Below are 72,089 nucleotides of genomic sequence, written 5' to 3' on the forward strand. Positions count from 1 at the left end.
ATTTGATACTGTACACAATAAAACGCCAATTCGCCTTTGGCTAAGCCACACCCTAGAATGTAGATTGACCAATCACAGCGCAGCCAAGAACGAGCTCCCACAGAGGTCCGACACTTTTCCACAGCGCTCCATTGACTTTAACACAGGCGTCTCGTATTTTTGGTCTCGGCCGGCTATTACCGTCGTAGTTTTATCAAAAATATGGTTAAACGTTGTGCCTGGGGCATTTGTAACACAGATACGTGTTTCCCAGAGAGGTTGGAGGGGGGTGTCCGTTTTTTTCCCTTCCCAAAACCAAAGTCAAATCCTGACAAGTGTCGTCTAGCTCACGCTGCTAATAAATACAACGTTATACTCGCGTAGTCCGTTTGCTTTGTAATAACGATTATAGAAGTGAATAGAGACCTACCCAGCTTTGCATGAACAGTGTTGCTCCTTGATATTGTTAGTCCCAGCCTCCGTCTCCATTAGTAGGATATGCGGTGGTTCATTTGTTGACTGTGACCGGTATGCTTTTGCCTCTATTTGGATGCCTTGTTGTTCCTTGCGTTTCACCTGTATGTCGTGAATATAGCCTTCGAACGTATATTGCAGACCCTTTTGCCTACATCTATCGGACACTTTATTTGCTGCTTTATAAAAGTTTGATCAAATTTCAGCAGGAAGAGCCGTCACAGCATACGCCATGTCGATACCAGAGCCCAGATGAAGTTTGTTTGTCGGACGTAGCAACAGTAACCAAGGGGGGCGGGGCTTAGCCAAAGCCGAATTACAGTATATTTACAATGACAGCTTCCAAGGTATACCAAGGCAGGTGTAGTCCTGAAATACAGATTAAAAAATATTAAACAAATATTTAATCTCAGCTTTTAACCGACAACTTAAATAAGTATTACATAAAATGTCTTTATTTTTTTGTGTTTACTGTTATTTTTGGTCATTTATTGCCACTGAAAGCAAAATTAATTTGGCCCATTTTAAATGTCCCTCCGATAAATTGACGAAATTTTTACATCAGTGCATGCGCTCTATACCCAAAACCCATTGCTAAGTTTGACAGTAATTTGTGGTCGTCAATTAGCTGATTGTGGTACATCTTAGTTGTAGAGTGTTCCTACACCATATAATGATGTTCTTTCTTCTGTGAAATACAAAATACGTTCAGCTGCTTTGTCCAAACAATGAAAATCAATGGGGTCCAAAGGTTTCTATCTCCAAAAGGTAGACCTACATAAAAGTAGAGGAAAAAGTAATGATACAACTCCAGTGGTTTAATCTTAGTCTTCTGAGGTGATACAATCACTTTGTATGCTGAAAACAGGTAAATGTAAGTGGTTATTGACTCTTAAATTGAATATTCACTCTTAAATCTCTGTACTAATCTAGCTAATACTTTAAAGGGGTCATATAATGATACATGCACTTTTACAATTTGATTGTACTGAAATGTGTGTTGGCAGTGCCTGTACACAAACATCATATAAGGATAAAAATCCATCCAGTGGTTTTGTTTTAATCTCCTTATATGTATTCCCCTGCCTCAAATCGAGCCGTTCGTTTTTGTGACGTCAATAAAACGGACGCCCCTCCCACGATTGTTGATTGACGGGAGCGTTTCAACACAGACCCGCCCTCGCACATGAGGTAGCTGTCAATCATAGTCTGCGCGGCGCGGACCGGATCGGCGCGGTCATTGTTGATATGCTGGAGCTGTCTATGAGCAGAATGGCGTCTAAGCGATTGTGGTGTTCTGTTCTTGGGTGTAATAACGAACACAGTCATTTTAATGTTCCTGAATCCGAACCGCTGAAGACGCAGTGGCTGAGTTTTGTTTTCGAAGGGAATATTCCACACGAGCAACGTCAATGCTTTCATGTTTGCACGAATCATTTCACTCACCAGACTGCTTTATAAACGAGGGTCAGTATAAAGCTGGATTTGCTAAGAAGCTTTGCTAAAAAGGATCGGTACCAGATATTCGTGTTCCTGCTGAACCTCCAGAAGAACGGAAGTGAGTGAAACGTTTTATTAAACTTTATATTAATATATTAATCTTTGCAAATCGCTAGCTGCACGCTTCACAATGAATGCGTCTAAGGTTTACACTCAGGGTACATTACGGCATGTTTTCTATGTATGACGTTCTCAATATAATTCATAATCCCACGTTTATACTGAACAACGCGTTATGGTTATTGTGTTATTGTGTTACAAACGGTGTATGCACAGAACAGAGGGGCGGAGTGAGCGCAGCTCATGATCATTTAAAGGCATATGCACTGAAACGGCGTGCTGAAAACAGAGCTGTTTTTGACCAGGTAAAATAAGTGTTTTCTTACAATACTAATGAGAATTTTTAATTAAAGTATATTACAAACTTTTAATTTAGACCCTAAAGAATCATATTAGCTTGTAAAAAAATGGGATTATATGACCCCTTTAAACTTGGCATTGTGTACAATAGATATTGTTGGCTCTTATGACAAATTGCTTGTGAACTTCCTTCCTTTGTGTTCTATAGAAGAAAGAAATTCATACAGGTTTGGAACAACTTGGGGGTGAGTAAATGATGATAGAATTTTCATTTTTGGGTGAACTGTCCCTTTAAATACTGTATCTTCTTTTATGTCCCACAGGAGGAAAATTCTATCATGTTTAAAACAGAATGAGGGTGGGTAAATGTACTGTATGTATATGGATAGATAGAAGATCAGTTTTATGTTGTTTATAATACTTGATTTATGAATTACAGAGAGTTCCAAAGAGAGTGAGAGATGGACACATATAAACACAGAGTGTGAGTTAGTTCAGTGTGACGTCGCAACACCCGTTAACAGCAGGGGAGCCTTGAGCAGCCCCCTCCATCCAGCCAGAACACTTTGTCCCAGGACATTTGGGGGTGGTTTGCAACCCCCTTGGCCCTCAGTTCCAGTATCAGTTTGCCTGCCAAACACTCAACTTTCCAGTGACAGAACCAAGGCATGACACGTGCCCAAAGGATAGCTAACATACGAGCTGTGCTCAGGGCTAATGTAGTAGTCTGATACAGTACACATACAATCTCTGTATGCTTTTCTAGTGGAAGAATGGAATTTAATATCAAATAAGGGGAGAATAACTGTATTCGCATGTCATTGCACAGTAGTTAAAAAGCTTGCGCTAATTGACTTTTAGTGCTTCAATACATTTGTGCTGTTGAGATTTGTAGTGGACTTTTTTCAGCAGAAAAAATCTAAAATTTGGATGAAAACCCCCAAGTTTTGATAAGTAGCTAATGTAAGGACCACAGATGGTTTATAACTGCATTGCACTACCAACAGTATATAATGATTCTGAACATTATATTTTATTAGTCTGTTCAGTTATAGCTTCAACTGTCCACTTTACAATAGTTTTATTTGAGCAAAAGCTTAACTAAAACCAAAACAAAAAAATCTGAAACAGATGCTACCACAGATTAAACAAAAGTATTAATTCCATTAATGGTACAGCTACCACCATCCAGGGGAATACAAACAACATCAAATCAAATTTTACTATGGTGTTTAATCTATTAAAAGGGGTCCTATTATGCTTTTTTACATGTTCAACTTTATTTAGTGTGTAATGTTGCTGTTTGAGAATGAAAAAGGTCTGCAAAGTTACAAAGCCCCTCCAGCGGAAGTTAATCTCTATATCAGAAACACAATATTCCTCATTTGAATAATTTCACACCCAAATAATAAGCAAAATAAAGGGGTGGGGTCTGGTTGATTTAATTACTTTGTTGAAACTGGTGGTTATGGTAAGGGGAAGGACATTTCCAAAACACGCTCAAAGCGATTGACCAATCACAACACACTGCTCCAGCCGACCAATCAGAGAACATTGTGCTTTTCAGAAGGAGGGGCTTCATAGAGACAGGAACTAAACAGGCCGTCACTGACAGACTGGGAAGAAAGGTGCTGGAACAAAAAGTAAAATATGAGAAAAATGATCTTTAAAATAAATATATATATTTTTAACTTTCAATCATGAAAACTTACAAGTAGAGCCCAAAAACAAAATCAAGACTTTTAAAAAAGGACTTAAAGGGGACCTATTATGTCCTTTTTTAAAAGTCTCGATTTTGTTTTTGGGCTCTACTTGTAAGTTTTCATGGGACTGTGAATCTTTGAAATAGTTCAAGAGTTTTCAAGAGTTTTGTTTCAGACAATCAATAACAATTAAATGGCTTAATTGTTATTGATTGCCTGAAACAAAACTCTTGAACTCTTTCAAAGATTCACAGCTCCCAACCGGACAAACTATAGACAATGCAGTGTCAGGTTCATTCTGAGGAGAGCTAATTATAGCAGCCAAGTACCTGGTAACAAAAGCTCCTAATGGACTAATAAAAACCTGTGTGCTCGGCTGGCTTTATGCAGTTTGCATACAGAGTCAATTCAGACTGAACCTGTGGATTTTTTTGCCAGCTGTAACTGTTCATTACAAGTATTATTAAAACAAAATATGCCTGGAAATAGCATACAAAACATAAGGCAAATATGCTACAATGCATTACCGTCAGGAAACATACACTGAGCAGGATGGTAAGTGGATCCAGATAAAAACATTTGACACAGCAGGTGCAGGAAGAGCAGGTGGGTAATAAATAAATGAAATAGTTTGTGGGTGATAATGAAATTCTTTTTTCTTACAGATGGCTGATGGAGAGCTGACAGAGCTGGCAGATGAAGCACACACCTCAGTCGACTGGCATTGGAGCATTGAGTAGGTAAGTATAGCAGGCGAATACGCACTTGGAAGCAGAGTTAGAAACAAGAGTGAATAAACAAGGATTACATCTTGGAATCTTCACATGGCACTTGGATTCGCATGGAGATCGCTTAGTTGGGTCTGTGTCCTTATTCAAGGCCAGATAAAGACTGAACTGAGGTGTGTGCTTTAGGGGGCTTTCACACTGGCAGTTTAGTTCGGAACGGGGCATGGTTCGCATGAAAAATCGCTAATGTGAACGCTGTCATGGGACCCGGGTGCGCACTGGGGTACCGAACCCGAGACTACCTGGAGGAGGTGGTCTGAGTTCGGTTGCTCCCGAACCGTGCCGCGGTTCGCGTGAATGCGCAAGAGTGACCTGCGCATGCGTTTTAGCTTAATGGCCCTCATTTATCAAAAGTGCGTACACCAAATTTCCAGCGTACACCCAAAACCACGGTGACTTTGAGATTTATCAATATGGACGTTGGCGTACGGCACGCTCAAATCCTACGCCAGCTCAGGAGGTGGTGTACGCACGTTTTGAGTTAGTGCGGAAATGCGCAGAAAAATTCCTAACACCACAAAACGCACTGACAAACTAAAAGATATGATATTTTATGACGAACAACAACAACATAGTAATTAAAAACTTCAGTGTTTATTTTTGTGCAACATGGACTTCAATGTTTAATTTGTGTGACTTTACCAAAGCGTTTGATTTGTAGCCATATGTATTCCTTCAGTTGCGAGCCTGTGCGCTTTACCCTGACGTTTCATGGTTAGGGCCGGCAGGTGCGCACGGACTGGGTTCGGTAATGAAAGGCTTTCAATGACCAAAAAATAATTCAGACTGACAAAATAATAAATTAATTCTTCTTCTTTTAAATAATAATACAAATAATAATAACGACGTTCTTCTTCTAAATAACAATAAGCGTCATTAATAATAAAAATCATAAGAAGAATATTACAAATTGTCATGCAATTATTAATGTAAATGAATAGTACTCCACATCACATCATCATCATCACTATTGTACACCCCAATACATGTGACGTGATTCGAAATTGAATGCTAATTGTTTCAAAAGACGTGCTGTAAAATAATGCATTGTGATAGGTCATTTCGGCTCCACGTCGGAGAAGTTTCTCTTCTGTGCCGTCTTCCGTGTGTACATGGCGTAAAATGAGGGCGTGGGGGAAGCGGAGACTTGAATATATAGGGGCGTGTTATTCCAATGACAATCGTTTTCAGCCGCGGAATTTATCAAGGACAGGCATTGCGTACACCTGGATTTCAAAGGTACGCACAGCTTCATAAATCAGGCGGTGAGAGGAGTGTAAGCATAATCTTACGCCAACATATACGCCCGTTTCTACGCAAGAATGATAAATGAGGGCCATTGTGATGTATTCAGTTAAATAAAAGACTTGTAAGGGATGATAGTGTTGATGATTTACCTTGGATACGAGAGAGAGTGAGCCTGCAATGTATTCGTGCATTGCGCGTGAAATCAGGGCACCAAATTTGGAAGTCTCCTCAAAAGAGTCCATTTGCAAGCAGCAGAAGGCCACCTTATGTGACACACGCAGAGTAAACCTGTATTGTTCACTCAACTGCGCATAATAGCAGCGAATTAATAAAAAACACAATATTGATCCACGTTCTGTTTTCTATCATGCGCCATGCACGTTTGCGATGACGTAATATGCACGCAAACGCACCAAGGTTCGATAGAATCAAGTTGAGTGTGAAACCAGACCAACGCTGCGGGGGGCGCCGGGAACAAACGAGCCCAGTGTAAAAGCCCTCTATAAGTGGTGACTGATGAGGTGAGCAACGATTGACAGGTGCTGGTGATTAGTACTCCAGTGACAGGGATCGTTGCATTGTGGTAAGAGAGCCTGGTGATCCAGTGACTGTGTTGGAAGTTGGCCAGGATTTGAAGGATTTGACTGCAGCAACCTTCCCCTCCTCCATCATGACACCTTATTGGCTGATCTGATATCGAAGAAAGTGGACGGATATTTGGTGGAAACTGCATTTCTCAGCCTTTAGGAAGAGGTGGTATTCGCTGAGCCTCTGGAGGACATCCAAAACGTGCTGGTGATGTTTGACCATGAGATCCAGTATATCAGTCATATATGTAAACAATCACAAAGTGGTTCAGGACGTCCCGGAGCACGTCATTCAATGAAATCCTGGATTACGGAGTTGACCAGGCCATACTGCATAGCCTGATATTCATAGTGCCCTGTTGGTGTAAGGAAGGTGGTTTTCCACTCGTCCCCCACAGATGAGGTCGTATGCACTTCGGAAGTCCGCCTTGGTCCCGCGAATCTTCTACATATCTGCTGGGATGAGGGAAAGTGAGTATCTGAATTTAACTGTGATCTTGTTGAGTGACCGGTAATCAATGCAGGGCTACAAGCCTCCATCCTTCTTGGTCACAAAGAAAAAAAAATGGAAGCAGCAGGAGAAGTAGAAGGGCAGATGTAACCCTGCTTTAGAGCCTCTTTGATGTACTCCTCCATGGCCTTTTCTTCTGGTATGTAGTGTGGATAGACTCATCTACAGTGCACTGGCTTACCTGGTTCTAGGTCGATGGCACAGTCCCTTGATTAGTGTGGTGGTAATTTGGAGGCTCATTTTGGTCAAAAGACGTCTACAAAGCAGGCTGGGAAATCCACAGATTGCTGAGCGATAGGGCTCTCAATAGAGGTGGACTTGACCTGAATCACTGGAAGTTGTCTTGGAAAAGGTTGAGGGAGTTAAGGATACGTTCAGGGAAACAGTGTTGGCCTTTTTGGAGAACGTCAGCTGTTCTCCAAGATAGCACCGGTTGATGTTGAATGAGCCATGGGCGTCCTAGGATCACACAGGTGGTGGAATCCTCAAGAACCTGAGTTGCAAAAGACTTTTCGTGCAGGAAGCCCACCCGTAGGATCACAGGTTGATAGCGAACGCAACCTCGGCCCAGGACTTTTCCAGTCACTGACTGTGTTTTGTACAGGGTTTTAGTTGTAGCTTTCTGGAGTTGTAGCTGCCTGCTTCCAGAGATTGAGTTATTGGCAGACCCAGAGTCGAGGAGGACAGTAACTGTAACTCACCACGGGACGATGTGGACGGATGGGACGAGCAGCAATCAAATCCCCACTTGCCCCACAGTATAGACAAATATTCTGGGTCACTCTACAGAGTCTTTCAGTAGGAGATAAACAAGTACTTTCCACTTGCATGGGTTCTATCTCTGGTTCTGAGGAGCTGGGTCTTTCTGATTGGCGATAGGAAGGAATGCAAGGAATGATACTGATCTAGACAGTTGTGCATTCACAGACTACGTTTACATGTGCACCAATAATGCAATTATTTCTAATAATCAGAGTAAGATCTTAATTGCAGTAAGATGTTTGCATGACATGAGCAGAACTCTTATCTCCAGTTTATATGCAATTTTCATTATTTGCTAATAATTATGGTGATACCACACTCAGATAGGCATACAGTATGCATGTTAACCTACTACAGTGTCAGATGTGAGTAAAAGATCGGATTTTTTGTGCCAGTATAAACGCAGCCGTAGACATCTGTGTATATCCAAACTATAAACTTTAAATCCCAGTTTTTCTGTATCATTTGAATATTTGTAACATTGAAATAAGGATACTGTTGAAAAGACCGTTTTCATTTATAGATAGTCTAACTGCTTTCTCTGAGACAACGGCAACGGCAACACAGATTTTAATGTTCCGGTATGATTTTGTCAAAGGTTTAATAGACACAGGTGAATCATGGTCATTTACGAATGAGATCACATGGGTGTTTGAATCGAGATCGCGATTTTTTAACGGTTAACCCTCTGGGGACCAAAAACGCACCCGTGCTCATTCATGAAGTTGTGTGAACAAAATCCATATACAGTAGAAGCGAACACATGCGCACTTTGGTCAGAGCGGTAATAATGCGATTAAGGTGTTTACATGCCTGCTTATTGGGATTAAAATCAGCGTACGCCACAAAGTTTAATGGTAATACAGTTATTTCGATTATGAGCTTAATCGCATTAGTTTGATCAAAGTCTTGCGTTTACATGAGGTAAAGTTTAATCGCAATATAGCCAAAATCCCATTAAAATCACATTATGAAGGTGCATGTAAATGCACCGACTGTGACTCGGATAGAATGTTGGATGAATCTTTCAAGTCCCACGTTGTCGTCATAAATAGAGAGCTGCAACCGCAACAATGGATTTAATCATTGGGGATACGTGATAAGTAGTGCTCTTTCATTCCATCCACTTCAGGCCGCAAGAGTTCTAAATTTCAGAGCATAATCAGATTATCACTTTTACCTTGGCGAAGATGATACAATTGGTCACAGACGATGGAGCGGCTCACTGAATGGCCAAACACCTCCTGAATGTGAATAAAAAAAATTTGCTGAGAGATTGCGTAACTGGTCCAGACGGGTCCAGTCCTGTCAACAGGGAAATAATGAAAGAAATTTTAGACTGTTCAGCAGGAAATCGTTGCGGCTGCATCTCTAACGCCAGCAAACATTACAGGGGAAAGCGTTGCAGTCCTCCACCGAGCCAGAGTAGGGCCCTGGGGTGACCATGGGACTGGCAATGAAGGCTGGTGAAGGAGCGGTGTCAGAGGAAGTGATGGTGGTGATGGGAGCCGATGTATGTCCGGCCAGTTTGTGGAGAAGAGTTTTAGCCGGTACTTTAAATAAATCAGGAATATCTGGATTCATATTAGCGTTAATCTGGCCTTCTGTCAGGAAACATACACTGAATGGGGTGTTAAGTGAATCCAAATAAAAACTTTTTTGACACACAGTGGGGGCAGGAATAGCAGGTGAGTAATAAATAAATGAAATAGTTTGTGGGTGATGATGTGATGACAATAAAAGTCCTTTTTCTTACAGATGGCTGATGGAGAGCTTACAGAGCTGGCAGATGAAGCACACACCTCAGTCGACTGGCATTGGAGCATTGAGTAGGTAAGTATAGCTAGTGATGTGACATTTGAACCGAGGCGTCGGAGCTTGTGTCGAGAAAAAATGGGCGTGCCAGATGAAGCCGCGATTCGAGGCTTGTGTTGTTAACGTGAAAATCACGTGACTAATGACAAACGAGGCCTCGGTTTGTGTGGATACGTCATCGGTTCGGTCTGAGTGTTGCTTCCGGATAAAGGGGGTTCGAAACTCGCACCACCTTGTGGGTGTTGCAGGAGTAGAAAGCACTTGTAGCGTGTCAGAGAGTCAGAGTTAGAGAACTCTCATTGTCTTTATTGTGTCATATATGTGTTAGGGCTGTATATTATTACATTTTATCAGGTTAGAGTTATTAATAATAATGAATAATTGTTATTATTAATTATAGTAGCTATATTATAGTCTTGTTATATTAATTAGAAAATATTATTTGGATTGTTTTGGATTTTTGGTAGCTTAGATTTTTGGATCTGGACTGGACTGCTTTTTAATTTGGATTGCCCTTTTGGATTTGTTTGCTTTTTATGACATCTTCCTTTTTCATGGTAATGGAGCCAGCAAGAAAGAGGAAATCCTCCCCTGTCTGGGCTCAACAGAAGCATCAATATCTTCATTTATACCCGCTGGCACTGACATTTTATGTTCCCCTGCATTCTCTGTTCCTTGTGAAAGGATATTTTTAGAAGAGGAATTGTCTAAACCCCAACACACTTCAAAAAATTCATTTTCTCAATACAAATCTATTGCAATCCTTCCTTCATCCACCCCAAACTGTGGTGTTTACTGCAATTTACTTTATTACACTTCCTCGAGTCCCTCCACCATAAGCACTGCACTCAACATAGTCACTTTTGTTGTTCATACTGTCCCTATCCAATGTTTTTTGGAATAATTAATTAACTGTTTGTGTGACAGTTGTCTCTGTAAGTAAATGCAGACAGAGAAAGATACACGTTTTATTTCATACCCAGGCAATGGACAAATGTCTGCACAGATCTCTTTATTATTGCAAATGAAAGTTTACAGACACATTAACTCATATTTAGAAGAAGATAAATAAAATATTGTGGGAGGGGGGCGGGTCATTGGTTCAGAATGAATTATTTTGCCTGCAATTTCTTTGCACAATAGCTAGGTGTCACTAGTGAGCAATGCTGAATGAAGCTTCGAGTAATGAACCTTTGGTTGAAGCAATGGGCTGCGAGGTCTCAGTGGTTCAGGAAACCTCATCTTGCCATCACTAAGTATAGCAGGCAAATACACACTTGGAAGCAGAGTTAGAAACGAGAGGGAATAAACAAATTTTACTTGGCACTTGGATTCGCATGGAGATCGCTGAGTTGGGTCCGTGTCCTTACTCAAGGCCAGATAAAGACTGAACTGAGGTGTGTGCTTATTAGTGGTGACTGATGAGGTGAGCAACGATTGACAGGTGTTGGTGATTAGTACTCCGGTGACAGGGATCATTCTATGATAGCGAGAGAACCTGGTGATCCCATGACAATTATATTGTACAATGTTTGGAAAAAACATTTTGTAGCACATTCCATTGGCGGAATTATTGGAACATAACGAATCCCTCTAGACAACTCGCGTTGTAATTGTCATCTTAAGCCTATTTCTAAAAGATCTAAATCTACTTAAGATGTACTGCATAGCTTTGTTGCATTACTCATTTTGTAAGTTGCTTTGGATAAAAGCATCTGTTAACTGAATAAATGTAAATGTAAACCCCTTTTGTTTACTATATAAAAACCATACGGTGGAATGTTGCATCTGTGAATCTAGTTATAAATAAATAAATAAATTGGGTGATGGATGATGGTGCAACTGTTTGTGAACATCAGAATAGGTGACTATTTCAAATTCAGCCGCATGACAAAATAGGGTGGCCATCCCATTTATCCTAGTTGCAGACAATGAGCATACCAACTGTCTGACAGCACTAAATCACCTGACACTACATAGCTCAGCCTCCCTTTGGTGGCCCTGGGAGAAAAAATATATAATGGCATTCGCCATGCAAGCTAAAAATGACAACTCAACAAAATTAGCTCAGAACAAACAGATAAATAAATATAAACTAATCAAACGCTAATCATATAGCCACAATAAGTGCCAAATAAAACATTTGGAAAAGCACTGTTCTTTAAATTACATAATTTGTAACATTAATTCCCACCCAATATGATTTTCAATTATCATTTTACTATCCACATGGTAGACCCTGGTTTTGAATGGCCATGCTATTAAAATTATTTATATAATTCATGTTGGGTGGTCATGATTATTTTCCAGAGTGGACAAGATAATAGCTGTCATCATGACTCATGAATGTCTGACGGAACAGATATATAGTCCGGAAGTAATTTTTGTTTATCTACAGCTCAGATCTAGAAATCTGAAGTGAAATAAAGTACCCCTGTAATATATAAATATATATATCTTTAATCAATTCGAATGAATTAACCAGAGAGAGAGAGAGAGAGAGAGAGAGAGAGAGAGAGAGAGAGAGAGAGAGAGCACAAGTGACCTAATAGTGAAGCTTGTTGGTTTAATTACAGTGAAGTTATCACCTCATTGCTGAGAAATATAATGTAGCTTTCAGTAGCGAAGCTGTTTTATTTATAATAGCCACGAGCAGAGGTTGAAAACAGCTCCTGAATATTTATTTTCTTTACAAAGATAAATATAAAGTTCCCACCTCAAAAAAAATGCTGTGAGCGAGTGCATACAGGCACTATTTCCTCATAATACAACAGTAAAAATCTATCTTTGTGAATAAACGTGTCGTCCTCACCTTGTGGTGGCTTGGGATTCAAAGGGGAATTGTATATGCGTGTTTAGACATAGGTCGGATGTCCAGATATCGGATATGTATCTGATTTAAAACCACATTTGGAAGTGGCTCAGATCGGATGCCAAAAAATCGGATCTTGTGCAGATTTTTGTGTTTACACGTGTGCAACAAATTCCGATCAGTGTCAGATGTGAGTAAAAGATCGGATTTTTTGTGCCAGTATAAACGCAGCCGTAGACATCTGTGTATATCCAAACTATAAACTTTAAATCCCAGTTTTTCTGTATCATTTGAATATTTGTAACATTGAAATAAGGATACTGTTGAAAAGACCGTTTTCATTTATAGATAGTCTAACTGCTTTCTCTGAGACAACGGCAACGCCAACACAGATTTTAATGTTCCGGTATGATTTTGTCAAAGGTTTAATAGACACAGGTGAATCATGGTCATTTACGAATGAGATCACATGGGTGTTTGAATCGAGATCGCGATTTTTTAACGGTTAATCGTGCAGATCTAACCATGATGATCTGAAATTATACCAAACAACAGTTTGCAACTCCACTTTTCGTGCAAGTAAGGTACATTCAAGAAATTTACTTCAACTTGACTTGAGGCAAAGAAAGTCTTAATTTGTTCTGTAACTGTTTACAGATTGAGCCTGATGTTAACTGATGAATGTGCTTGAAATAAAGGCGCTAACAAATGGACTATCAGATACTCAGATCTCAGGGATCAATGGATTACACATGACTCCAGTTCATAGTCGTATGAAACGAGAGACTTTTCCGACCTCCCCACATGGCATTTGTCAACATGTTGTAAAGTCTTAAAGCTACGTGACTCACTGCATCAGGTGCTGACAACTTCTTTACGTCACTGCTGCTCAACTTCTCTCTGGGAAACAGGTGAATGAGTTTCTGCCACTATTACACATCTAGTCTGTGATGAATTGACATGGTGTGCACTGCCAAATGCTTACATTGTTTCCAGAGGCATGACTACACTTGATATGTTTAAATATAGCATTGTATAATTTAGAAAAGTGTCTTTTGCACTAACTGTTAATAAATCAAATATTGTATAAATTCATTATTTATTAATTATATAAAAAAAATTATCAAGTCTGTACTTGAAAGGCATGCATTAAAACATTTGTATGTCTGCACTTATTGTTTACGCTCGCTCAAATATCACTGCATCACATTGAACAAGCACAACGTGTTTTGAAGAACTTTTTTCCATCTGCCCAATGGCACAATGTTGTTTATAAAGCAGTGTTTATAATGTTGTTGCTATCTTGAGCAACCATTAAAAATAAAGCTGGCAGGTTGAGTTCCTGTCCACCTTACCCTGAAAATGATTTGCTTAAGCAGCTGCAAATGCATCAGATTGCAAATTGAAGCTGTAAAATGAACAGCAAATACAGTTGTTCAGCTTTTACAGTTACAGTAAAGAAAACAAACAAACATTTACCTGTTCGTTGATGGAAGATGAGGATCTGGCTTTTCTCCGGTATGAGAGTAAGTCCCAGATTTTATGCCAAAGATACGATGCCATAATACACACACTGCCAACAATCCAAGTTTCTCTGCCCTTGATGAAACAATACATTGTCACTGACTACTTGTTATTTCTTCTCATAGGACTGTTATGTGTGTGTATATAAGCACAGAACGTGGCTTTTGCAGTGTGAGGGCCTCCCTTAAATCAACGCCCCCTTTTTTCTCCAACCTTGTGTGACTACTGGAAGGACCAAGGGGACAAACCCATCCGTCTCTAGTGACACAAGAGTGACAGGTGGAGAGATAAGGCTATTTGAATTGGCTGCCCTCTTTTCACTCTCACTTACCATCCTTGTGATATCTAAACAACTGTTATGCAATGAGCTCATGCTTGACAAGGCACCCAGTTCCCCTCTACTTGAGACACCAATGCTACAGTTAAGTGCACATGAAATGATAAGCTTTAGGTGCATATGAAGCGTCATATCTCAGCTCCTTCAACAGAAACATATTTTTATCATTCACAAAGTATGCTCTCAACATCATTTTGTGAACACCAAATATACACAGATTGCAGTTCTTTGTTTGGACATTTAATGTCATCAAAATACAAATACTACATAGACACCATTCAGGTTGAGCTATAATAAGTTGTATTTTGGTTATTTGTGGGGAACCCCTGTTACATAAAACAGACAATTCTATCATATTCACCTTTTTCATGGAAAGCGAAACTACCCGTTATGCTTTAGATGCTCAAAACTTCCGGTTCGCAGCTTGACTATGGTTTAAGGTAGGCGTTATTGGATAGCTCTGAAACGAAGGTTGTAATCTGTTTTACTTCATTTTAACCCGTTTAATCCCACCGGTCACAATTGTGACCGCAGCTTTTTTCTTATTTCTGGAAGCTCTAAAAATGTTTTTATTGACTTTGGGCAAGAAATTCAACTTTTAAATGACAAAATAGATTGTCTTGATTAAAATCAATTAATGTCATGTGACTAGTGTGAAAGGTCACATGACCAGATCAGTTCACTTCCTGCTTGCACATCTAGAAGAAGATGTCTTCCTCAGACTACTACAAAAAGTAGTATATAAAACATCTCAATTTACATATAGAACTATCATATTTTGTACATATATTCTTTAAAGGGTCTACTACTTATATATTTTGAGAATTATACTCCAGCATATATATTTTGCTCGTAAGACTTGTAAATTTGTTTACGGTCACAATTGTGACCGGTAGTATAACACAGTGCTTCAATAGAAAACAGAGGTATTGGCTGGTATTGGCAGGTTTTGGCAATCCTACACTGAACATGCCATACCTGTGAGGGGGATGGATTATCTTGGCAAAAGAGAATTGCTCACTAAAACAGATTTAGACAGATTTGTGAAGAATATTTGAGAGAAATAGGCCTTTTGTGTACATAGAAAAGGTCTTAGATCTTTGAGTTCAGCTCATGAAAAATGGGGGCAAAAACAAAAGTATTGCGTTTATAATTTTGTCCAGTGTAGTGATGAGTGTCCCAGAAACGGTCAATGTGTTGGACCTTCTTGACGTATGTGACCCCCCCCCCCCCCTCCCCCTCTATATAAATGCAGTCCATTTACCATTTACCAATCATCAGCAGTTCACATTCTTAAAAGCGGAGGTAGAGCCGAGTCAGACTATAAATAAACCCAATCACATTGCGTGGGTTGTGTTACAAAATAACGGAGTAGTTTGAAACAGCCTGATGCTCCTGCGTAAAAATATAAAAATATGCAATATAGTACACATATTTAGCAAAATACTCTCTGAACGTAATTTTTCTAACCAACTAACTTGCTATAATGGTCATTAAATGCCTTTCCTGAGGTAAATGTAACGTTACGTGACATTGTTCTCCAGCTGTTTTATTGAGCTCTTTCCGCGGTTGAAAAACACTGATTGATCGATATTATCTATGAGGGATATACATTTCGGTAGGCTACTGTATCTTTCAACATAGGCTACCTATTGTTCATTCGTGTTTGTTGACTAATTAGTAGTTAAGAAGAGTGAGATCGGTTCACCTGCCGCTACAGCGATCTGTCACGTCACATTTACAATTGCCAAAACGGTATTTATTGTTTGAATTTCGTAATAAAATAGGCAGAATCTGAGTGCTGAGAATTTGTTTAATATCAAAAGTAACCTGCTCTGTCTTGTCTGTCGGTGCCCTTTTTGCAACGCGATTTTTCTCTGCGTGAGAACATGGATGTGTGACGTGAGAACTTGTGAAAAGTGTCAATTGCTTGATTCTCACGCTGAATGCCTGAGAGTTGGCAGCCCTGGAGTAGCAAATTCTAGCAGAGCCTCCACTATTTGCCATCACCAGTAACGTCATCTAGCTGATGACAATTGCTAAACGGAAGTTGAGAGCATCCTACCGGAAGTCACTCACCGCTATGGCGCCCCCCACGGAGAAGTGAGGAAAAAGGTAAATAGTCCCAATCAGACTCCCAAATTAAGCTCACGGACGGACCATCTGATTCCTTTTGTACACTGGTGACAGGTCTTTACTGAACATTTGGGAATCCAGCGGTGCACAGGGTTTTATTAGTCTTCAGCGAAACAACGTTTTGTTCACCAGTTGCCAGGATTCACCTAAGTGCTGTCGTCAGGAATTAGGCTCAAACGGATCTTTATTAATGCAGGAAGATGGCAAGTGGATGGAACAAACACATTGAGGAATATCACATTTACAGGGATGGGATTAGTGGAGGACCAGCAATGATGAGTAAAGCCCAGTGCAGATTGTATGATTTTGGTCTGTCCCAGACGAAAGATAACCAATCGTGGTGATTTTTGTGGTCGTGGCTCCTAAACGCTGGTCCTACGTCGTACAGTGAGAGAGGTTTAAAGACGGCCGTCACCACGGTCTTGAGACCAAAAATAGCCTTCGATGATTTTCTGACAGTGTCATCAATTTAGCTAGCCTGGATGCCAGCCCGAACCCCGCCCACAACATTTTTTGGTCGGGAAGTTCGGTCTGGACTCGCTCCATTGAGGAGTAATTATGACCGGTTCAGAAAACGTCGGGCCAATCAAATTGCCAGGGCGGGCTTTATACGATGATTGACAGATGATCTGCAGTTACGTATTCATCACGTCATTGAAGAGCGCTTGGGTTGAAATCGTTTACAGCAAAGATAACTGCCGCTGGAGAATTGAGATTGCACGAGTTCACACTTACAAGTAAGTCAGATAGAATAAATGCCTATATGACGTGCTGTCTGAGGAGAGGCTCCGTGATCGGCATTCGGCCCGAACCCAGAGTAACTCCCCCGTATTCTAAATAACAGAAAGTGAGCAGTCGGGGTGGTGGACGAGAGATGCTGAAAAACTGTCGAGGAGTGTTAGGTGAGTTGACTGAGTGATTATGCTTCCTCTCAGGCTGATAGGCTAACGTTAGACATGGTATTGTTTGATGACAAGTTGATTAGAATGATTATTTGAACGTGCTCCTCCCGAACTTTGTTTATGAAACATCAAGTGTAGATTCCGCCATCGCGTCTGTTATAGAAGATATCGACAGCGCATTGCTTTTAAAAGAGGAACAGAGAACCGCGATAAAGGCATTTGTCGGTCGGAAAGATGAATGAAGAAAATGCGTCATTTACTCCGTTGCTCTGATTGGTTGTAGGTCTATCCAATTGAATGCAGAGGCATTTTCTTTCCTGGTTCAGTTGAAACACGCCCCATAATCACAGCCCAATGGATCAGTTTCAGACTCTTGTTCTTTCTAGAATATGAGTATGACGAAGTCAGGCTACAATTTAGCATGATCATCTCACCGTGTTTGCTGCTACACCCTACGTCTACTGCCTAGCCAATTGTTCAATGCAACATGGTGCTAAAACTGACAAATATTTACCTCAAGCTCCATTTGCAGAATTGTCATGCCAAGTTATCCTCTTTTCCTAGCCATGACCATATTCTCCTCTTTCGCTTCCTCCATTAAAAGTCTTTAAATGTTCACCGGTTCCCGCCTCCTCCTTACCATAACAACAAACTTTCCTACAATCGTAGTCTACATACATGTCGTACCCAAGTTTATTAGATTCATGTTGTACAGTGTGATTTCTAATGATCTTAAAGGATTGCTCTAAGTAAGACTTAACAATGCTGACTGTTGAGTGGTGAAAATATATGCAGTCCTTATGATTGTGCATACTCAAGAATCCCTCAAGAACTGCAATGCAGAAGAAACCAGAGTCGGCAGAGGACCAGAGGGACGGTTAATGAGCTTTGAGGAAAAGACCAAGGAGGAGGACGTACATCCCGGCAGGTGTTGGTGGTGTCAAGGATTCCTGCTGAGCTTGTGTTGGAGTGGCAATGAGGGCAGAGGATAAGGTTGGGGTAAGAGAACGGAGACGCTGTTGAACCAGAGCCTCGAGTATGTCAGTGGCGCCTGAAAGGTGAACTCACGCTGGGTTCGTGTCATTGAAATATTCTGTCGGGAAGGCACACACGGATGGAGTTCATGGGTCGGTTGCATAAACATAGTCATTATCTTAAGACTGTGTCTAAGAAAAATTGTCGGACTAACTAAAGTCACTGAAGAAAGACCATTGCATGATATAAGCTCACAACTATCTTTTTTTTTTAAGACAGTCTAAATCGCATTGCTTTGTGGGGAAAAATAAGACGCTGAACAACTTAAACAAAATGGCCGACATTGCGCGCTCGTCACAGTTTTCCTTCGCTGAAAACATTTGCATATTAGAGGAATACAATGCTGCCAAATCGACTTTAATGAACAAATTTAGCGATTACAACACGAATAGCAAAAAACACAAGGTTTGGACCACAATAACTGAAAAAGTTAATAGCGTCAACGATTCATCAAAGATGTTCAGAAACGGTTTAAAAATATGGTTCAAGAGGCAAAAAAGGAAACACCAAGGGGACCAACTCCTAAATCGAAAAGGAGAAATCGAGAAATTATATCTCCGATGTTTTGGGGAATCCCCGGGGGGAGGGAGAGCCAAGCCACGACCAAACAACACAATCCAATACAATCGTACAGCTAGTAAGTTAACCCCTCTTCTATTCCTTACAATGATGTTTTTAATTTAAAAACAGATTAACAGTGTTTAAGCAATAAGGTACGAGCGGCTGTGCTGTATCGTGAATAAGTCACGGCTGAAGGCAAGACGCGAAGCAAAAAAATTAGACGACTAACTTAAATAGATTTATGCAACCGGCCCCAGGACTCAGATGGGGGATCTTTTTTTAAGGCGCAGGCAGATGGCAGAGGGATTGAAGAAAGACAGTGGCAAGTGAGTGTTTGTTGCTGTGGTGTGAAGGCTTATTAATACTGCATTGACAGACGCCGACCAATCCTGACAATCACAGTATGTCATTTGTCAGATATTACACAACCTGACAATTGCAGACTGAAGATGTTTAGTGGCGAAAACATGTGCCGACGGGTAACACACGGATCACAATGAAAGTATCTTTTGTCGTCGCAGAGTGAATTAGACTTAAACTCCCCTTGTAGTTAAAAAAGGACATATTTAAACTAGGGCTGTCAGTTAAACGCGTTATTAACGGCGTTAATGCAAACCCATTTGAACGGCGTCAATTTTTTTATCGCGCAATTAACGGTCTTTTTGGCCTAGCAAACTTTGTCGTTTTTTTTTTCACATGCTTTTGCAACAGGACGCGGCATCATGCGCGGAGCGGATGAAACCCATTAATTTCAATGCGCGAGGACGTTTTGTTGCTTCGTCGACCAAAGCGCAAGCGGATCTAGCTAGACCGGAAACAAAACAACAGGCACGCCGCACACACTTGTTTGGGCTTGCGAGCCGGCCAAATAGTAGGTTAACGTTACGTTTTGAGTGGATGACGAGCACGAGACGCCAAAATGGATGCCAATAAGATTCTGAATGGAAAGTTCACTTTTAAAAAGTTGCCAAATGGTTCCATTGACAAGACCAAAGTGATCTGTGCGTTTTGTCGTTGTGAACTGAGCTATCATCATCGCAGCACGTCCAGTCTGAAATACCACTTGATGATGGCCAAGCACACACACACACAGCTGATGCGAATTCTCCGCCCCCTCGTCAATATCAGGACCTCGTCAGTATTTCTTTCACCCTTTTATTGATGGACAGTGTTACATTGTGTGAGAGATTATTTGCTCCAAGTGAGAATTTTAGTGTGAAATTGAACACAGTATATGCCAATGTTGTTTTCAATAAAAAAATATTTGCACAAAGCAAGCCGATCCACTTTTCCATGTTGATAAGAGCATTAAAATGAGAAAAAATAATGGGACAAAAAGAAATCAAGAGACATTTTGAATAGATAAAAATGTGCGATTAATAGCGATTAATCGCGAGTTAACTATGGCATTAATGCAATTAATCGCGATTAAATATTTTAATCGTTTGACAGCACTAATTTAAATGATTTTTCCTTGAAAAAACGTCTTCATGCTTTAAAATAGCTTTAATGTAGCTCGACACCCTTGCCTCATTTAGCATTTGTGGTTCTATGAATATGCAAATGAGCCCCGCCTCCACTCACTCACTCAGCTCAGAGATCCACTGGTTGACGATCACACGTTGATCTGATTGGTTACGAGGAAGTTAGTGATGCCAGAAACACCAGCGATTTCAAACCGTGTTTTTGAGACTGTCTTTGCCGAGTATTTTCTCCTTAAAACTGCAGTGAACCAATGGTGTTGATTTATGAATTTACACATGGTTTGTCAAAAACACCACATAGGCATACAAAGCTTAATTTTCATCACAGGGGGACTTTAAAGGGGACCTATTATGCTAAATTCATTTTTATAAGGTGTTTGAACACAGATGTGTCTACAGTTTGTGTAAACAACCAGCCTATAATCATAAAAATCCATCCAATACTTTTTTTTATAATCCTCATAAATAATTAACAATCTCTCCAAACGCTCAGATCCATATTTACCCCTACTCTTACGTAAGAGAGAGAGAGAGAGAGAGAGAGAGAGAGAGAGAGAGTTTATGGATAAGACTTTAATGCACACTTCTTGTACTGTATTTATGCAGCTCTTACAGTGATTCTCTGGAATAAAACAGACGCTTCATGTTTTGTGTGATGTACAATAAACTTCATCAAACTCATCAGTAAAGTTTTGGCCATCATTCGGACGGGTCCGCTACAGCAGGCTTGTAGTGGATAAAAGCAGATGACAACATAAGTTATAACCGTAATTAAACTAAACTATACCTGTTCTATCTCCATCCAGGATATATTCTCTGGCTCTGGAGGCATTATTGTCCGACTCCGGTTTGATATCAGAGACTTATTGTACATCTCTTAAAAAGGGGGTCCCCTTTAAGATGTTGCATGGCTCCTTCCTGTGTAATAGTTGCATTTCAACAAGCATTTCTGCACTTCAACTTTGTTTATACGTACAAATCAGTCTAGGTTACTTTCTTCATTTATTACTCATTAATCTATTAATTAATTTCTCATATATTTTATGCGTTTTTAAGGATTTATTATCAACTATTTATTCATAACAAGCCAGGAACAACAGAAAACAGAAATACACAATTTTGCTGAATCTGGCCCTGCATATAGATGCAATCAACTGTTTCTTTCAAAAAAGATTTATAATACAATTTCTTCAGACTTCTAATACGTTTAATTTGTGCAGATGTTCCACAATGTTAACCTAACAATTATTTAAGTTGATCTTATTACCATTACAACCTGTTTAATACCTGTGCTGTTATTTAGATTGGAATGCACTCTTACTCATTGAAAATAAAATAAAACAATGAAAAAATAGACCTAATACATTTATCAATAGCTGATTTCCATGTATTCGCATTTATCTTAATGTGCTTAATGTAAGTGTAGTCATTGAAGTTGCACAGCCCACTCCACTAGATGGCAGCCGTGTGCCATGTTTTATCACTGTGGAACCAAAGTTTGAGAGACACATCTCAAACTATATGGTAAATACACATTCATGGATTGGCAGATGCTATCTGAAGCTAATTGCATTTAAGTTAAACATGTTATAAGATTCAGACATTACTGTTAATGGTGCCATGCTATAGCAGTGAGTACAGCTAAAGGAAGACAGGGCATGACTGGCATGGAATTCAAACGCCTAAGTTAAATCACATGTAAATAATAACGTTGTCTGAGGTAAACAGTCTTTGTGTGTGTGTGTGTGTGCACAGCCTATACCTGTTCGCCCTCGAGCTGAATATGCTTCAGCTCCCAGAAGCAGCGCATGGTCTCGACCCTCTCCAGATAGTGGAAAAAGGCCAGTTTTCCCAAATGTATGCTGGCCTGTTTGAATTGAGCAGACTCATCTGGAGTCTCTGTGTTTTTGAGCAGGGTCACTTCAATCACTGGCCTCTCGTGGCTTGGTTGCTTTTTAGGGCTAGATGCGTAAAAAGAAAGTCGAAATGAATTAGTCCATCAGTAAAATTCTGCAGCAGGAAGTGAATGCACTCAATTCCAAATAAAGAACTTAAAAAGCAATCATATGTTGTTGTTATTATTATCTTGTTCTAACACTAGTTGTTAGACACGAGCCATGATGAAAACTGTAATTACAATAGGCTACTTTCTGTTGTTTAATAAATTCATCAAAGCAGACAACAAGAAGACAGTCATGCAGGACAGGAGACCCCCGACACCAAACCAACACTATTCGGTTCTGTACCACCACTGACACATTTTCTATAGCCTATTGTAATCATTATGTTCACAACTTGTAATAATTACTTTCATAAGCTCATTGTTCCTTCCTAAAATGAATACATGATGTTATCTAAATGCATGGGTTTGTATCTAAGAACTGAACATTCGTGACATATGGACATTACGTTGACAGTCACCTCTGATAAAAGATTACTCTAAATTGTAATGTAGACACATGCATTTTCTGTAAAGCTGCTTTGAAACAATGTATTGTGAAAAGCTCTATACAAATACATATTAATTAAACTTTTATTAATCAGATATTATAACTTGACCTAGTTCTTAAGCTTATGGTTATTAAAACATGATGACTAGACTACACATTTGTAGGGTTTAAATTTTAATTTAAAATTAAAAAAATTTTTAATTTACAAAAAGCGATTTCCTAAAATTGCAAAATAATATTTAATTGCAACTTGTCACATGGCTCATATAATTGATATAGGTGTTGTTTTACATCTTAACTTTGACTTATGAAGTTGGCTACTTTAATTTAAATTTCTTCCGGTAAGTCTACACCGTTTCCGGCTCACAAGACACATTTCATTACGAATCGAAGTAAACTCCGTCGAAACAGACACCGTGCAGTGTGTTTCTTTCGCGAATGAAGAGCGCCCTTCTAAATTCCAACTTCGAACTTCACGTGGAAATGGAACTCAAGTTAACTTTCCTGTCACTAAAGAATCTCGCGAGACGAGATTTCATTCTCCCGCGTCATAATAACCTCTCGGAAGAGCGCTCTTTCCCCACACGTGGATGAATGTCAACAAGAAGGCACGACAGGTGATTTATACACCACATTCGGGGAATAAGCAGAGGGATTCAGTGTGGGCATGGCGGAGAATGCGTCGGATGATCGTGCCGTGAAGTGTCCGGTTTGCGCGTGTGACTTTGAACCGGGCAGAATTAATGCGCACTTGGATGAGTGTTTACAGGGCAATGATGTTCATCATCACACATCTGGACCACCCTCCAAAAAACCTCGCACTGGCACTGCTGACACCCGCCCTTCTGCAGTGTTCTCCATGTTTCAAAGCAGATCTAAAGCGACTGATCACCAGAAACTGAAGCCCGCATCTTTGGCCACAGAGAGTAGCGTTACAGAAGTGTCCATCAGTCCAGACGTGAAGCCTGAGTGTCCAGATGCACCAGCTGCTTCTTCACCCAGAGCATTGTGTCTGAACAATGACAAACCCCTGGCTGAAGTCCTGAGACCCAGCACCCTGGAGGAGTATTTCGGGCAGAATAAACTGCTTGGAGAGCAGACCCTGCTGAGACCCCTGCTTCAGTCACAGGACATCCCATCTCTGATACTCTGGGGCCCGCCAGGCTGCGGAAAGGTCTCTGGTTTGTAGTTAATTCACCCATTTGCACTAGATACCTTCAAGCCTTATGCTCTCCAAAATCACCATGAAATCAAAATGGACAGTTCTTTTTTTTCTTTATAAAATATTGCATTCTTTATTATCACACACATCATTATTGTATTGTTTTTTTTATTAATGTGCCCATAATCTTTATTTAAAATAACTTCGCCTTCCACTTTCACTCGCATGAGATCACAGCAATAGAAAACAACAACGATCACATAACCTAAGCTACAGGTGAAACTCGAAAAATTTGAATATCGTGCTAAAGTTTGTGAATTTCAGTAATTTAAATTAAAAGGTGAAACTAATATATTTAGTATATATAACTATATACACATGCATGATTATACTTTTCAGAGGGCCGACATTTCTGTATTTAAAATCCTTGTAATATTCTAATTTTCTGAGATTTTGAATTTGGGGTTTTCATAAGCTGTAAGCCATAATCATCATAATTATAACTTTTGCACGATATTCCAATTTTTTTAGTTTCACCTGTACATTTCCCATAGACAAAACCTTTTTTTTTTCTTTTTTCTTTTTCAATTGGGAAGCAATATCTCAACTTTAATTTCATGCTGACTTTAAGGGAGATACTCACAAATGTGTGTTATCGAATAAATAAAACATCATCAAGTAAGACATTTTGTTTATAATGTGTTTCAAAAGTCCTTTATCCTGGTCTCTGAGACTCCAGATATATGTTAACGGATGTTACAGACCCTCAAAAAATCATTTTAACAGCTTGAAAATATGCCAAAGAATAGTTCACCCTGTCATGTTAATCCTGTGTGGATTTTATTTCTTCTGCGGAACACAAAAGAATGCTTTTTTTTTTTCCTGTTTCCCATTTTTCAGAATTATTTTGTGTTCCACAAACAAAAGACTTCTGTTATAAATGTCATTCCATAATGATGTAGCATTTAACATTTTTGGCTGAACTCTATAAACTCTTTAAATATCAGGCCGATCCTTCATTATATTTCCAAAAAAAAATTAATTTTCAAATATTTGCATTCCCCCAAACAGTCTCATTACAGTTACACTCTTAAAGATTCTTCATTTGCATTGATGGTTCCTTCTCATTGCACTAAAGGTTATTTAGATTTTTAAAATGTTCTTCATAATACTATAAAAGAAAGGTTCTTCTAATGCATTGCTACCAAACCCCCCTTTTTGAAGCTTTGAATTTATGGCCCTGTTTACAGCTGGTGTTAAGATGTGTTTCGGTCGATTTGGATCACTAGTAGACGACACTAAACACAGGTGTAAACGGGGTTTAAGAGGCTTTGAGCTTGTCCACTGTCGACCACTTCCAGAGGAAGTTGAAAACACATTCGACCGGATTGCTTTCGTAGTGTAAACGCTCATGTGATCGAATGTGTTCAAACAGCCACTAAAGAGCGTCTTCTCTCCGTCTACTGAACTAATGCGTGACATTATGAGAAGAGCGATAGCCAGACGGGGTTTAACTGTCGGCTGGAGACACAAATTTGGTTTGAAGATGAAAAACGTATGAAACACAATGTTCCTCAGCATTCCTGATCTCTAACACACACTCACAGCGTTCGGCTGGTCTTGTGTCTGTCAGAGCAGAAACTAAAGCTGAAGCTCTCGGTGTGTTTTTCCCGTCGTCTCCGGACACGTTCATATGGAATTGCGTGAGCTATTTGATTGAAAGATCTGAAAAAGTTCATTCATTTACCCGACCATGGACCCTCCCCTCGAAGAATTCAGGACAGAAGTGTGTGAAAGTGGACAAAAGAGACGGATTAAAACTCCTTTTTTAAACGGGAATGTGTCTCTCGTCTACTTGTAATCCGATCAACCAAAACACATCTTAATACCAGGAGTAAACAGAGCCTGAGAGTTTATAAAAAGTCATGTGTGCGTCAATGTTTTGGCCATAATAGAGCATTTAATGTCTTCTATACAGTAAAGATCTTTAACCAATGTCATTGGTTTCATTTGAGCTGGTTGACCCAATTATATTCTATTCTAAAGTGACTTGTTAAGACGCGTGAAAAGGGTCAAATTAGCTGTTGACAGGTGCAGAATAATGTCCCTGGGGGTCATTATGTGAACTTACTATTCTGAAAAGATAGTGGTGGGACAGGATGATTTTCACTACTGCATTATGGTAATGAGAATGTAATGTGCTTGAATGTCATTTCTGTTTATTTCCCTTTTGATTTTTGAGTGGCTCAGACATTTCTTTGTGACATTCACCCTGTTATTATCTTGCCTTCAATACTTGTACGGATGTCGAGAGGTACTCTTTTCAGTGTAGACTAGAAGCTTATTTTCGATTGCTGTGATGGATAGTTCACTTTGTGATGTGTAATGGAAAACTAACTTGGGGGATTCAGAAACGGGGACCTTCCTGTGTCAACTATCTGGTTTCACTCATTTATTTTTGTTATTTTATAGATTGTCACATGGATCTACAGCAGAGCCAGTGTCACATGTTGGGGGTCTGTTCCCCTCTACTTGAGTTCGCTCATGTCGAATTTAGTCGTTCTCAACTATTTCAAATGGAAGTGATACGTTGCAAACAACAAACTTGATCTTGAGTCAAAAGTGATCACATTTGATGCAATCATGACAAGATTCTTGTAAATCTCACCATCCCATGCTGTTTCTTGTTTACAGACCACCCTGGCCCATATTATTGCCAGTTCTTTTAAGAAGAAAGGTACAGGACGCTTCGTGACGCTCTCCGCCACCAGCGCGTCAACCAGTGATGTGCGTGAGGTCATCAAACAGGCCCAGAATGAGCTTCGTCTGTGCAAGAGAAAGACTGTTCTGTTCATCGACGAGATACATCGCTTCAACAAATCCCAGCAGGTTCGTTACCTTAAATTAGAGATACAGTCTCTGGATGCTAAAGCCATAGAATTTATGAATGTCACCACATTAGGTTAGCCTGGCATGCCAGACCTACATCAAGATGTTAGGTCTGGGAACTCTCCATTGACATGCCTCAATCCGAGGGGCGGGATAAACGGTTACCTTTCAAAATCACTCTGCACGCAATAGGATAGCGCTACAACCAACCAGAGCAACGAACGGCTGTGGCTGAGTGAGTCCCATGCGTTTTTCCACCAGCGGAGCTAATTGATATATTAAACTTTTGCCGTATCAGGACGGCAAAAATCCGAACACATCTTCCTTTTTTAAGAATGACTTAAGTGACGTTCTCTTAACTCCAAGTCCTCCAGAGTCGCGGCCAAAGCCGATTCGAAAGACCGCTGCATCTTCAAAAATCACCTATGGAAATCACGCGGAACGTCATGAACTGTGCCGTCATTGTGTTAAGCCCGCCCGCCGACTCTATACACGATGTGATTGGCCTGACGAGTTTTTGGTTTTTCCAGCTCAAAAGCCTATGGAGAGTTGCTAGACCACACTGGCTGCGAAATAATTTTCGCTGCCGCTAGGGTGCGTCTAGATTTCTAGGCTAACATTAGGTAAAAACACTAGAAAATCAAACATAATAGATCTGTTTTTGAAATTGAAGACAAGACATTTGTGGTTGTAAAACATTAGCGGAACATGATGATAGTTCATGTAATTCGGAGAACTGACTTCATATGGTACATTTTAGATACAGACACTTGATTTGAAATTCAGATGTTTTTGCGTGCAGCTCTCCAAGTACTTTTGGTGACCAATGCATGTCATTAAATGTAAGTTCACGTTTGTTTGAGGTCTTGTGTAGGTACAGCTGGCACAGGATCACCCTGGAAGCATGTTTATTTGTGTATGCCAGACAGCCAGTACAGTGTATCCTTCACGACAGCGCCAGTGGCCTTAACATACACCCATAATTATATTTCTAAATGCAGCAGACAATATGCCAGGCTCAGGATACCCTTCTCATTCCTTCTTATTTAGCTTGGATTCAAAGAACCTGAAACATACCCCCCCCCTCCCCGGACAAAAAAAGGAGCGACGTATATTTATATGGGAATTTATTGCGCCTCTTTATTGTGTGCTGCCAGAATACCAACGTGAGTATGAGGCTTTCAAGCTGGAAATTATTAGACCGAAAATATGTGGTAAAAAGATGAGGTCAACAGGAAGATAAAGATAATTGTGTACCTCATCCGTGTCACCGGGTGCAAACATGTCCAGTTAATCAGACAAATAGTTCCTTTCAATACAACCATCTTTCGTTGAAGCATTTTTTATTCATTCAATTTGAATACAATGCGAAATCTGTCATGGGGAAATCTTTAGCTCTGAAGCGAAATTCCAGAACTTGATTCCGACCACAAAAAATAGCTGGAAAAGTCTAAATGTGACCGCACCTTGACGCAATGTTGAGTTCTGCATAATTCGTTATGGCCGTTTTCTCACCTGGCTAGTTTGGAACATTTGTTTTTGGAACATGCCACGTTTTCTCCCTTAGTTTGTGTCGTTTAGGCATAAAAGAACAAGGCATAACGATCGATCTGAACAAGGTGGTCTCGCCCCGATTGAAAACAAGTTCTGGAGGGGTTCGCTTGTGGTGACAAAGCAATCAGACCCAACACACCAATGAACCGAGCGATATTATAATTCATAATGGGAAATGTGTTCCGTAAAAAGCAGCAGTGTCTGATTCTCTGTGTGAGCACATTAGTTATCATGGTTGAAAACCAAAGAGCGCCTCCATCTTAAAATGTCATGTAATTGAAACCAGTGCATTACAACAGTGCTGTCCAGACAAAGCCTTTATTCCCACTCTATACATCAGTTTGAGAGGTTATAAATGGTTCTATACATTTGTACAAGTCAGTGTAACGACAGCTAAAGCCACAACAAACATGAACAGGTGCACTCTGACCAATGAAAGCGCAGTTTTACTCACGTCACCTGCATAAACACATTTTGGTGCTCTTTGAAATGTTGCCTTGTAGAAGCGAACCAAACCAAGAAGAAAATGCGACATCGCAAAAATGTAAGTCCCTGTTTTCGGAAACAAAACGAACAATCTAGAGCTGCATGAGTAATCCATACAGTATCACATCATGATTCTCAATTTATCCAGAATCGTGCAAGAGATCTAGAACAATCTATAGGTCTGGAAAAGTGTCGTCAATCAAGGTGTTTACGATTCCGCTCAAAGCGTCACATTTTTTACATTCCAGTAGCAACTTGGTACCTAAGCCTGCACTAGTCTGAAAAAGTGCCTATTTAAAAAGAAAAAATTAGCTTTTAACCCTCTGGGGTCCTTCATTTCAGAGTCACACTCAGGACCTTCGGGTCCAAATGGGCCGGAAGGGTGGGATTAATATTTATTTTTAAAAAATCATCTTTTTTTTTTTTTTACTTGTTTTTTATAATATTTTTTCTTTTCTTTTTTGGTGTTTTGAGATAATTTCAAAAATAAAAATGATTTATAATTAATATTAATGCAATAATTATGACCCATTTTTTCCCCATTGAATATAATAGAAATTTAAAAAAAATATTTTTATTTTTTTTAATTTTTTTTAAAGCTGTATTTCATTTTAGAGTCAAGCCTAGGCCTCATGAAAGCAATTTTTGAAATGAGATGGATGCCATCTGGTGGACAAACTGAGCATTTTAAAAATTCAAAACCCATATGTAATCTGAATTTATTAGTGTGTATGTGTATAAAAGTGTGTTTGTGTGTGTGTGTGTGTGTGTGTGTGTGTGGATGTGTCTGTTTTGCACTCTTGATGTTTTATAGATTCACCCCTTCACTGTTGTGTGCTTTTTTTCTGGATCGTGGCTGATTTGTAGTTTGTACGCACAAAATAACTCTGTATTTTCACATTTTTGCCAATTTCCCATTCATTTCCTATGCGGGTCCATTTGGACCCGAAGGTCCTGAGTGTGACTATTTTTTTTAGAACCACTTAGACTATTCAAATCCTGTCCCCAATTTTTTGGGGTGTTCATATGCCAAGTACCAACAAAGTCACCAAATTTCGGACCATTCCGATAAAGCAATGATTTAAAAAAAAAAAATATTTAAATGCTTCGGGTCCATTTGGGCCGAAGGACCCCAGAGGGTTAAAAGACAGAGATATCAACACTATCATCATTACTTCTAGAACAGACTCACCTTTGATATTTGGCCATTTTTTTGGAATGCTTGGTGTCTTCTCTTTCCCCCCAATGTTACCGTACTTCAATATTCCTCTTCCCGTTCTGGCATCAGGACACCTTTCTGCCTCACGTGGAGTGTGGGACGATCACTCTTATTGGGGCCACCACAGAGAACCCGTCCTTCCAGGTCAACAGCGCGTTGCTGAGTCGGTGCAGGGTTCTGGTGCTGGAGAGGTTGTCGGTGGAGTCGATGGGCTTGATTCTGCGTCGGGCTGTAGACTTCCTCGGACTGCAGGTGTTGAATGGGGAAGCAGTGGAACGGGACTCTTCGGACATCTGCTCAGAGTAAGTGTCAGCTGTGCTCTTGTTATCACAGCGTATCACCCGAAACAGAGATGGCTCTTCCACCCACCTTAATGCCTCATTTTGATGGATTTATTGGCTTGTTAGTCATTGGGAATGGTAAGTAGGACAAACAGTTGTCTCTAACCCTGACCTCAAGTGTACCAGCTGTGAACTGCTCCAGATCAGGTTTTAGGGCCCTTAGGAGTCATGGAAGCGTCTGCCGTAAACACAAACGCTTGGAGCCGGTGTTGAGTTTCAATGAACCCAATGTTCTCATTGTTTTATGAGACTCGGTCTGAAGAGCAATCTGTGACTTGGATCTTACGGATGAGAATACAACATTTGATGAGTAGGACCACTTGTGTAGAAATGGAAATATCTAGTATTGTTTAATCGCTGTTATATCCCACGAAAACTCTCCAGATTCTGCTGGTTTCTGCTCCCCGTCAAGCCTAAGACCAACCCTTCAATAATCTGCAGCATACTGATTTATTGACCTATTGCTTTATTAGTCAAGTTCAAAGCAGCCTTATAGAAAATCATGATGATATAGATATTATAAACATGATTTTCTATCAATGCTTTATAGTTTGGGAAGGTTATGCTTCATAAATTGTTCTATCACTTTGCATGGCATCGCTGTTAGAGCCCTTTCCCTTAAAGGAGTCGCAAACAATTGCGAAACAAGACGTAAGGAGGGTCGCACACTGTGACTGTTCAGATTCATACCGCACCACAGCGTCACTCACATCGTTTTCCATTAAGATACAACAATTTAGGGCAAATATATGTACGTACTGACTTCACCATAGGAGATTGTGTGTTAGGCATTTTTCAGTAACAGGTTTGTTTTTGTGGCTTGAATAAATATGCTTCATTTAGAGAAATAATATGGATCACACTCTCTCTTTACACTGTTTTTTCCCCAAATACCCTAATTCAAACTCATTGACGCCACTTTATTCATTCTTGATGTGAGCTGTTGCCTATATTGTGATTAGATTCACTGTTTTGGACTGCCTCCTTGAAGTTGGGAATGTGCGATAAGTCTGTGAGATGTCCTAGAAGACAATTAAGAGGACACTTTTGGGCAAAAAGTCTTTATTGCTCCGTGCATGTGAACTCAGGGCGACTATGAGAGAAGTTACAGAGAATTTTGTTTTTGTTTCCATTTTATTTTATTTAAATGGTATCCCCAAACAGTAATTGACTGTCATAAAGCTGAAAGCAATACAATTAATCAGAATAAGATTTAATAATAAATATATAGTAGCCCTGCATGCCAAGTCAGATTTTTTTTTTTTTTGTTAACTTGCATGTGTGGACGGACGCTGTCATAGATGTGGGTAAGATGAGATCTCCAGTTAAACATTAGGGCAAAGATCCAGACTCCCTCTCTCGTCTGGTCTTGTAGGACGCTCTGTTCTTGCACTCGGACAATATTTTAATGTCAGAACTGCCTAAATGAAACCAGCGCAACAGTTCATTAATGATGGGTAGGTCAGGCTAGGATTTCTGTTGGATTTGGGTGTTACAGTCCCTTCCTTCACCCATGCTGGTGTATGGTTTTAAGGACAGACAACTTCATCTTTGAGAGAGTTATTTTGTGTTAAGTTATAATAACGGGAAAAAAAAGTAAAATTGTAAGTAAAATAGCAATGTCTCAGATCTTAAGTTGCAACTGCTTAATTAAATAGATTTTCACATTTTCTGACTCCACCATCACTAGAGCCAGGGCTTTGCTGTATTGTTTTAGTGGTGATTTGGGTTGTTGTCTGGTTTATTTTTATCTTCCTGGCATCAAAAGTGGTTTGGGATTTGGAAAAGCCACTGATAAGTTAACAGAGCTTGACAACACAGCAAGTAAATGCCTAGTGTTTTCACTAGGGTTGGGTATTGTTTGAATTTTAGCGATTCCTATTCTTCTTATCAATTCCAATTCTTATTGTTTCCCAGTTTCGATTCCAGTAAGGTAAAAACATTTAGTCAAACATTTATATCAAACATATTTATTCTGTGTCTTTTGGAAACATTTGTTGTAGCTGATTTTCATTAACAAAAATCAGCAGCCTAAAGATCACTAATATTTTTTCTATGGTTTTAACATAAATACCACAACAAAAACAACTGGACTAACTAACATAAATGTCAGAGATTAATAAAGACAAGTAAACAGTAATAATAAGAAGAAATAAACAAATTGGCAATGTCACAAATAAATACAGCTGAACAAAGTTCAGGTACAGAAATTGAAATCAAACGTAAAATAAATCTGTATTAATAAAAGTTATTCAGTCAAGATCAGTGAGTGAGATTCTTTTTCATTTGTTCTTTGATTAACATTAAAGGAATAGTTCACTTAAAAATGGAAATTTTGACATCATTTACTCACCCTCAAGTTGGTTAAAAACCTGTATGAATCTCTTTCTTCTGCTGAACACAAAGGAAGATATTTTGAAGAATGTCGGTAACCAGACAGTTGATGGACACCATTGACTTCCATAGTATTTTTAAAAAAAAATGTATTACTTTTTTCTTACCGACATTCTTCAAAATACCTTCTAGTGTGTTCAGCAGAAGAAAGAAATTCATACAGGTTTGAAACAACTTGAGGAACAACTATTCATTTGATGACATAGATGGCATCAGGTTTATTAGGTTGATGTCACTTTAAGACCCCATGCAGGATCCAATCTACTGTTGCACGTGTTCTTTCTCAACTGTTTCCGCTCATTTAAGACGTAACTGACTGTTTATAAAGATATTTGGACAATTGTGTGTGTATTTGTGGATTCAAGAGCAAGAAGACATGGACAAGAACTAAATTCAGTATCATGTTCTGTATGAGAATTGGCTCACCACACAGTGCGAGTGCCGAATTGAGTTCTCTTTGTCGTCGTCTTGCACTTGAAAAGGCCTGAACTCAATGTGGTTTGTCTTCAGATCTCAGGTGTGTGTTGAGCAGAAAGCCCTGGACACTGTGGCGCACCTGTGTGACGGTGATGCCCGAGCCGCTCTGAACGGCCTTCAGCTGGCGGTGCAGGCGTGTGTTGTCCAGGTGCGCGCGGCTTCCTCCAATCCCAACGCCGGCCCTCAGCAGATAATCGTGCGTGAGCAACACATTAAAGAGGGCCTTCAGAGATCCCACATTCTTTATGACAAAGCAGGTATGTCCGGTTTGCACTGAAGTTATTATCCAATAACCAGTCCATTTCATCTAATGCAATTATTGTGGCTAAACTAACCTGTGACGACAGATGTCCAGTTGTTGCACTTCCACGAATTAGGCTACCACAAATCTGCAGCCGTTTCCCATTGTGATGTTGCTTTTACGGTCTTGAATTTGTGTCACATATTTTTAAGCTTATTAAAGTATTTTGTCATTCGCTTATTAGTTTAGCAACATGCTGATGTAAATGTTTTATTTATAATAATTTTTATTTATTTATTTATAAGATATTTTGCATCCAGGCAGCTTACTATGTTTTTGAACTGTTTTTGATAAAATATATTTTAATTTATTGAGTTAATTAATAAATTAGCCTGGGGGCTAATTTTGGCATATGTACATTGCTGAAAAACTATGTTCATTCATATGCATTGTCCCTTTTAAATAAATAAATAAAATCCCTCAGGAATGTGTAGTTGCAAGAATTAATGCAAGTTCAAGCAATCCCAGATTATCCCTACATTACTTGCAATAGTTTTCAGAATATTTCCGAACATTTTTATTAAAACGAATACATTCCAGGCAAGTGAGCGTTACTATGAAGGAATATATTCTAGGAATTTATAAACATGAAATGTATATCAATAGGACTGGTTCATGAGAGCGGTTGAGCGTTTTGTACTCCCATGTTTTGTCTTAAAGGGTTAGTTCACCCAAAAATGTAAATTCTGTCAGTAATTACTCGCCCTCATGTTGTTCAACCCCGTAAGACTTTCGTTCATCTTCGGAACACAAATTAAGATATTTCTGATTAAATCTGAGAGCTGGATCACTCCTCCATAGGCTTCTTAAGGGATCGAAACTGGCCGGCCCAAAAGTTATTAAAGACATCGTTAAAATAGTCCGAGTGACTACAGTGGCTCAATCTTAAGTTTATCAAGCGACGAGAATACTTTTTGTGCGCAAAAAAACAAACAAAAATAACGACTTTATTCAACTAATCATTTCCTTCTCTGTACGGCCGTGATATTCCACGTAGTGAAACTACGCAAAGCTTTTAGGTTGTAGTCACGCATCACACACATGACCAGCATCGGCCAATAGTGAGCCTACGTGTGACGTTCAACCTAGAAGTCTTGCGTAGTTTCACTACGTGAAATATCACGGCCGTACAGAGAATTTGCCATTTGATGTTGCGCAACGTTGTGGTGGTCGCGCCAGCGCGGATTTTGTCTGCAGGAAAAATGGTCCTAGGAATCGTTCGGTTTGTATGCGTACCGAACCGGAAGCCTCGTACCGAAACGGTTCAATAATTACGAATACATGTACCGTTACACCCCTAATTTACATATATCCGAGTCCTGATCGGGAGGTAACGTCCGATTCCGATCGAGTCTGAAACCACGTGATCGGGCCGATTTCCGATCGCGTGATCGGATCGGGACATCCCTACCTTTAAGTAAATTATTGCCAAAAACTTCTATATTAATGGTAATTGTCCTCAGTCAGTGCAATTCACGGTTCACTCAGTCAGACATCACTTACTTGTGCTGGACTTTTTCTATCTTCTAGAAAAAAAACCTTCATTGCATTATTTTCCTGTTATCACTGTAAAGCTGCTTTGAAACAATCTGTATCCTAAAAAGCGACATATAAATAAAGGTGACTTGAATAAGTCATTGTAACTGTGTTCACAGAGTGTTCATGCTATGAAATCAGAGTTCATGTTTGTATGAACAGTCAGTCTTGAGCTTAACCTTTATATGTTTACTGCATATTGTCAATATGCACATAGATGTTTACAGGTAGTTGTACTCATACTCTCACCGACACATAATACACTTAGTCAGATCCACAGTTCACTAGAAATGTAAACTCTGTGACACACAGGTGAGGAGCACTATAACTGTATCTCAGCCCTGCACAAGTCAATGAGAGGATCAGAAACAAATGCTGCCCTCTATTGGCTGGGAAGAATGCTGGAGGGAGGTGAAGACCCCCTGTATGTGGCCCGCAGACTGCTCCGGTTTGCTAGTGAGGATATTGGTAAGTAGCTGCTCCTTTGTTTTCCAAAACCTGTGTTGTTTTACCATAATAGTAAATTCATAATAGTGTGTGATCCAAAAGTGAACGTCTTGACAGACTGGATCTGTTGTGGACTCTTCTAAAGGTCTGGCGGACCCTGTGGCGCTCACTCAGGCTGTCTCGGCGTTCCAGGCCTGTCACTTCATGGGCATGCCCGAATGTGAGGTACAACACAGACTAATACACTGCAATTGCTGCTAGTGGTGGGAATCTTTAGGCACATCTCGATTCGATCCAATTTAGATTTTGGGAGTCACAATATGATACTAAAACAATTATTGATCTACATTAGTTTAACTGCTTTTAACTGTTATTTGAGGGTGGTCCGATTGATCGGGCGCTGATGGTTAATAGCCAATAATAGCTTTATATGGTTTGACCGGTGGTCTCTATAAAGGCCGATCAGATGACAGAAAACTCACAAGACAAGTGTATGTGTAACAGTTAGTGCTGTCAAACGATTAAAATATTTAATCGCGATTAATCACACTAGTGTCATAGTTAATTTGCGATTAATCGCAATTAATCGCACATTTTTATCTATTCTAAATGTCCCTTGATTTCTTTTTGTCCCATTTTTTCTCATTTTAATGCTCTTATCAACATGGAAAAGTGGATCGGCTTGCTTTGTGCAAATGTTTTTTATTGAAAACAACATTGGCATATACTGTGTTCAATTTCACACTAACATTCTCACTTGGAGCAAATAATCTCTCACACAATGTAACACTGTCCATCAATAAAAGGGTGAAAGAAATACTGACGAGGGACTGATATTGACGAGGGGGCGGAGAATTCGCATCAGCTGTGTGTGTGTGTGTGTGTGTGTGTGTGTGTGTGCGTGTGTGTGTGCGTGCTTGGCCATCATCAAGTGCTATTTCAGACTGGACGTGCAGCAATGATGATAGCTCAGTTCACAACGACAAAACACACAGATCACTTTGGTCTTGTCAATGGAACCATTTGGCAACTTTTTAAAAGTAAACTTTCCATTCAGAATCTTATTGGCATCCATTTCGGCGTCTCGCGCTCGCCATCCACTCAAAACGTAACGTTAACCTACTATTTGGCCGGCTCGCAAGCCCAAACGAGTGTGTGCGGCGTGCCTGTTGTTTTGTTTCCGGTCTAGCTAGATCCGCTTGCCCTTTGGTCGACGCAACAACAAAGCGTCCTGCCGCGTCCTGTTGCAAAAGCATGTGAAAAAAACTACAAAGTTTGCTAGGCCAAAAAGACCGTTAATCGCGCGCTAAAAAAATTAACGCCGTTAAAATGGGTTTGCGTTAACGCCGTTAAAATGGGTTTGCGTTAACGCCGTTAATAACGCGTTTAACTGACAGCCCTAGTAACAGTACATTAGATCCGTGCATTCGGCCTTAAAGGGACAGCAGTCTAATATTCCTCAAAAGCCTGAGTTTCTCACAGCGCATATCCTGTGCCATCCACCTTTTTCCTGGTTAGCGAATTTACCCATGATTCATAGCGGGTTTGAACCGGAAGCCGGTTGTCCTTTTCCGGTTCGAAGTTTTATGAAGATCAAGCGCCGCTCGCTCAGAACGCCGCAGTGATGTGCTGGTTAGAAAATATGTGAAATAAGTAGGGCTGCCCCTGCCCGTGCACGACTGAAGTTGGGTTGGAAGTTATGTATACTATATGGGAGAGAATGCTAAACCATAATGGGCGTTTTCGTAATATATTGACTATTCTGCATCACAACGCACGCATAAAGCTTGCCACAAAAAAACCCGGCAAAAGTAATGATTATGCATGAAACATTTGAATTGTTTATTAATAAACTAGTGTTTTCTGTAAGTGTCGACTGCAAAGATAAATTTGATGATGCTGAGTCGACTCACCATGTTCGCAGTAGAGAACGCGCCTATAGAGAGAAATGCACACTTCATACGAATTAACCTATACATAAGCAGAGAGCAGCCCATTTTTGCTCGTTTTTAATTATTTTGTTTAAAAGTACATATTTCAAGCTTTCTGTAGATATAATTCTCATGTATGTGAGGCAAGTAACTTATAGCAGAGAGCAGCCCATTTTTGCTCGTTTTTAATTATTTTGTTTAAAAGTACATATTTCAAGCTTTCTGTAGATATACTTCTCATGTATGTGAGGCAAGTAACTTATAGCCTGCGCCCTACGCTGAGTTTCGTTGATTAATAAGACACGCTCCAGTTCACGCGGCCGCGGCTCCGTGTCCTGTATATATATTTGCTTCTTATTTATTAGTATTCCTGGCAATTTGTTGATAAAACATTGATTAAAATAAAGATACAATTTATACTAAACGAAATTCACTTTAAAGAAAGGCTTTCTACAAAACAAAACTTAATAAGTGGTCAATGTCTGTCTGAGCCATTCCAAATGTTTTCCGATATATTGGGCATCTTATGATCATATCTGACTCATCCCATGCGGTTCCCTTTTCATATAATCAACATAGATGAAATAAAAAAATAAAAAAACATTATATTGTGAAACTTAAATATAAAACGTATGTTTAGTTGTTTTTTTTTACTTATATTTAAGCATTACTGCTCCGCTTTGCTCATGTGCTCTGGTGTGTAGCTAGTGTGTGCGTGATGTGATGTAGGGGTGCGATTTTCGAATAATAATTGAATAATACCCAGCGATCTTCGATTATTATTTTTGCTTGAAATGCCCATCCCTACTGTTAATGTATTACGCGTTTGTCAACAAAATGGTGCGGAGAGACATACCTTTTTCGTTGGATGCTTCAGTTTTAGCGTAGCTAACCAAAAACATCTAATCTAGCATTGAATACGAACCGGACATGGGCATTCTCTCCTTTTTATCTTATGCTCAAAGCACCCAGTTTCTAAAAAGTTTTTTTATCTTCTTTGAATTGTTAAAACAACCAACAACAGCACGTAGAGCCTGAACTCATTCTCTCACTGCTAATACAGTAACTTAGGAACCGGAAGTAGGCAACCGGAGTCGTCGTCATGGCGGCGCGCATTGTTTAGAACAGAATAAGGTGGATAAAAACCTGCAATTCGCTTTGACCCTTTCTGAACTTCAAGGAAGTTCTGACATTTTCTTGCAATTGCGAGTTCATATCTTGCAGTTCTGAGAGAAAAAAAGTCAGAATTGCAAATTTATATTTCCCCTTTTTTTCTCTAAAATTCCTACTTTCTCACAATTGTGAGTTTATAACTCAGAAATCTGAGGAAAAAAGTCAGAATTCTCTCACAATTGCAAAAAAAAAGAGGTGAAATTAAAAATTTGCAAATACAATTACTTTAAAAAAAAAAAATTTCAGTTGAAGAAACAAGCTTCGATAAAGTTTATATACTTGAAGTAGTTTTTTGATATCCCTGATCTTTCTTACTAACTTTTCACCTTCAATCTCACCTTCTTGAATTATTTTAGGTCATTCTGGCCCAGTGTGTGGTTTATATGGCCAGGGCGCCCAAGTCTGTGGAGGTGTACAAGGCCTATAATAACGTCAAGGCCTGTCTGAGAAACCATCAGGGCCCGTTACCGCCCGTGCCCCTCCACCTGCGCAACGCCCCCACCAAGCTAATGAAGAATCTGGGCTACGCTAAAGGATACAAATATAACCCAAACTTCAAAGGGCCAGTGGACCAAGATTACCTTCCTGAGGAACTTCATGGTATCAACTTTTTTAACTGGACGCCGTCCAATCGATGACTGTTCCCCTTTTGGCTGCATGAGAAATGGACTTAAGTTTGCAGTTTTTCTTTTGCCTTTGTCATTGTTGTCGTGTCTTCCACTTCTTACAACGAGATTTCACAGAATCTTCAATAAATCTGCATTTTCTTATGCTGCTAATAATGGGTTAATATTATTCAAAGTTTTATATAAAAGTGGTAAATTGGTTTGCGGTGTGTACTTTACCTAACCTGAGAATAATAAATAATTAGGTTAAAGGTGTTAGGATCAAAGTAAATTGAGTCTGGCATAAATTATAAGCATTTTAAAATCACTTATAATTTGATCAGAAGACTTCTATGTGGTATGTTCTTTAAGGTGGCCCTTAAGTGTAGGATTTTTTTTTTTTTTTTTTTTTTTTTTTTTTTGCAGCCTGACCCCCCAGAGTTGTTCCATTTATGCTAAAAACACCCCAGAAAAAAAATGGGGCAAAAATATTAATATCTAGAGGTAGCTCAAGCACATCAAAGTTCGCTGTTTTTGTAGGCAATTCTACAGCAAAATTCTTTATTCTAAAACATTTAGCATTGAGCATTGTATTCAATACTATACACAGTTTGCAGAATGCATCAAATTACGTAGCCTATTACTTGATCTTAGTTCAATGTGAGTACAATAATAATTATTTAACCAAATATATCTTACACAACATACATTTGACTATTGTAAGATAACTGATGATACGCATCTTTTCACAGTTTGCACAGTTCAAAGTCAATAGTTCAGAGTTTCTTAACACCAAGCAGCGTTGATTTCTTGGCATCTGGAAATTGTATTCGGTTTTGCTCAATGACTTGCAGAGCATACTGCAGCTGTTCTTCACACCTAAAGCGCCCAGATTGTGACGCATCTTGGATGAGCGCAACACCACGTTCTGCATGGTCGTTTGTTACCGCCAGACTATTGATTATTGCCTCCGCAGCTTTGAAATCATCTCTACTGTTCCATGATTCGGGATCTTCAGACAGGAATGCATCAGGTATACCCAGCATTGAAAACAGGTTTCTGCTGGACTTCGAGACAAAGTTATCGAGCGTTTTCTGTTTTATAGTCAGCATGTCCACTTGAGCGCGTTTCGGCGGATCCTTCTCACCGACCCGCTCTTCTAATGCTTTGAGAATTGCTCGCTTCGTAGTGAAATCCACCTGCTGATCGAACAGGCTGAAAAGTATCAAATCCTCTGACAAGTACCAGAGATGCCCAGCTATCTTACGTGATGTATCTGTACTGATGTCTCGATCAGGATATGAGTGGAGTGACTAGTAATTGTAGATCATTCCTAGGTGCGGTGGCAGCCACAGGTGCCTGAAACCAGAACTTGATATATATCTTGGCAAGAAATATGTTAAGACGTAGCAGTCCACGAGATTCGCGTGCCGTCAGCTTGAACTGGGATCGGAATAGCCAGACCTTAATGCTGTATATGGCTTTCGCCATCCAGCGAGCTTGATGCATTGGGCCAGGGGCTCTGAACTTTGTATCAGGTGATTTCACTCCCATGAAGATTAGCATTAATTTCAGCAGCTCTCTATAATCATCTCTCGGCTGAATATCCTGCAGCTGCTGTTCACAGAATGCAATGACTTCATCTCGGATAACCGATAGCTCAGATAAGGCAAAATCATCTGAAAATGCATCATCATAAATTTTCTGATCAATGGATGACCATTGTCCTTGAAAGCGCTTGAAGATGAGGACTTCCGGTGCCTTGCTGGGTCCCATACAAACTGCAAATGCGGCAGCCAACACCAACTCCAATATATGATGCCGACAACCAAAATGTAGAAGTGGCCGTCCAAGCAGCTGCTCTAGAAGGATACAGGCTCCAGACAGTCTGCCAGTGTTGGAGCTGGTCGTATTAAAGCAGCTTCGTTGGTTGCCTGGGCCTCTGCCTTCGTTCACATACCACAAACAAGATGGTCCAGTCCCCATTCTCTGATGGCATTGTAAACTGCCTGGGCCTCTGCTTGCCCTGTTCCTGTGGAAATCTTTGGAATGGCCAACAGCTTCTTTTCCCCCATTGTTGAAACCAGAATGGGCAGCCTGTTCACCTTTTCTTTACCTGTTAAGTCAAGCATCAACTTGCCATCCCAGTGGACCGTTAACGCCGTGCTTGGTATGAATGATTCTACAATGCCAGCGGCGGTTGCTTCTCTGTGTTTTCGACCTTGACGCTGGATGGTTGACCTGTTTAGAGCAAGAGCTTCTGGGTCTTGTCCGAGAGCCTTGGCAGATTCGAAAACAATCATCATGGCAGCCCTGTCACTCAGTAAATTTCTATCAAGCATTGCTGACAGAGGAGCTGATATAATGTGATGGCGACCCCGTTTCCTTGGTGGTGCACCAGGCTTACTTGTGGTGGATAGTCCAGGATTTTCACTATCCGATTCTGATGAACTATTCTCGGAATTATTGCTGCTGCTGCTCTCCAACACAACTGACTCTGAGAGAATACTTTTTTCTTGTTCAGAACGATGGCGTTGGCTTTGCAATTTATCCTGCTTCTCCTTCTGCTTCTGTTGCTGCAGCAACAACACTTTGTCGACACCCAACATACAACCAGGTTGTCCTTTTTGCCGCTGAAGTTCGAGGAAGAGCTTATCCTTCTCTCTCTCTTCTTTCGAGTAAGTCTCTGCATCGATTAGCTCAATAGCATTTGCATGTGCAATGTCAAACAACCCTGCAATAATATCTGTGAAAGTGGCTTCGTTAGCCCGTTGAGTCTTTGTTTGGCGATTCTTGTTCTTTTTCAACCCCTTCCAGTCACAAAATAATTGCTCAAGTTTTTTTAACGGAGTCCTGTCGATGCTTGACCGGAATTCTTGCCCGGAACCAAAATTCTTCCACTCTCTGTATGGTATTGTTTGCTGCTGCTCGAATATCCTCTTTCAGAACATTGTGACGATGTGAAAAATGGCCGAGAACGATGGTCCCTGTGGGTAGCTTAGTCCCTTCAATTCCTTCCACATGGCTAACGAGATAATCTTGCGAGCGCGTAGCAACTGTCCCTCCCGTCACCATTGGGATCTGCTGCTTGCGATGTGCTGAAGTGCCGACGACCGCAAATCACAGCCAGTAATGACAAATACTTGAAATAAGTCACAAAAGTGGCAAAATAACACAATTTATGCTTCTGCAAGAAATGCGTAGAAAATCTTTTGTGCAAAATAGGTGTTTACAATATTCTGGCTGACCCCCCAGCGTGAGTTTTTCAAGGTGACCGTTATTTAGAATGTGTCACTTTATGGTTTCCATGGTGACGCGTCATTGCTTGTCACGTGACACACCGCAGCGGCAGCAACAACAGAGCTGAATGAATGATGATCTGCTTTTATGTCATTTTTCCTTTTTTATTAAAAATATTCACACATTTGTTAGATGTGGCATGAAATATGATATTCCAATTGTGAAATATATGCTTGTGGAAGTGTTTTGTTGTTTTAACACCTTTATAATGATCCCATTAGTTGAGCTGTATGCGCGATGGGCGCCGCCATCTTAGTTTGTGCCGCAGACGCATTTCAGAGAATCGGATCTGTTGGATTTACAACACGTGAATTCATCCACTTCTCCCGAAATACATAAAAGTAAGTGGCAGGTAAACTGATAGAAGAATAGAGTAAACTTTAAAGTTACTTACACAATGCGGACCTGATATGAATAAAACTAATTATAATGGAAAGGATTATTGCCTCTTCCTTTGACATCAGTGTGTAATTTACAAACTCTAAATGTATTTTTTTTTAGTACTTATATGTCTGAAACCTAAAATAAACATTATTGTGATCGTACGTGCGAAAGGGTTAAATAAGCAAGTATGTAATTTAAATAGTTGAGATAAAATTAGGTAAGTGGTAATTATCACAAATTGAGCATAATTACTGATTTTACAAAACTTCAACGTCATCGAGCCACCTCTAAATATTGTTCAAATGACCTCATATTTTGCCTGAATTATTTTTTCATGTATTGGAACAATTTGAGGGGGTCAGACAATTATAAATCAAAACTTGAAAAATAAGGGCCACCCTAATGTTCTTATTAAAAGTCTTACAACACAATAAATAGAAGCCTCGGTAGGAGGTTTTTAATTGGTAACTTTTCTTTATATAATAAACAAAAATGTAAAGGCAAATAAAACATCATTAAAGTATAAAATACAATAATCACATTTGAATCAAAGTTGTAGTCAGCTCTGGGCTTCTTGTCTTCCGCTTGGGATTCTTGTCCTCAGCTCTGGGCTTCTAGGCGTCGGGGGTAGAGACGTATCGGTATCCAAAGAGGCAATCAGCTCATCGGTCTTTAATACTCCTGTTGTTTACCACAGGCGTTAGGTTCGAATCTTTTTGATTGACATAAGTTGTGACTTTTCATAGTTTCTCAGATCCTCTTTAGGTGCAAGCTGTCCACCTCTTCATGTCCGTGAACTCCAGTAAACTTAACCAAGATGGCTGATTTCCTTTTAAGGTTCTAGGAGTAGAACCACAGTTCTTTGTGTTCTTGAGCACACACACACATACATAGCGAACAATTACTTTACATCTATGCCAATACAAAAAGAAGCCAATTTTTACAAACAAAAATAAATAACATTGAATCCAATGCATTATATTCAATACTTTGGCTAAATATGTGTAACAAAAAGGCATCTACAATAAACAAGGAGGCAGGTAATTGCATTTTCTTGATATCATCCTATATTATAACACCCCCTTCATGCAATTATCCCGACTTATTATCCTTTCGTTCTCAGACATAGTTGTGGCACAAACTTTATTCACTTCATCAAACTTTACCAATAACATGGACATTGGTTTGTTACACATTCTTGTAATATTTCACCCAGTGTTGTTTTCTGTTTCCCATAGCAAAACATAATTATATTTCCTATGTAATTATATTAGAATTATTTATGTATCATCAAGGGGCAAAACTTTGTGTTCTTGCTTGATTATCATGTAGATCAGGCCAATTTGGATCTTAAAAAGAATCCATTACTTCAAGCACCCTATAGGTCTTCCCCTTAGAGCCGCGGGTCCTCTCCTGAAGCCTGTGGGCTGACAGCAGCGTGCGTTCGCTGGAAACTGATGTGTCCCGAAGCGCCACTGGCGGCGGGATACTGACACCAGTTTCGTGAGGGCCCAACGCGAGTTAGGACCTCTTTTCCGATGCCTTCCCGGTCCTCAGATCCGTCTTCTCAGGAGGCTGTGGCGAGAGTCCCAGGCTCTCTGAGGGGGAGCTCTAGAGGCTCTGCTCAATCCCATTTGCTGTTATTTATATATTATTATTGTTACACTGTAATTTCTATAAATAGCTTACCAGGCCAATACAAGGCCACATTTCAATTACCATCAGCAATTATGATAGGTGGTTCATGGCCACAGCAAATACAAGACAAGTCATAGCTATATCTGGTCATTGCCCAGAAAGGAAACATTGCTTTCCTCAGGGTGTTGTGGTGGATTGTCACTTGAAGAAGGTCCTCCATCATTGACACAAATCGCCCAATGGCCGTGTTTTGTCTTTTTTTTTTAAAAATATACCTTAAAATACATACTTTAAAATCAATTTGACATGCTGTTCATATGGATTACAAATAACTTTTTCTTACCTTTAGGCCAGATGTCATCATTGCACATAGACAAGTTGTCAAAATAATACTATTGTTGAAATTATGAAAACCTGAAGTGTATTCTTGAAACCTGACTGGTGTCTTGCAGATCAGGCAGTATTTAACACACCTTTATTAGGAGAGAGAACAACTCCTTACAACGACTCAACATACTTTACTGTGGCATTATCACACATTAACAAATGTTTAAATTTTTTAATTTAATGTACAAACCTTTCTTCACTGAATCTATGTCGTAGACTGACGCATTCTTTGTGGCAACCACTGGTTCTGTAAGACCTGGCGGGGTTGGCCCAGGGCAATAAGGACATGTTTCCTCTGTGGTCTCAAACCTTCGGGACACGACTTGCCTGAGTCCTTAATTTCTGTGGCAAAATTCTGGTATTCTTTTGTTTTGCCAGAGATAGTTGGTCATTGCAACCAGTTGGTGCTCCTTTAGTCCTTCCCCTACAACACCAAGTTCAATCTCTTCATTTTCAGAGGGGTCCCCTGACAAGTCACTGTCTCCTCTGAAAAACTCAATTAATAAATCTTCTCTTTCTTGGAAGAGCCACCACATTGCCATATAGATATGGACGCATCGATACGGTTCCTTTGTGCTTTTACAAAGGCAATACCAGTCCCCCGACAATTTGTCAAAGGACACTCTTGTCCGCCCAAAGAGGCACCATCTTTATTTCTTTCCTGAATAAATGGAAAAGTAAACAAATCTGCCAGAATATCCATGTTTCTCAAAGAAAATGGGAAAAACAGCAGATTCCCTCTAATGACGCTAAACTGTTAAAGGGTACATATCATGCTTTTAAATTGTTCCTTTTTACATATAAATCATACATTTGTGGTCTATATAAAGCAGAACTGCAATGCTTGGGTCTGAATTCCTCATTATTATAGCTCCACAGACCCCTTTTCTACCCCTTTTCTGATGTGCGTCTGAGATCAACTCGTTTTGGTGCGGTCTCTTTAAATCCAGCTCGCAGAGGTGACACTCGGTTCAACTCCACCCCGTTCGGCCATTTTTGTAGTTTGATAGCAGATATACGATTATCTAGCGGAACAGAAACTTTTTATTCACACGTTATTAACAAAATGTCAACAACGGAAGACTTGTCCATCAAGCCTTACATGTTCGAGCCAGAGTCGGAGCGAGATGAAAATAAAGACGACGAACCTGCAGAATAACGTCTTCATATGGATGTATCGCAATGGCGTGTTACTGTATTTACAGTAAGTTCTTCATCCATGCCCACTACTACAATACTGCATGATTTACAACGACTATTTAATACTCACAAAACAAAATATAAGTTATATTATAAACAATTAAAGAAAAGTCGATTATTTATCTTGTTAAAACAAGCACACTAACAAGACAACTGCTAAACCATGACCACCGTGTTTTAAGAAAGGGTAACACTTTATAATAACTGCATGCTATTAATCATTTGTTAAGCATGAGTAAACAGTTAATTAATCATTTATAAAGCATTAATAGACATTAATAAACAGTTTATAAATACAGCTATAAACGCTTTTTTTCTTGATTTATAAGCATATCTATAATGCGTTTAATAATTGTGTTTTCATACTTTGTTAATGATCAATTAATAATTTCTAAATGAAGTATAGCATTATTTACAAACCAGTTATTTAAGAGTTGTCAGTCATTCATAAGATCACTTAGAAAGTGTAAGTAAATGTAGTAAATACAGGTAGTTATAAAGCATTTAGTAGTGGTCAGTTAACTATTTTGTGAGCTAATCTAAAGTGAGGACTATTCATGCCTTGTAAAGCATTTATAAAGGAGATTTAAAGGCGCATCAATCTTCTAAACAGTAAAATGTAACAAACACAACACAGTGATACAGAACATAGAAATATTTAACAGCCTTTAAATCTCCTTTATAAATGCTTTACAAGGCATGAATAGTCCTCACTTTAGATTAGCTCACAAACATAGTTAACTGACCACTACTAAATGCTTTATAACTACCCGAATTAACCCTGAATTACAGCTTAAATACATGTTAATAAAGCATTTATTAACACACTAAGTAACTATTACTATATGTCTGAATAATAAGATGTATGAATGTACATTTAAATAGATTATTAATCATTTACTTACACGTTCTAAGTAATCTTATGAACCACTGAAAACTCTTAAATAACTGGTTTATAAAAAATGCAATTATTCATTTAGAAATAATAAATTCATCATTAATAAAGGATGAAAATACAATTATTAAATAAATTATGGATATGCTTGTAAATCAAGAAGAAAGCATTTATAGCTGTATTTATAAACTGCTTATTAATGTCTATTAATGCTTTATGAATGATGAATTAACTGTTTACTCATACTTAACTAATGATTATTAGTGTGTAGTTATTATAAAGTGTTACCTAAAAAGGAGTACTTTATTTTTATTAACGTTATTTACAGCTTACCGAAGTGCTTTGTTCGTCGTCTCCAAAGATAGAAGGAACTGACCCCTCAATCAGACGAAGTCTATCGGCAAATCCTTCTTTATACTGGCGGAGGTTGCTGAAGTAACGTTAGTTATCCTTGAAGTGCTTCGCGCACACAAACATGACTTTACCCACAGATGTGGGTACATTTCCGTGAAAAATAAAACTCAAACAGGCACTTCAAAGAGCTTCTGATGCTGGGAGACGGTGTAATGAAGCGTGTGGGACATCCAACAACCGAACATTTTGACGTACCCTCTCGTAACTTCTGCATCCTTGAACTTGGACTACAAAATTGCAGCGAGAAATAAAAATGGCGGATTGCTCAAAGTGTTTGGCCGGAAGTCGATGTCCTTATTTGGCAGTTTATGAAGGTAGATTTGTGTCTTTATTATTCAATCAAAATAAAGGTTGTTTCAATCAAAAAAAATATGTTCAATTAAAAAAACCTTCACTTCAATGAAAAAAAAACTTTTCAATCAAAGAAAAAAAGTATTTGAATCCAAAAATATATTTGAGACTCAAAAAAATACATTTGAACACTGCTTTTCTTTGATTGAAAATGTTTTCTTTGATAGAAGTCCGTTTTTTTTTGTTTAAAGCAACCTTTTTAATTAAAGTAACATTGTTTTTTGATTGGACCATATAATGGGTAGGACATTTGTGTCTTTATCATTCAATCAAAAAAGAAGTTGCTTCAAACAAACAAATAACAGAATCAATAAAAAAGTCACTTCAATGAAAAGATAAACATTTTCAAATAAAGAAAATCGTTTTTGAATGCAAATAAAATATTTGAGACTCCAAAAATTGCATTTGAACATTTTTTTTTTTGATTGAAAACGTTCTCTTTGATTGAAGTAATCTTTTTTGTGTTTGGGCCATACATGGGTAGGACATTTGTGTCTTAATCATTCAATTCCAAAAAAGTTGTTTCAATCAAAAAAATATATTTTCAATCAAAGAAAAGACTGTTCAAATGCAAAAAAAAAAAAAAAAAAAAAAAAAATTACCCCGTGAATAAAAAGGGGAATTAAAGAAAATGTGTTTTTTCAATGTTTTGTTTTTGAATTTTAAGTGAAAAAAAATTTAGAAGTTCAAATTGTTTTGATTGAATCTTTTTTTTTTTTTTTTTTTTTTTTTGAAGTGCAAAAAGTTTTGAAGTTCAATTTTTTTTGATTGAATCATTTTGAAACAAACGCTCCGCAGTGGGCGGGTGCTTCTCTATTGGTCAGACATGTTTGATTGACAAGTGTCTACACCAACGACATCTTTCTGACAATGAAGTCATGTTCGCGCGCCACTCGCCAGCAAGCAGCTTTTTGCCAGCAAGTGGAGGGAGCAGCCGTGAAGTTGTCGGTAAGTAGATAAAACAGGTTTAAAATAATGGGTGTCATGTTATTAGCCTAGTCTGTTGATATTTACATTAAATTGTAAGCTTACTAACTTAGTTCACGTTTTGTGATGGTGTTAGGTTAGATATCTAAATATATTCAGACAGGATAGCAAAGTGCGCGAACGGCTAGTTGATAACGTTCGCCGATGCGCTCGGTGAGTCCATCTCTATATGATTTCGCATCTACCACGGGGTTTTTTCTGTTTTTTAGTGTTACAATGTGTTCATTAACAGTGCAATCCATGCCGTTGTTTACATCCGAGTGCCTCCATAATGGCCGCTCATCCGGGTTACCACCGAGAATGTGACGTCGCTGCGTCCCCGTGTCGCTGAAGTGGCAAATATTGCGCGTGCATGTTGCTAACTCGCAACCATAAAAGCTCGCAACAGCTGCGCTTTCACTACAGGTTAACTACGGAAACTGTGGTAGCTCAAACAAGTCGATCTACTCTTTTTGAGCTAGTGTGCAGTGTGCACTGACTGCACTCATTAGACAAACTGATATCAGTTTATGGATGGATGGATGGATAGAATTAATGCACACACATAGACAAAGAAATAAATAACAGATTGTTTAACTTGATGTATGATTGTGTATTTATTGTCATTTTCAGCAATAGACAGCTAAATACTAAACATGGAACAGATTATTCAATTACTGAAAATAATCATGACCACAACTGCGTACATCACATGGTTTTAGGGTGCTGGGTGCAAGATTGACTATAAACCAAAATTACAAATAATTGGAACACTCATTTGATCAAGGCTCACACATAGATCTGTAGCTTCAGGAAAATGCTTCTTTAGTTGAAAGTCCTTCTGACAACAACTAATCTTGTTTGTATTCATTTATTTAGTTTTCTAATATCATATAGCATTGTCCTGTGTCAACCAATCACAAGTCTTGCCTTATTCTGTGTTCTCTTCTTTCCTCTATAGCATAGTCTTTTTGTTTTCACGATTACCTTGGCTGACACACACGTCAAGTCATGTAAGTTAACTGATTTTCATTCTATCAGGATTCTTTTTGGCCACTCAGCCATATACATGAATTTTAAAAAAGCTGCGTTAAAATATTGCTTCTCTTGTTCTGCTAATTTTAATTTGCAGGCATCCAATGGCACAACAGCTGCTACTGAGGTTAAAAGATAGATTGATTTCTGTCATCAATAGAGTACCTATTGATTTTGAGTACCTCCTATTTGTCTCCACCCAAGAGTTGCAGTTTATTCAAGCTGGCACACAATACATGGATATTCCTGCAGAGTTGGTGGATGGTCTGCAAGAGTTGATTTCAGTGCTCAGGTCACATCTGTCACAGAATACAGTTCCTCCTCTATTTAGTGATGTAGCCACCGTTTGTTGGAGTGGGAATGTAGGACGGCCAGAACTTCAAATGAGTTGTGACACACTACAGACATTGCTGGATACCTCTTTACCCCTAGTTCATTTAGCAGAAATGCATGGCATTTCAAGGTCAACTCTTTACAGAAGAATGAAGGACCATAACATTTCAGTGAGGGCATGCTATTCTTTAATTTCTGATGACGAATTAGACCAGAAAGTCAGAGCCATTAAGGGAAGGATGCCGCATGCGGGCTACAGAATGGTCAAAGGAAATCTCCAAGCAATGGGCCTTCGTCTTCAATGGAAAAGAGTGAGGCTGTCTTTGCAACGTGTAGATGGTGCTGGTATCATTTCCAGGATGATTCAGCTTCGTTGCATTGCTCGACGACGGTACTCTGTTCCTGCTCCCCTGTCTCTCGTCCACATTGATACAAATCATAAATTGATAAGGTAAATGAACGTCTTATCTGGCAGAACTTATTTTACATTTGTATGATGTTGCTTGTTGACCAATGCACTGTGTTGTATGATGTGGGAGTTCTACATAAGCCTGTAATAAACAATGAATAATATATTTTTTTCAAATCCATTTTTTTAAAGGTATAACATTGTCGTCTTTGGAGGTGTAGATGGATTCTCCAGGAAGGTAAATGTTTTCTATTCATTCACAAGGTATTTACCCTCATTAATAAGTTCACAACATACATGGTACGCATCTACCTCTTTCATAGATTTTGTATCTGGACACAGCAGCAAACAACAAAGCATCAACTGCTTTTGGATTCTTCATGGAGAGTGTTCAGAGAAATGGATGGCCCTCAAGGTATATATTTAATTGCAGGAGAAATAAAAAAATGAGGTGCTGCTGATTATGAAGTTATGTCATATATGGGGGGAAAAGCATTTGCTTTTCTTGCAGAGTGAGAGCTGATCAAGGGGTGGAAAATGTCGACATTGCCAGGTGTATGTTTACTGTCCGAGGAACAGGCCGTGGAAGCTTTATAGCAGGCAAAAGTGTCCATAACCAGAGGTAACAAAATGAACTTGTCAACATCTACTGTTGGGTTTGCTGAGTAAAGCTTTGAATGTCATATTTGTGGGGAGTGTTGGCCTAGTGGTTAGAGCAGCGCGCTTGCACCCTGAGAAGGATGCAAGTACCCGGTTTGATCCAAACTGCCTGCACTCTGGCTCCCTAAGCAAGACCCTTAAACCCAGATTGCTCCCCAGGTGTCGCACAGTGGCAGCCCACTGCTCCCTGAGGGGATGGGTTAAGATGCAGAAGTGAATTTCTCCATTGTGAGATCAACATGTTCATTTTCTTTTATATATTCACACGTCTCTAAACACTAAAAAAAAAAAAAAAAAAAAAACAGAATCAGAGGCATCAGCCCCTCATATACTGAAGAGAACTTACTCTTTAATTCAACATTATTTCACTGTTGGGGCAAAATACAGAATAATAATGACTTAACAGTAGAACCTGAATCGCCCGGCTGCCATATAGGAACATTTGAATATTCTAATCAATTAAGTTTGGGACCTGCTTGAGTGTAAAAACCCTGTATGAATACCAATGTTTAAAACAGATTTTCATATGACAATAAAATACATTATCATCATAGGATCAAATTCTAATAATAATAATAATTAACAATTATTATAGTAACAAACGACTATAACTTCAACACAATTTGTAACACCTCTGACACTTTCTGGAGCGGTCAACACTTAATAGCAAATGCCATACCCATCCTTATCTGGGAAACAAGCAGAAATGCCAAAAAAGGAAATGTTTTTCAATTTTGCTTTGTATAAATTTGAGACTAGTGTATAACACTCATGAGACAAAACAGCTTTTCTGCCTTTCTGTCTGGTCAGCTTTATTGAATTGTATGCTGACACTTATATAAAAACACACACATACGAGAATAATCATTTTTCCATCTGATTCAATGAGTAAGTGTCCACACTTTTGAGTGGTGCTGTGAATATGCTTCAATTTATATCTGATCTCATTAATCGACTACTCACCAGAATAACTGATGACTAGTCGATTATCAAAATAATCAGAAGTGGCAGCCGTAGTTCACACCAGGACATTTCAATCCGGAGTGGAGAGTATAGGAGACAGCAAACTACAATCAGTGCCAAGGTGTGTACACTGTCCAATATAAGCTGTGACTGCCAACTATAACCAGCATGCCATGGAGCATGTTGGAAAGAAGCCATCTTGACAGAGGATAAACCCACATCCGGTCAGACTGACATAATTGACCAACAAAACAACACAAACATAATGTCATTAATGCTTCTTGTCAGTCTTATTAATAAAATAATAGTTTACCTTCAGCTCTGTCAAAGCAGCTGCTATAAAAAAATGGTCTTTTGTTGCACAAAAGCAGAGTATTGCTTACTCCACCAGAATGAGTAGGATTATCAAAAAAGTAGATGTTGACAAGTTCATTTTGTTACCTCTGGTTATGGACACTTTTGCCTGCTATAAAGCTTCCACGGCCTGTTCCTCGGACAGTAAACATACACCTGGCAATGTCGACATTTTCCACCCCTTGATCAGCTCTCACTCTGCAAGAAAAGCAAATGCTTTTCCCCCCATATATGACATAACTTCATAATCAGCAGCACCTCATTTTTTTATTTCTCCTGCAATTAAATATATACCTTGAGGGCCATCCATTTCTCTGAACACTCTCCATGAAGAATCCAAAAGCAGTTGATGCTTTGTTGTTTGCTGCTGTGTCCAGATACAAAATCTATGAAAGAGGTAGATGCGTACCATGTATGTTGTGAACTTATTAATGAGGGTAAATACCTTGTGAATGAATAGAAAACATTTACCTTCCTGGAGAATCCATCTACACCTCCAAAGACGACAATGTTATACCTTTAAAAAAATGGATTTGAAAAAAATATATTATTCATTGTTTATTACAGGCTTATGTAGAACTCCCACATCATACAACACAGTGCATTGGTCAACAAGCAACATCATACAAATGTAAAATAAGTTCTGCCAGATAAGACGTTCATTTACCTTATCAATTTATGATTTGTATCAATGTGGACGAGAGACAGGGGAGCAGGAACAGAGTACCGTCGTCGAGCAATGCAACGAAGCTGAATCATCCTGGAAATGATACCAGCACCATCTACACGTTGCAAAGACAGCCTCACTCTTTTCCATTGAAGACGAAGGCCCATTGCTTGGAGATTTCCTTTGACCATTCTGTAGCCCGCATGCGGCATCCTTCCCTTAATGGCTCTGACTTTCTGGTCTAATTCGTCATCAGAAATTAAAGAATAGCATGCCCTCACTGAAATGTTATGGTCCTTCATTCTTCTGTAAAGAGTTGACCTTGAAATGCCATGCATTTCTGCTAAATGAACTAGGGGTAAAGAGGTATCCAGCAATGTCTGTAGTGTGTCACAACTCATTTGAAGTTCTGGCCGTCCTACATTCCCACTCCAACAAACGGTGGCTACATCACTAAATAGAGGAGGAACTGTATTCTGTGACAGATGTGACCTGAGCACTGAAATCAACTCTTGCAGACCATCCACCAACTCTGCAGGAATATCCATGTATTGTGTGCCAGCTTGAATAAACTGCAACTCTTGGGTGGAGACAAATAGGAGGTACTCAAAATCAATAGGTACTCTATTGATGACAGAAATCAATCTATCTTTTAACCTCAGTAGCAGCTGTTGTGCCATTGGATGCCTGCAAATTAAAATTAGCAGAACAAGAGAAGCAATATTTTAACGCAGCTTTTTTAAAATTCATGTATATGGCTGAGTGGCCAAAAAGAATCCTGATAGAATGAAAATCAGTTAACTTACATGACTTGACGTGTGTGTCAGCCAAGGTAATCGTGAAAACAAAAAGACTATGCTATAGAGGAAAGAAGAGAACACAGAATAAGGCAAGACTTGTGATTGGTTGACACAGGACAATGCTATATGATATTAGAAAACTAAATAAATGAATACAAACAAGATTAGTTGTTGTCAGAAGGACTTTCAACTAAAGAAGCATTTTCCTGAAGCTACAGATCTATGTGTGAGCCTTGATCAAATGAGTGTTCCAATTATTTGTAATTTTGGTTTATAGTCAATCTTGCACCCAGCACCCTAAAACCATGTGATGTACGCAGTTGTGGTCATGATTATTTTCAGTAATTGAATAATCTGTTCCATGTTTAGTATTTAGCTGTCTATTGCTGAAAATGACAATAAATACACAATCATACATCAAGTTAAACAATCTGTTATTTATTTCTTTGTCTATGTGTGTGCATTAATTCTATCCATCCATCCATCCATAAACTGATATCAGTTTGTCTAATGAGTGCAGTCAGTGCACACTGCACACTAGCTCAAAAAGAGTAGATCGACTTGTTTGAGCTACCACAGTTTCCGTAGTTAACCTGTAGTGAAAGCGCAGCTGTTGCGAGCTTTTATGGTTGCGAGTTAGCAACATGCACGCGCAATATTTGCCACTTCAGCGACACGGGGACGCAGCGACGTCACATTCTCGGTGGTAACCCGGATGAGCGGCCATTATGGAGGCACTCGGATGTAAACAACGGCATGGATTGCACTGTTAATGAACACATTGTAACACTAAAAAACAGAAAAAACCCCGTGGTAGATGCGAAATCATATAGAGATGGACTCACCGAGCGCATCGGCGAACGTTATCAACTAGCCGTTCGCGCACTTTGCTATCCTGTCTGAATATATTTAGATATCTAACCTAACACCATCACAAAACGTGAACTAAGTTAGTAAGCTTACAATTTAATGTAAATATCAACAGACTAGGCTAATAACATGACACCCATTATTTTAAACCTGTTTTATCTACTTACCGACAACTTCACGGCTGCTCCCTCCACTTGCTGGCAAAAAGCTGCTTGCTGGCGAGTGGCGCGCGAACATGACTTCATTGTCAGAAAGATGTCGTTGGTGTAGACACTTGTCAATCAAACATGTCTGACCAATAGAGAAGCACCCGCCCACTGCGGAGCGTTTGTTTCAAAATGATTCAATCAAAAAAAATTGAACTTCAAAACTTTTTGCACTTCAAAAAAAAAAAAAAAAAAAAAAAAAGATTCAATCAAAACAATTTGAACTTCTAAATTTTTTTTCACTTAAAATTCAAAAACAAAACATTGAAAAAACACATTTTCTTTAATTCCCCTTTTTATTCACGGGGTAATTTTTTTTTTTTTTTTTTTTTTTTTTTGCATTTGAACAGTCTTTTCTTTGATTGAAAATATATTTTTTTGATTGAAACAACTTTTTTGGAATTGAATGATTAAGACACAAATGTCCTACCCATGTATGGCCCAAACACAAAAAAGATTACTTCAATCAAAGAGAACGTTTTCAATCAAAAAAAAAAATGTTCAAATGCAATTTTTGGAGTCTCAAATATTTTATTTGCATTCAAAAACGATTTTCTTTATTTGAAAATGTTTATCTTTTCATTGAAGTGACTTTTTTATTGATTCTGTTATTTGTTTGTTTGAAGCAACTTCTTTTTTGATTGAATGATAAAGACACAAATGTCCTACCCATTATATGGTCCAATCAAAAAACAATGTTACTTTAATTAAAAAGGTTGCTTTAAACAAAAAAAAACGGACTTCTATCAAAGAAAACATTTTCAATCAAAGAAAAGCAGTGTTCAAATGTATTTTTTTGAGTCTCAAATATATTTTTGGATTCAAATACTTTTTTTCTTTGATTGAAAAGTTTTTTTTTCATTGAAGTGAAGGTTTTTTTAATTGAACATATTTTTTTTGATTGAAACAACCTTTATTTTGATTGAATAATAAAGACACAAATCTACCTTCATAGCAGTTCCGCTGCAAATACCGTGACGTAATAGTTAACAAAACGTCATAGATTACAGAAAAATATAAACCGGTTGAAAAATTTGACCAAAACAGAATATAAAGATATCAACGAAGTTCCTGAAGAGACTAATTTCAACTTTTCTGTACTTATAAACACTCCAAATATACAACAAAAGGCATTTAAGGGCTAAAAAAGTAGATTTAGCATGATATGTCCCCTTTAAGAAAAGTCTGTAATAAAAACTAATAATCTAGTGAATAAAATGTTACAAAACCAACATATGCTCACCAAAATCCCCATCTTTAAAGTGCATTTATAGTGGCATATGCGAATATAACATTTTACGATACGACTGTAGTAGGCCTACACTCTTATACTAACACTATAAGTTAGGCTATACCACTGCATATTATACATAATATAATAATGGAATCTACATCATTCTAAGTTATTTATATTTAAGGGTATTCCGTTTTCGGGAATTTTTATCTCGATGTTTTGCATTACATTGACTAAAGTTACTCATCCTCAGTAGCGACGAAGACACTCACTGTTCATGGTTGACCGAAAGTAGTACAACCGTTCATTATCTGTAGTTTATTTATATCAATATCAGACTCTGCTTACTCTTTTTTTTTTTTCATTTAATTTTTGCTACCGTCTTACTCACAAACAAATGACAAATACTCCGCCCGTAGATGTTCCTCCACTGTCGCAAGTTTTAGGTTATTTTGCACTGGCCAGTGTGGATTTGCTGACACCTACTGGCGTCCATGCAGCATCATGGAGAAATAAAGGTTACAGAAACGGATGCGACTCTTAATGCGCTATTCGTTGTGACTTCTGATTTATTCCTTGAGTTTCATAGGATGGGCAGTTTGCGTGATCAACAACATTGGCATTACATGTTTATCATTCAGTGGCTTATATGCCAGTCAGGTAGGCTACTGATGTGTCTCAAACTGACATGTTTTAAAACAAAAAATGTTTTACTGACTTTAAAACGTTTAATTGACATTTATTTAAAAACCATCACTAAAATAGGCTGTTTATATAGGCTTTTGTTTCACAATTTCGTCAGTATAGCTGCTCAGCTCATCTGTCAGTCACTACTGAGGTGTCACAACACGGCAACCTGTTCCGCGACACAGTGTCAGTGTTACACGCGACACAGTGTTATGTTCCGATAATGCCAGTGGCACGTCACTATCTAACGGCTTGTGTCACAAAATTTTAAGTGACACATGCCACTCTCCACTGGCACATGCCAATGGAGACCGGATGTGCCAATAAGCATAGTGACGTGCCATTGGCTTCTGTGCGTCAGATGCCATGTCACTTAATGTTAATACCGTCTCTCCTCTCACGCCACACATCCATTTTCTCACGTAGAGAAAAATTGCGAAGCAAAGAAGACACCGACAGACAAGACAGCAGGTTACTTTTGATATGAAACAAATTCTCAGCTCTCAGATTCTGTCAATTTTATTTCGAAATTCAAACAATTTATACCGTTTTGGCGCTTGTAAATTTGACGTGACAGATCGCTGTAGTAGCGCCTCAGTTTAAGCGGCACGAGAACCGATCATCTAGTAAATAAACACTATAGCAATAGGTATGTTGAAAGACAGACAAACTTACCGAAATGTATATCCCTCATACATAATATCGATCAATCAGTGTTTTTCAACCGCGGAAAGAGGTCAATAAAACAGCTGGAGAACAATGTTACATTTACCTCAGGAAAGCCATTTAATGACCATATACTAAAGCACGTTAGTTGGCTAGCTATAGAGAGGAGTATTTTGCTAAATATGTAGACTATATTACATATTTATTGTATTTTTACTTATTTCATTAAAATATTATAACGTTGTTATTATAATAAAAAACGCATTATATTTAATTGAGTTGTAATTTTTAACCTTTAATAATAATACCAGCTGACAGGGCTCTCTGTATAGCATAAGGTGAGAATATTTTCTCTATGGAAAATGTACATGTACTGTATCTACTGTACCTATTATTTATCCAAATGAATCGTTATTTAATCAAGATCGGAATCAAATCACAAGAATTGAATTGAAATTTTAAAATTTGTGTCAAGCAATAATAAAAACTGTACTGCCCTACAAAGGCAAAATACCTCAAGTCGCTTGAGTGTGGAGCTGAGAAAAATTACTTTAAATTTTTTTTAGTTGTCCAACCAAATTAATTAATATTAATAATAACTCAGTACTTGTTATGATTATGAATATTTGGGTCAGTTAATTGGATTAACTTGATGTAGCTAAATTAATATTACAATAAATTAATCAGTTCGTCCAACAAACTCTTTTGATTATTAATTTATTCTAAGAAAAGGGTATCTTTCAGGGCCACAGAAAAATAATTATTTCTTAGCATGTACAGCGCTTCGAGCATGTAACAAAATCAAGATCGTAAAATAGACTTTGCTTGCAAGCAGAGAATCAGAACCAAATACATATTGTGCACAAGTTTTATTAACTAAGTCACTAACACATAACTAACATACAAACAATTACACATACATGGGTATGTGGTTAAAGTGACAGAATGGAACCGGAAGCAGGAAATTAAACTATGGAAAATATCCATTTAACTATGAAAAGAACCATCAGCCAATCATTTTCAGAGCACCTCATTAACTGTATACTTGCATGGTCTGTGCTGTGTACACAATTCTTGAAGATCTTGGAAAAGGATGTTGTTGATGGTTCCGTGAGTGTCAAATGTTGAAGTTCCCATCGTTTTCTTCTCCGTTGGATGAAGAAAATATGATGAACTGCATGGTTAGTTCGACTCTGTTCTCATGGCTGGAGGGCAGATTGTGGCCTGCCATCCCTGGTCCAGACCGAACACGCAGAGCAAATGGTGGGAGTTGCGATGGACGCTGTGCCAAACTCCTGAGGTTGTCCTTGATTCTGTTGTGGTTGAGAGGAGTCCTCTCTCTCCTGAATGAGCATATGTCTGGTTGTGAGTCAAGGCCTGTGTAACGGTGGCACGCCCTTGCAAAAGGATTGTTAAATTTTAAATTAATTAATTCGGGCGCCAGGTAGAATTAAGTCTACCACGTATAATAATTTAGACCAGGATAGCTCATAATAAGCCACCAGTTACACAAAACTAAAGGTATGCAATAAACTCCTTATCAAAACATCCCACAAAAAAGGTTCAGTGCAAATATTTATATTCGTCTTTCAACATAACAACATTTTCTCATAACAGAGGTTTCTCATTAACAGGTCACAATGCCGTTGATGTAGGTTGTGTGGTGTAGGCTCGCATTAATCAATAGTCCATGATTTCAAAAGTCCATTCCTCAACCCAATATCAAATGCTAAATTAAACGCAAGATAATCGCACTTATTACATTCGTATGCAAATCGTCATGTTCAAAAATAATCATACAAAAAACAGGAACAAAACAAAAGCACTCGCTCTGAGCGTGTCTTGAATGGGTTTGGGGTGAATAATTGTAAATGTACGTTTGTGTGTGGGCGCGCGTGTGTGTGTATAATGTTATGGGCGTCTGTCACTGACGTGAATGCACAGCGTCCACAATGGAAGACTTCCGGGCTTGATTTGCGTCTGCGTCATCCATTGTCTGTCTCCTTATTGGTCACTTCATTTCATTCATGTGAAAGTAATTAAAAGGTGCGGGTTCGTCACGAAATCGTCACACCTGCTGGCCTGTTGCGCAGAATATCATGTACACAGTCATTTTGATCTTCAAAGTACCAATTTATAGAGACCAAACATGGTATAGGTGACCATTGATTCTATTGTAAAATACACAGTATCAACAAACTAGTAGTATTAAAAGACATTACACACAAGACAGTAAATCATTCACAAAATGTTCTGGGATGCATGCTCATTTATAGATCAGTTCTTCGATAAATTAATGCAGGAAAGTCTGTTTTAATGTCTGTAGGACCTATGGCCGAGGTCCTGACCACATGACCACATTTTTCACAGCAATAAAGACATCTTATCTGATCGTCGCACCGGTGACTTAAACCTTTCCTGCTCTCTTGTCTCTTTTGGGGGGATGTTTCATTCCTAAGAGTGGGCTTTGAAGCGTATTTGTTAAATGTCTGATTGTCTCAGTCGTTACAAATGCAAAGATATAACAATATATAAAACAAATATATAGCAGATATAACCACAAATCATGTACACATTTTAAATGCATGGGATGGGAATAAGAGTAAATTATGTACAAGTAAGTGAACTTGGAATCCTGAAGTCATTTAATGTTGTTTTAGGGCGTTCTCACTCCTCATCCTCCACAACTTTGCTCACAGGCAGTGAACACGAGAAAGCCCTCCTGTTTGGGGGCATAAAGGGACATAGTTTTTTGATTATTTCGTTCTTCTTAGCCTCTTCAATCCCCCGGTCATGTGGTCTCAGGAGAGAGGGCACCTTCAGCTCGAACTTAGGCCGGAGGAAGTCCAACTCGGTAAAGTGAGCATCTACGTGGTTTAGTTTGAAGAACAGGCTCCTGGAGCCACATCACAGCTAAATCACTGACATCTTGCCAAACTTGGATGCCTTGTTGATCTTAACACAGGAGTGCCCACCCCTCCAATTCAGCACATCTTCATTCTTCATTTCAACCACTTCCACCTTCCTGGAGTTTGAGCTTGTCACAACACCCACAAAATCCTCAAAGTCATACACCACACCTCCAGGTCGATTTTTCATCTCCTGTTCGACACCATGGTGAAAACTGTCAGCACTCATGAACGTGTGTCCCTTTTCAAAATATTTCAGTGTGATATCCTCCATGGAGGTGGTATCACCATTTACAAGGCAGACCAGGGAGGATAGCAAGCACTAATTCTTATTTTGGGCAGAACAGTTGTCCACCCAGAAGATGCAGTGGCATATGTCCCTTTCTTTTTTTAGTGCAGTCACATAGGTCGAGGTGATCTCTGCTGCACTTCTTCCTGCTGTGCCCTCAAGCCAGACCATAGAGATTGTGTTTTTTTTATTTTTTTTATTTAATTGTCTACAGAGGCAAAGGTCTCATGAAATTCCACAAAGCGCTTTGTGAAGATTGATGTCTTCTGACCAGGCATACGAGGCAACATGATGACTTTTTGAAGGTCCACACTGTTCACTAGTGTGTCCTCTGGCCAGTCCTTCTCTGCATCAGCCTGGTATGTTTTCCCTTCTCTGCACGGCAGACTCTTTATGTCCATGCCACCTCTGCCACTGCAAGCAGTCCATGTCATGCATCCCCATCATGGCAGTATCCACAGGAATCAGCTGCAATGTTTGAGGTTCAAGTTTTCCCTGGTGTCTGCGTGTGGCATAAGTGGGCGGGCAATATGCTAATGTTTCGTCTTAACGTCACGACAAAACGGCTTATGACTCGTTTGAAAACGATTTATTTTAATGATTTCAGAGTCGACTCTTACTTTTGAAAGACAATAACTTCATATACGGTGCACTTTCAGATTAAAAACTTTTCAGGATGTTTTCATTCACTTAGAGCTGTTACACACTACATGAAAGGTCATTTTCAAAAATCCATAATAGGGGCCCTTTAAGTAATGATTACCTTTTTTTTCATACTACATGATAAAAAAAGAGGTGAAACCGTCAAATTATAATGCAAGAAAGTGATTTAATGGGTAGAACACCTCAAAAAAGTTAAGTTTAAACATGAACTCAAACATTCTCAAAAACAGAGAGAGAGGGGGTGGGGGGCTCGGTAGGCCTAGTCCGTGTCACAGTTGTGGTAAGTGTAAAAATTCCTTCCGTCTGTGCTGTCCTTGTGTGCCCAGGCTTTACGGGACCAGCACTGGAGCCAGACCTCCCTTGGCCTGGAGAAGCTTTCCAAGCACACAATGTAGAATTCATTTTCATCATCAGATGAGTCCCGAATTTTCTGCTCTTCAATTTGGATTTTTTGTTGTTGCCGAAATAAATTTTTCTTTTAGCAGCAGACCTGCTTTTCTCAGCCTCCAGTTGTTTTTTCATGGGAGTATCTGTAAGGACAGTGGTTTCCCTTCTTTTCCTGCCCTTTGTCGTCTGCTTTCTTTGGGTGTGGACGGATGGACACGGGTGAAAAAGGTTGTGTCCATATCAGAGGATGATGGCTCAGGCTCACTGGCACTGAAAATATTCCTATTAAAAGGCCAAATTCCAGTGCATGCAAACCCTGCTTGAATATTTGCCGGTGATGCAGCATGGGGAAGGGCACTCTTCACAATGCCTGGCAGATCATAAATGGTCATTGTGGCTCCTGGATGAGCTTTCATCCAGCTGTCACAGCAGTTGTATACCAGCCTCTTCAGTGGCCCATATACACTGCGATCCAAGGGCTGCAGCTTATGGGAACATGCCAGGAGGATGATGGCTCCTGCAAAAATCAATCCCCTCCACAGGTCTTGTCCAGAATTAGCAGCACTTTTGACTCCAGTGAGGACTTGGTGTGAGTCTGGAAGTGCTTGAGGAAGACCAAAAAGTCCTCCCTTTGCATCCACCCAGACCCATTTGGATGAGGAGGTCCTGGTTGAGGGGGATCAGGGGTGAGACTCATGAAGTCAAAGATGAGACTAGGTTCACGAGTGAGGCATCTTTGTAGAAGTTGTTGGCACTCATCTATTGTCAGACTCTTTATCCTATCCTGTTAAAACAAAATCACACTTAGACAATGTTCTTATTAGCCCTTTGACACACAACTTTCACATAAACCATCTAACAGGCAAAATGAATTCATGTGTGCAAACTTTTTCTAATAAAAGGAATAAGGCAGTACTTTCATTAAACTTTTTAGTGTTTTCACTGTTGCACACTGTCTGCCTCGCAATGTATGAGGGAGCATTACAATAACAAAAGGAAAGATCACGTCTCACACTGTCTGTCTGACCCCTTGGACCAGAAATGTTACAATGACAATAGTAGTGCTTGTACTAAAAGAGTTTGTAAGTTAGCGTTAGACGTATTCTGCAAAAAAAATGACAAGTTAGCTGTCATGTATGTACACATACCTGCTCAATTGCCATCCTCTGTTTATGAAGCTCTTCAACCCTTTTGAAGTCCTCCCGTGACAGGTCAGCGAGCAGACTGCCACGGCCTCTAGCCCGACCGCTGCCTCCCCCTCTCCCACGGCCGCCTTCTACACGCTCTCGGCTGGTGCTGGCTCTTGCGCCCCTGCCCCGACCTTGTCTCCCTCGGCCTCTAGGCGCACCCCCCCCCCTCCTGGATCTTGGTCGGGATGAACAGGGCACGGGCTCGTAGTCAATATCAGATCCCACAAATTCTCTTCTTGAAAGCTCTAAACGCAACAGCAAAAAAAAAAAATTTGATGATAGACAATAGCTTGTTTATTGGCCTGTAGCATGCTAAAGTTAGCTATAGAAATGCTTGTCATAAATAGATTTTCACTTACCGGTGGTGAGTCTGACCAGAGCCCATCTACGGCTAATGTCCAATTAGACATTCTCTGGTCTGACATAGTGGAAACGACGTGCACGAGGTGAACTAGGCTCGTGCATGCTCTCTCGTGCACACGTTTAATAGGCGTTCCCTCTCGGGAGCAAATAGAGTGTTGCGCATGTGCATTTTTAAAAAAATTGGAGAGGGCGGGTCTTCTCTAAAATTCGGAAAGACCCTCCGCTATACCTTTAAGTCTGCCCTGTCTGGGGAAAGGAAGGGCAAGAGTTTTTTCGGTCATTCATGCAGATCAATGAGCAAGACTTACAGCTGGCTATGCAAACTAAAATCACGCAATAGTTGCTCTAAATTATATATCAGAAATAATTGCACCGATTTAAAACATAACTTGTCTAGTGTACCTACTCAGTGGATATCTGTCCATCTGGTCCCTCCGCTATGGGTCGAGCCTCCAATTTATTTTCGGGACATGGAAAAAAGTTGCAAGTACAGCCTTGGTCCCACTCCGTGCAACACAGTCAGTCGCTCCTGTTCAGTGTCCATAGCTTCACAATGTCCGCAGGTACACCACTAGTTTCCCGAAGTACGAGGCTGTGTTGCAGCATTGACCACCGGCAGCTCTCTCTCTCTCTCTCTCTCTCTCTCTCTCTCGTAGCCCTTTCACAGAGCTCCTCCAGCTCTTGCGTCAGTATATTCCGGCTCAAAAAGATAAGACCGTCCATCAAACATAATCGGTTCGTCGGTTGAATAATCCGCCATCACTTTAGTGTGTATCTTGTGGAAGCACTAAGTCTCTTTTTTAAATTATTTTTTATTTATTTATTATTTTATTATTTTCTCTGTTGCGTTCAGTTGCGTTTCTTCCGAAAACAACGGACCATTTGAGATTACAAGTCACAGTTCAGCTCACTTGGCACGCGTTCGTGGTTCGACTGGTCGAGACTGTTTTTCAAAGATGGCTCCTGCCTGTATACGTGAAGTGGACTGTCTTTATAAAATATCTTCTTATTGTATCTGTCTGTACACTTACAACGTTCTCAATGCTTCGGTTTGCATGTAGGGACCCTCATTATGCTACTGTGTTAGTTTGGGGCTATTTTGAGCCTTGTTAGTGGTATTAAATAGCGATTTTTATTTTTCATTACTCTATGCCCTATATACTAGCGTTATAAGCTAAACCGTTTTTAGAGATAAAACTCTTTATATTCGATTATCATGAAAACAAATCTCAGAGAACGGTTGACTAGGTACCAATGTGTTATTAGACCAAAGGTTCATTTTGCGCCGGAGTTGTCCTTTAAGAGGAGCTCCTGCTCTAGTGTGAAAACCCTTTCGGAGTCCAGTATCCAACTCTGGGTTATTATTATTGTGACGCGAATTCACAACTTGATCTAGTTACGTGCCATTCAGAATGACTCAAGTTGTGGAAGCTCTTTCTGAAGCAACACGATGAAACACTGCAACTTAACCCAAATAATTCACAATGTTTTATTACTAATATTGTTCTCTTCATAATGTTGTGTAATATGACAGTCCCAATCATAGTCATTATTAGTCGTGCATTGCCGTTTGATCTGCGTGCGCTTGTAGCTGATCACCGTACGCTTTACTACAGCGTTAGCCTAATTCTTAACCAAATGCATCCTATATGAGATAAATATTATAAACACAATATTACAACTTACATTTGCACAAAACAAAAGGCTGCGAATGCACACAGAAACTTATAGTCATGATGAAGGTGTAAAATGGTCCCAAACATAATGGTCCCGCCACGCGCTGTGCGTAGGGCACCAAGTGCTGAGGGGGCACCAAAAATAGCCTAATGAAAAATCAATCATCATACTCATATGTTACGGCCGACTCGTGGCCGCAACAACATAGAAAAACCCAAAACCAAGAGATCAATATAACCAATGCAGTTTATTGGTAAAATCTAGGGGATTCACAAGGTGCAATAATTAATGTTATGCGAGATCTTCCAAAGTGCCGACCGACGCCGGATCCCACTATCAGGCAAACAAGAGGCGAGCTGCGGATGATGTCATTTCGCTGCACGCCCCCTCCATGCACGAAACCGAAACCTATATCGCCACCTCCTAATTTGAACCAGGTGTTCCTCATCTCCACGACAACCTACAAAACAAGAGATAAAAGAAAAAACACACACCCCTAACACTCATAATATTTATAATGCCAATATTATTTCAGTATAGAAATATTATTAGGCACTTTTTAGGGATGTACTGTATATAACAAAACAGGCGGAACAAGAGTATTTAATTGCGCTAGAAAGTAACGATGGTGCCGCCCCTCCCCCCAAACACACACACTGACTCAACTTCCCAAACTCAGTGGTCCGTTGGATTTCGCGGCGCCTGACGAAGTTTGACAGTAGGCTTTCAACTTTTTTGGAAATGGCCCCGAAAAGACAGCAGGAGTCAGGATCAGAGAAAAGAAAGAAGAAGAAACTGCAAGATGATGCCCGTACATCACTTGGAGGCAAGTCCATGTTCAATAAATTTTAAATACGGAAAATGTGTTGCTAATTTAATGCCTATACATACACCTCGAACTAGCTGACGTTAACAAAGTCAAATATGTTGTTATAACTTAGGTGCAAGCTAAATTGAGATTTTACTGTTAAACATTATCTATGCATGTTACAAGTAACTGATGCCAGCTAGCTGTTCCTTTCTTCACTTTATATTGAGCAGTAGTTTATGGTTTATTTTGACGTGACGTGGTTAATTAAGCAATAATCCCCGCGAAGCCGTGTTTAGCTACACTGTAAAGGGGCTTATTGCTTTTATTAAACGGTTACTCCATAAAAATATTTTAATATTTATTTTATTCATAAAATAAACACCAGCAACAAAAAAATATAACGTTATAACACATGTATTCCTCCGCCAAGCAATGTAGTTCCAAAGAGGTTACCAAGCAACACATGCAGCAACAAAGCATCACAAACGGCAGTTGTGGAGTAATACTAGTGTAATGCGCTCACAAGTGTGTGTTTGTTGAGTAATTTACAACGGCTTCAAACGCGGCTCAAACAATCAGAATCAAGGACTGGAACTATCCGTTTTATAATACTTTCTCAGTAACAGTTAGGCTAACAATTCCCCTTGCTTCAGTACCATTTTGCTTTTATTCCTGTAGGTAAGATATAAATATAAAATGTCATTATGAATGATATAAAGCAAACATTGTTGTTGAATTGTGTGCAATATTGCAACTCATTCTATTATGCTTTTATATTAGATTAGATTAGATTTATCAAATAGTTGATAAATAAGGAATAAAGGGGAAGAGCTCCTTGGCTGCATGCTTTCAGTTTAAAAATGTTTATAATTTTTCCGCTATAAGATTCTTTGTTTGAATATTTTGTCTCTTTCTATACTGATCCTTTTTCTTCGTTTTTTCTAAATTAATGCAGGGGGAATGCTGAGATGTGTACAAGGAGGAGCATGTGGCCAAGAGGAAGATTCAGACGACGAGCAACCATCTACAAGCGGTTCAGGCACACATCAACCCCAGCCGGCCAGCAGTTTAGGGACAGATACACAGTAGAGAACCACCACCTCTGTAAGCACAAGTCCTGTCATTGAGAGTCCATCAGCAGGTGACAATGTAGAGACCTGTGTGCCCCCTCTAACTGATCCTGCTCTTTGGCCGTCACAGGATTTAGACGCAGATTGTGTTGAAATAGTACGAAGAGGCCCATTTAAAGTCCCATCAGACTTTAATTTTCCAAGGGGACTAGATGGCAGAGTGTTTCATAGTAGCCTACAATTCAAAACACTCTCAAATGGAGAGAAAATAATAAGAAGTTGGCTTGTTTACTTGTTCACAATGCTGTGTTCTGTTTTGCGTGTAAGCTTTTCAGTTTGAAAGCTGTAAAGAGGGCCACAGTGACTGGTCCAACGTCAACGGTAATTTGAGGAGTCATGAATGTAGCTCAGACCATGCCCAGTGCATGTTTAAATGGAGGGAATTGGACATGCGTTTACAGACAAATGGAACTGACATTGCTGGAGGCAGAAAAAAGAAGGTGGCGAGATGTTCTCAAATGCTTACTTAAAATAACCCTATCTCTTGCCTCAAGGAATTTGCCATTTAGAGGCTCTTCACAGTGTCTGTATGAGCCAGACAATGGAAACTTCTTAAAGGAAGTGGAGCTTTTAGGCAGTTTTGATCCCGTGATGGAGAACCACCTGACCAAGATAACCGATAAAAGCTCCCGAACGCATTATCTTGGACAGCAGACACAAAATAAACTGATCCAGATCATCTCCACCAAAACATTACAAACAATCCAGACACAGATTCAGGAAGCGAAATATTTCCCCATTATTCTTGACTGTACACCTGATATAAGCCACAAGGAACAAATGTCCCTCATTGTGCGCATTGTTGATTTGGTGCCAAAGCCAAATATCAAGGAGTATTTCCTTGGGTATATGGATGTGGTTGAAACAACTTGCCTGAACCTGTCTACTGTCCTTCTAGACAAGTTGAAGGAACTCGACATTCTGTTTGATAATTGCCGTGGACAGGCCTATGACAATGAAGCAAACATGAAGGGGAAAAAGCAAGGAGTTCAGGCCTGACTGCTACAATTTAATCCGAGGGCGTTGTTTGTTCCTCGCACAGCTCATTCGATTAATCTTGTCATAGCTGATGCTTCCAAGTCGTCCAGGGATGCCACTGGCTTTTTTGGCTATTTGCAGAAGCTATTTTGTTTCTTCTCAGGAGCTACACAGCGATGGAGCATCTTTTTCCCGAAACATTCCAAACATTTCAACCTGACTGTGAAATCATGGAGTGATGTGAGGTGGGAGAGCAGGCTTAAGAGTGTCACAGCTGCCAGAAGCCAAATTAAATAAATCAGAAATGCACTCATCGAGGCTAGGGAAACTGTCAATAACTCAGTCGCAAAAATAGAGGCTCAAGCCCTAGCAGAAGAGGTGGCCTCTTTTAGATTTCTGATCTGTTATGTTGTCTGGTGTGAAATTCTTATGACCACTAACCAAGTAAACAAGCTTCTGCAGACTAGTTCAATGCAGCTTGACATTGCTGTCAGGCTCATTGACAATGCCAAAACCTCCCTCTCCAGATACAGGCACTCTGGGTTTGCTGAAGCAGTGTCGACTGCCAAAGACCTTTGCGAGGCCATGAACATAGACCCAGAGCTCAAGGAGAAAAGGCTCAGGAACACAAAAGGCAGTTTGCATATGAGACTGCCTACGAGCCCTTCAGTGATGCCCTCAAAAGGCTTGAGGTAACATTTTTCAATAGTGTTGTGGACTCAGCTTTGATGTTACTGCAGGAGCGTTTCGAGACCATGACCCAGGTCAGAGACAAATTTGGAGTGCTGCTTGAGTTCAGCAGAGTGCACGGAATGTCCACAGAGGACTTACAAAAAAATGCATTGAAGAGCAGAAGACACTGAATAAGAAAGGAAATTCTGATATTGATGGACTTGAGATGGTTCAGGAAATCATCAACCTTCCTCAACTGTCACCACAGACAACTGCCTTGGACTTGCTCACATTTCTCCATGATAATTGCTTTCAAGAGGTGTATCCAAATCTATGGGTTGCTCTTAGAATTGGATTAACTCTCCCTGTTACAGTTGCCTCTGCTAAGTGAAGTTTTTCAAAACTAAAGCTCATTAAAACATACTTGCATTCAACAATGGAAGGAATCATAAAGGAATTAGCTGGTCCTGAAAAAATAATCGGTACCAACTATTCGTGTTCCTGCTGCACCTCCAGAAGAAGTGAGTGTAAAGTTTTATTAACCTTTATATTAATCTTTGCAAATCGCTTGCACGCTTCACGATGAATGCGGCTAAGGTTTACACTCAGGGTACATTACAGCACGTTTTCTATGTACGACGTTCTCAATATAATCAAAGTCCTTTTAGGCAAGTCATGCCACTCGGCCGCCATCTTGGCAACGCCTCCGGGCAGCTATTTCGGACTAACAAGACCAGGCTCCTATCTAAATGAATGGGCAGAGAGTCAGAACTGCACTTTCACTGGTCACCGGGACATAAAAACTGCATGTATAGAAACAGCAGTAAAATATGATAAAAATCGCTGAGAAAGTTTGATGACTTTGCCCCAAAATAAGGTTTAAAACGCCTTTTTCCCCACAGGTTAGACTTTTACTACGCATGCGCAAAGGTTCTCTCCCTCTCTCTCGTGCGCGTGCTACACAGTTTGAAGCACAGTATGTGCGAGGTCTTGCTCGCTCGCTCTAGATTCCGGGAGATTTGAACTAATTTGCGGGCATCAGGGAGCCGCTCTCAATCTGCGGGAGACTCCCGAAACTTCCGGGACACTTGGGATGTCTGATTTTTACACAACTCACACATACACTGCATATCAAATCTGCCCCCTTTTCAAACAGCAACGCATTTTCCGCTGTTCCAAACCTCAACTGTGCGCATGCGTCAGTGGAACCAGACGATAGGCTTAAATGTTTCCCGGCTTGACTGATAAAAGCAGACGATTGGCTTTCCAGCGGGAGGGGCGGGACATGTGCAGACAACCGCCATCTTTGGCGTTACGGGTTTTCCCTATATAGTTGTATTAAGGATTGAGGAAGTGGCATGTCTCTATATAAATAGTCTCTGATATAATTCATAATCCCACGTTTATAATGAACAACGCGTTATGGTTATTGTGTTATTACAAAGAAACTGTGTACGCAGGTGTTAAAGTTAACATGGCAACACTACACTAAGCTTACTTTTGTAGATGGTTTATAATGGTGTCTGTTACTGATTAAGAAGTAATGTAAAAAAAACAGTTATAACTCATCTTGTTCTGGGTCCGACTCCGGTTCAAATTGATACGGTTGCACAGATGTGTCCTCAGAGACTCCCGCTGCCATTTTTTTCTCCAAAATATACCCTCAACTGTTGTCAAGCAACACTCCACGTGTGTTGTGTCAAAACGCCCCACAGAATAGAGGGGCAGGTTGATAAAGCTCATTATCATTTAAAGACACTTAAACGGCGTGCTGAACACAGAGCTGTTTTTGACCAGGTAAAGTTAGTGTTTTCTTACAATACTAATGAGAATTTTTAATTAAAGTATATTACAAACTTTTCATTTAGACCCTAAAGAATCATATTAACTTGTATAAAAATGGCATTATATGACTTCCTTTAAGGGACATAATATGAGAGAGAAGTCTGAAAACAGAGAGGGAGGGAGAGGATAGAATTAGGCCTAAAGATAATATGGTGGATGGCATTTACATCTTTAACACTTATTTCAGGTTAGGAGGTTTGCATATCAGCTGGCCACTCACTATGGGTGCAAATTTCCTGAGCAGTGGAGAGAGACGAGTATGGCTGGGGAAGATTGGTTTTCAGGATTTATGAAGAGGAACACCAGTCTCTCTATTAGACGTCCACAAGCCACAAGCCTGTCAAGAGCATCCAGCTTCAAAAGTTCTTGAGAAGCACAAGTTCTCTCCTCAGAACATTTGGAACGTTGATAAGACGGGCAGTACAACAGTCCAGACACCCAGCAGGATTGTGGCCAGACATGGGGAGAAGCAGGTAGGGGCTCTTACCTCAGCGAAGCGGGGCACACTGGTTACAATGGCTTGTGCAGGGAATGCAATTGGCAATACCATACCACCAATGTTGTTTTTCCCACGGGTCCATTTCAAGTCCCACTTTGTCCAAGATGGACCGACTGGCTGTATAGGGACAGCCAATCGCACAGGATGGATCCACGAGGCTGACTTCATTGTGTATTTAAAACACTTCCAGCTGCACACTCGTAGCTCCTCAGAGTCCAAAGTCCTGCTTATTTTGGATGATCACCCCTCACACCTTTCCCTCGAGGGTGTCAACTTCTGCCGCAGCAGTGGCATTGAGCTCTTGCCGGTGCCTCCCATTGCTCCCATAAAATGCAGCCTCTTGACAGGACTGTCTACGGGCCTTTAAAAAAGGCAGTAAATTCAGCCTGCGACTCCTGGATGAAAAGTCATCGTGGCATGACAATGACCATATATGACATCCCAGGCATTGTCAAGGAGTCTCTCCCTGTTTCCGTAACACCATCAAACATGCAGGAGGGATTCCGCTGCACAGGGATCTGGCCATTCAAAAGGGACATTTTTAAAGACCATGAATTTTTCTTCAACTTCTCTGGTCACTGATCGGCCTCTACTCCCTGCCTCTGGGTTAGGGCTGTCGCGATAACCGCAATATTGTAATACCGCGCTATTGACCAGCCAACCGCAGAGGAAGGAAAGAAACCGCAGTGTTCAGTTTTTTTTTCGTTTTTTTTTTTTCATAAGGCTGTGGCCTAGCTTCTTTTACAATTTGTCACTGTGCATTTAATGTTAAAT

General features: G+C 39.5%; 1 protein-coding gene and 2 long non-coding RNA genes across 3 annotated transcripts; 2 read left to right on the plus strand and 1 right to left on the minus strand.

Moving 5' to 3' along the window:
* Positions 1–23,531: 23,531 nt before the first annotated feature.
* On the plus strand, positions 23,532–39,648 carry wrnip1 (WRN helicase interacting protein 1). Its single transcript, XM_056265620.1, has 7 exons — positions 23,532–24,142; positions 26,825–27,019; positions 30,348–30,580; positions 33,524–33,747; positions 35,640–35,795; positions 35,920–35,999; positions 39,235–39,648. Exons 1-7 carry the CDS (start codon positions 23,636–23,638, stop codon positions 39,514–39,516), a joined length of 1,677 nt encoding a protein of 558 aa, XP_056121595.1. The 5' UTR covers positions 23,532–23,635; the 3' UTR covers positions 39,517–39,648.
* An 11,336-nt stretch (positions 39,649–50,984) lies between these two features.
* LOC130101338 (uncharacterized) lies at positions 50,985–51,411 on the plus strand. The gene is made up of 3 exons (XR_008808974.1): positions 50,985–51,033; positions 51,119–51,210; positions 51,307–51,411. It is a non-coding gene; the product is annotated as an uncharacterized LOC130101338 (long non-coding RNA).
* Positions 51,412–52,865: 1,454 nt separating this feature from the next.
* Positions 52,866–53,292, minus strand: LOC130101342 (uncharacterized). The gene is made up of 3 exons (XR_008808975.1): positions 53,244–53,292; positions 53,067–53,158; positions 52,866–52,970 (listed from the first exon to the last, which is right to left on the minus strand). It is a non-coding gene; the product is annotated as an uncharacterized LOC130101342 (long non-coding RNA).
* Between the last annotated feature and the right edge of the window lie 18,797 nt (positions 53,293–72,089).

The sequence above is a fragment of the Rhinichthys klamathensis genome, unplaced genomic scaffold (assembly GCF_029890125.1).
Source record: "Rhinichthys klamathensis goyatoka isolate OS25496 unplaced genomic scaffold, OSU_Roscu_1.1 h1tg000011l_1, whole genome shotgun sequence".
Lineage (NCBI taxonomy): Eukaryota > Metazoa > Chordata > Actinopteri > Cypriniformes > Leuciscidae > Rhinichthys > Rhinichthys klamathensis.

Excerpts from the sequence above, each read along its gene's own strand:
- wrnip1 (XM_056265620.1), top strand. The coding sequence starts at position 23,636 with ATGGCGGAGAATGCGTCGGATGATCGTGCCGTGAAGTGTCCGGTTTGC. Across the intron at positions 33,748-35,639 it reads CATTCTTTATGACAAAGCAG|GTGAGGAGCACTATAACTGT; the intron begins GTATGTCCGGTT and ends TGTGACACACAG. Across the intron at positions 36,000-39,234 it reads TGGGCATGCCCGAATGTGAG|GTCATTCTGGCCCAGTGTGT; the intron begins GTACAACACAGA and ends GAATTATTTTAG.